The sequence below is a fragment of the Anarhichas minor genome, unplaced genomic scaffold (genome assembly GCF_050575085.1).
Source record: "Anarhichas minor isolate MPS153535 unplaced genomic scaffold, ASM5057508v1 ptg000028l, whole genome shotgun sequence".
Lineage (NCBI taxonomy): Eukaryota > Metazoa > Chordata > Actinopteri > Perciformes > Anarhichadidae > Anarhichas > Anarhichas minor.
Window position 1 is genome coordinate 18,993,816 of NW_027466474.1, and position 61,614 is coordinate 19,055,429.

Consider the following 61,614-nt stretch of genomic DNA (forward strand, 5'->3'; position numbering starts at 1 on the left):
GGTGGAAATCTACTGTCTGTGCATTTGTCCCTTGATATGTCTGTTGAAGAACACACAACCAAGACAACCCCAAAGAGAAGCACTTATGAACGAAAGAATCATCAGTGTCTCAGTTTGAGGTTATCTGAATGTGATTTCATTGACATCCATCTTCAGTTGTAGTCTGTAGTATTTGTCATGTTCAACAAGTAGCACTTACTGAATTAAAAACACAAGCCAATGCTCAAGTTGAGGAAACATAAATGACTTACAGAGAGCAGTCATGAGTTCCCCCGTAGTCCAGATGGTTCGCTCCTCGCATCATCTGTGTTGTGCCCAGGAAGCTGTGGAAGTGGTGCTTCCTGCTCAGATTTGACCATCTTAAATACTGAATGCAGCCAAGTCACATGAACTCCGCCTACTTTTTGATGAAGTTTCAATGGTCTTGACTATGTAAGTAAACTAAGGCTTCATGAAGATACAACTATCATCTTAAATGTATGCACACCATTAGCATTTGATGAATGGTCAATTCGAGTGCAATGAGTCATCTTGGTGCAAATCTTTGCAACATGCTGGCCTGAAGTTGGAGCTCAATCAGGAGTTCTTAGAACCAATACAAAGAAATACAGTTAGCACTGTACATCTACTCCCAAAGGCACTTTCTACTTTAAGACCCCAAGACAGCTTCTGAAACAATAGACAACAGATTTGAAACTGATTCCAATGCAGAATCTGGGACTAAAATGTTAGAACATATCTCAGTAGAGATTTGAAATTAAATACAGCTTACACACTTGAAGATGTAGAGATCAGCAAAACTACCCCAACAAAAAGCACTTACTGCATTCACAAGTCAAGTCAGTGCTTGTGTTTGGGTAACTTTGGTGCCTAATTTATGCATTTAGCTAGTCATTTTAAATTGGTGGAAATCTACTGTCTGTGCATTTGTCCCTTGATATGTCTGTTGAAGAACACACAACCAAGACAACCCCAAAGAGAAGCACTTATGAACGAAAGAATCATCAGTGTCTCAGTTTGAGGTTATCTGAATGTGATTTCATTGACATCTATCTTCAGTTGCAGTCTGTAGTGTTTGTCATGTTCAACCGCCTCAACAAGTAGCACTTACTGAATTAAAAACACAAGCCAATGCTCAAGTTGAGGAAACATAAATGACTTACAGAGAGCAGTCATAAGTTCCCCCGTAGTCCAGATGGTTCGCTCCTCGCATCATCTGTGTGGTGCCCAGGAAGCTGTGGAAGTGGTGCTTCCTGCTCAGATTTGACCATCTTAAAAGTGAATGAAGCCAAGTCACATGAACTCCGCCTACTTTTTGATGAAGTTTCAGTGGTCTAGACTATGTAAGAAAACAAAGGCTTCATGAAGATACAACTATCATCTTAAATGTATGCACACCATTAGCATTTGATGAATGGTCAATTCGAGTGCAATGAGTCATCTTGGTGCAAATCTTTGCCACATGCTGGCCTGAAGTTGGAGCTCAATCAGGAGTTCTTAGAACCAATACAAAGAAATACAGTTAGCACTGTACATCTACTCCCAAAGGCACTTTCTACTTTAAGACCCCAAGACAGCTTCTGAAACAATAGACAATAGATTTGAAACTGATTCCGATGCAGAATCTGGGACTAAAATGTTGGAACATATCTCAGTAGAGATTTGAAATGAAATACAGCTTACACACTTGAAGATGTAGAGATCAGCAAAACTACCCCAACAAAAAGCACTTACTGCATTGACAAACAAAGTTAGTGTTTTTGTAAGGGTAATCCTAATGAACATTACTGGATAGCAGATGGGAAAAATAACACTGCATTCAATCCCACTTGATTGTAACAACTACACAAAATGTTAGAGTATATCTCAGTAGAGATTTGAAATGAAATACAGCTTACACACTTGAAGATGTAGAGATCAGCAAAAATACCCCAACAAAAAGCACTTACTGCATTCACAAGTCAAGTCAGTGCTTGTGTTTGGGTAACTTTGGTGCCTAATTTATGCATTTAGCTAGTCATTTTAAATTGGTGGAAATCTACTGTCTGTGCATTTGTCCCTTGATATGTCTGTTGAAGAACACACAACCAAGACAACCCCAAAGAGAAGCACTTATGAACGAAAGAATCATCAGTGTCTCAGTTTGAGGTTATCTGAATGTGATTTCATTGACATCCATCTTCAGTTGTAGTCTGTAGTATTTGTCATGTTCAACAAGTAGCACTTACTGAATTAAAAACACAAGCCAATGCTCAAGTTGAGGAAACATAAATGACTTACAGAGAGCAGTCATGAGTTCCCCCGTAGTCCAGATGGTTCGCTCCTCGCATCATCTGTGTTGTGCCCAGGAAGCTGTGGAAGTGGTGCTTCCTGCTCAGATTTGACCATCTTAAATACTGAATGCAGCCAAGTCACATGAACTCCGCCTACTTTTTGATGAAGTTTCAATGGTCTTGACTATGTAAGAAAACAAAGGCTTCATGAAGATACAACTATCATCTTAAATGTATGCACACCATTAGCATTTGATGAATGGTCAATTCGAGTGCAATGAGTCATCTTGGTGCAAATCTTTGCCACATGCTGGCCTGAAGTTGGAGCTCAATCAGGAGTTCTTAGAACCAATACAAAGAAATACAGTTAGCACTGTACATCTACTCCCAAAGGCACTTTCTACTTTAAGACCCCAAGACAGCTTCTGAAACAATAGACAATAGATTTGAAACTGATTCCGATGCAGAATCTGGGACTAAAATGTTGGAACATATCTCAGTAGAGATTTGAAATGAAATACAGCTTACACACTTGAAGATGTATAGATCAGCAAAAATACCCCAACAAAAAGCACTTACTGCATTGACAAACAAAGTTAGTGTTTTTGTAAGGGTAATCCTAATGAACATTACTGGATAGCAGATGGGAAAAATAACACTGCATTCAATCCCACTTGATTGTAACAACTACACAAAATGTTAGAGTATATCTCAGTAGAGATTTGAAATGAAATACAGCTTACACACTTGAAGATGTAGAGATCAGCAAAAATACCCCAACAAAAAGCACTTACTGCATTCACAAGTCAAGTCAGTGCTTGTGTTTGGCTAACTTTGGTGCCTAATTTATGCATTTAGCTAGTCATTTTAAATTGGTGGAAATCTACTGTCTGTGCATTTGTCCCTTGATATGTCTGTTGAAGAACACACAACCAAGACAACCCCAAAGAGAAGCACTTATGAACGAAAGAATCATCAGTGTCTCAGTTTGAGGTTATCTGAATGTGATTTCATTGACATCTATCTTCAGTTGTAGTCTGTAGTGTTTGTCATGTTCAACCGCCTCAACAAGTAGCACTTACTGAATTAAAAACACAAGCCAATGCTCAAGTTGAGGAAACATAAATGACTTACAGAGAGCAGTCATGAGTTCCCCCGTAGTCCAGATGGTTCGCTCCTCGCATCATCTGTGTTGTGCCCAGGAAGCTGTGGAAGTGGTGCTTCCTGCTCAGATTTGACCATCTTAAATACTGAATGCAGCCAAGTCACATGAACTCCGCCTACTTTTTGATGAAGTTTCAGTGGTCTAGACTATGTAAGTAAACAAAGGCTTCATGAAGATACAGCTATCATCTTAAATGTATGGACACCATTAGCATTTGATGAATGGTCAATTCGAGTGCAATGAGTCATCTTGGTGCAAATCTTTGTCACATGGTGGCCTGAAGTTGGAGCTCAATCAGGAGTTCTTAGAACCAATACAAATAAATACATTTAGCACTGTACATCTACTCCCAAAGGCACTTTCTACTTTAAGACCCCAAGACAGCTTCTGAAACAATAGACAATAGATTTGAAACTGATTCCGATGCAGAATCTGGGACTGAAATGTTGGAACATATCTCAGTAGAGATTTGAAATGAAATACAGCTTACACACTTGAAGATGTAGAGATCAGCAAAACTACCCCAACAAAAAGCACTTACTGCATTGACAAACAAAGTTAGTGTTTTTGTAAGGGTAATCCTAATGAACATTACTGGATAGCAGATGGGAAAAATAACACTGCATTCAATCCCACTTGATTGTAACAACTACACAAAATGTTAGAGTATATCTCAGTAGAGATTTGAAATGAAATACAGCTTACACACTTGAAGATGTAGAGATCAGCAAAAATACCCCAACAAAAAGCACTTACTGCATTCACAAGTCAAGTCAGTGCTTGTGTTTGGCTAACTTTGGTGCCTAATTTATGCATTTAGCTAGTCATTTTAAATTGGTGGAAATCTACTGTCTGTGCATTTGTCCCTTGATATGTCTGTTGAAGAACACACAACCAAGACAACCCCAAAGAGAAGCACTTATGAACGAAAGAATCATCAGTGTCTCAGTTTGAGGTTATCTGAATGTGATTTCATTGACATCTATCTTCAGTTGTAGTCTGTAGTGTTTGTCATGTTCAACCGCCTCAACAAGTAGCACTTACTGAATGAAAAACACAAGCCAATGCTCAAGTTGAGGAAACATAAATGACTTACAGAGAGCAGTCATGAGTTCCCCCGTAGTCCAGATGGTTCGCTCCTCGCATCATCTGTGTTGTGCCCAGGAAGCTGTGGAAGTGGTGCTTCCTGCTCAGATTTGACCATCTTAAATACTGAATGCAGCCAAGTCACATGAACTCCGCCTACTTTTTGATGAAGTTTCAATGGTCTTGACTATGTAAGTAAACTAAGGCTTCATGAAGATACAACTATCATCTTAAATGTATGCACACCATTAGCATTTGATGAATGGTCAATTCGAGTGCAATGAGTCATCTTGGTGCAAATCTTTGCAACATGCTGGCCTGAAGTTGGAGCTCAATCAGGAGTTCTTAGAACCAATACAAAGAAATACAGTTAGCACTGTACATCTACTCCCAAAGGCACTTTCTACTTTAAGACCCCAAGACAGCTTCTGAAACAATAGACAACAGATTTGAAACTGATTCCAATGCAGAATCTGGGACTAAAATGTTAGAACATATCTCAGTAGAGATTTGAAATTAAATACAGCTTACACACTTGAAGATGTAGAGATCAGCAAAACTACCCCAACAAAAAGCACTTACTGCATTCACAAGTCAAGTCAGTGCTTGTGTTTGGGTAACTTTGGTGCCTAATTTATGCATTTAGCTAGTCATTTTAAATTGGTGGAAATCTACTGTCTGTGCATTTGTCCCTTGATATGTCTGTTGAAGAACACACAACCAAGACAACCCCAAAGAGAAGCACTTATGAACGAAAGAATCATCAGTGTCTCAGTTTGAGGTTATCTGAATGTGATTTCATTGACATCTATCTTCAGTTGCAGTCTGTAGTGTTTGTCATGTTCAACCGCCTCAACAAGTAGCACTTACTGAATTAAAAACACAAGCCAATGCTCAAGTTGAGGAAACATAAATGACTTACAGAGAGCAGTCATAAGTTCCCCCGTAGTCCAGATGGTTCGCTCCTCGCATCATCTGTGTGGTGCCCAGGAAGCTGTGGAAGTGGTGCTTCCTGCTCAGATTTGACCATCTTAAAAGTGAATGAAGCCAAGTCACATGAACTCCGCCTACTTTTTGATGAAGTTTCAGTGGTCTAGACTATGTAAGAAAACAAAGGCTTCATGAAGATACAACTATCATCTTAAATGTATGCACACCATTAGCATTTGATGAATGGTCAATTCGAGTGCAATGAGTCATCTTGGTGCAAATCTTTGCCACATGCTGGCCTGAAGTTGGAGCTCAATCAGGAGTTCTTAGAACCAATACAAAGAAATACAGTTAGCACTGTACATCTACTCCCAAAGGCACTTTCTACTTTAAGACCCCAAGACAGCTTCTGAAACAATAGACAATAGATTTGAAACTGATTCCGATGCAGAATCTGGGACTAAAATGTTGGAACATATCTCAGTAGAGATTTGAAATGAAATACAGCTTACACACTTGAAGATGTAGAGATCAGCAAAACTACCCCAACAAAAAGCACTTACTGCATTGACAAACAAAGTTAGTGTTTTTGTAAGGGTAATCCTAATGAACATTACTGGATAGCAGATGGGAAAAATAACACTGCATTCAATCCCACTTGATTGTAACAACTACACAAAATGTTAGAGTATATCTCAGTAGAGATTTGAAATGAAATACAGCTTACACACTTGAAGATGTAGAGATCAGCAAAAATACCCCAACAAAAAGCACTTACTGCATTCACAAGTCAAGTCAGTGCTTGTGTTTGGGTAACTTTGGTGCCTAATTTATGCATTTAGCTAGTCATTTTAAATTGGTGGAAATCTACTGTCTGTGCATTTGTACTGTCTTACTGAATTAAAAACACAAGCCAATGCTCAAGTTGAGGAAACATAAATGACTTACAGAGAGCAGTCATGAGTTCCCCCGTAGTCCAGATGGTTCGCTCCTCGCATCATCTGTGTTGTGCCCAGGAAGCTGTGGAAGTGGTGCTTCCTGCTCAGATTTGACCATCTTAAATACTGAATGCAGCCAAGTCACATGAACTCCGCCTACTTTTTGATGAAGTTTCAATGGTCTTGACTATGTAAGAAAACAAAGGCTTCATGAAGATACAACTATCATCTTAAATGTATGCACACCATTAGCATTTGATGAATGGTCAATTCGAGTGCAATGAGTCATCTTGGTGCAAATCTTTGCCACATGCTGGCCTGAAGTTGGAGCTCAATCAGGAGTTCTTAGAACCAATACAAAGAAATACAGTTAGCACTGTACATCTACTCCCAAAGGCACTTTCCACTTTAAGACCCCAAGACAGCTTCTGAAACAATAGACAATAGATTTGAAACTGATTCCGATGCAGAATCTGGGACTAAAATGTTGGAACATATCTCAGTAGAGATTTGAAATGAAATACAGCTTACACACTTGAAGATGTATAGATCAGCAAAAATACCCCAACAAAAAGCACTTACTGCATTGACAAACAAAGTTAGTGTTTTTGTAAGGGTAATCCTAATGAACATTACTGGATAGCAGATGGGAAAAATAACACTGCATTCAATCCCACTTGATTGTAACAACTACACAAAATGTTAGAGTATATCTCAGTAGAGATTTGAAATGAAATACAGCTTACACACTTGAAGATGTAGAGATCAGCAAAAATACCCCAACAAAAAGCACTTACTGCATTCACAAGTCAAGTCAGTGCTTGTGTTTGGCTAACTTTGGTGCCTAATTTATGCATTTAGCTAGTCATTTTAAATTGGTGGAAATCTACTGTCTGTGCATTTGTCCCTTGATATGTCTGTTGAAGAACACACAACCAAGACAACCCCAAAGAGAAGCACTTATGAACGAAAGAATCATCAGTGTCTCAGTTTGAGGTTATCTGAATGTGATTTCATTGACATCTATCTTCAGTTGTAGTCTGTAGTGTTTGTCATGTTCAACCGCCTCAACAAGTAGCACTTACTGAATTAAAAACACAAGCCAATGCTCAAGTTGAGGAAACATAAATGACTTACAGAGAGCAGTCATGAGTTCCCCCGTAGTCCAGATGGTTCGCTCCTCGCATCATCTGTGTTGTGCCCAGGAAGCTGTGGAAGTGGTGCTTCCTGCTCAGATTTGACCATCTTAAATACTGAATGCAGCCAAGTCACATGAACTCCGCCTACTTTTTGCTGAAGTTTCAGTGGTCTAGACTATGTAAGTAAACAAAGGCTTCATGAAGATACAGCTATCATCTTAAATGTATGGACACCATTAGCATTTGATGAATGGTCAATTCGAGTGCAATGAGTCATCTTGGTGCAAATCTTTGTCACATGGTGGCCTGAAGTTGGAGCTCAATCAGGAGTTCTTAGAACCAATACAAATAAATACATTTAGCACTGTACATCTACTCCCAAAGGCACTTTCTACTTTAAGACCCCAAGACAGCTTCTGAAACAATAGACAATAGATTTGAAACTGATTCCGATGCAGAATCTGGGACTGAAATGTTGGAACATATCTCAGTAGAGATTTGAAATGAAATACAGCTTTCACACTTGAAGATGTAGAGATCCGCAAAACTACCCCAACAAAAAGCACTTACTGCATTGACAAACAAAGTTAGTGTTTTTGTAAGGGTAATCCTAATGAACATTACTGGATAGCAGATGGGAAAAATAACACTGCATTCAATCCCACTTGATTGTAACAACTACACAAAATGTTAGAGTATATCTCAGTAGAGATTTGAAATGAAATACAGCTTACACACTTGAAGATGTAGAGATCAGCAAAAATACCCCAACAAAAAGCACTTACTGCATTCACAAGTCAAGTCAGTGCTTGTGTTTGGCTAACTTTGGTGCCTAATTTATGCATTTAGCTAGTCATTTTAAATTGGTGGAAATCTACTGTCTGTGCATTTGTCCCTTGATATGTCTGTTGAAGAACACACAACCAAGACAACCCCAAAGAGAAGCACTTATGAACGAAAGAATCATCAGTGTCTCAGTTTGAGGTTATCTGAATGTGATTTCATTGACATCTATCTTCAGTTGTAGTCTGTAGTGTTTGTCATGTTCAACCACCTCAACAAGTAGCACTTACTGAATTAAAAACACAAGCCAATGCTCAAGTTGAGGAAACATAAATGACTTACAGAGAGCAGTCATGAGTTCCCCCGTAGTCCAGATGGTTCGCTCCTCGCATCATCTGTGTTGTGCCCAGGAAGCTGTGGAAGTGGTGCTTCCTGCTCAGATTTGACCATCTTAAATACTTAATGCAGCCAAGTCACATGAACTCCGCCTACTTTTTGATGAAGTTTCAATGGTCTTGACTATGTAAGTAAACTAAGGCTTCATGAAGATACAACTATCATCTTAAATGTATGCACACCATTAGCATTTGATGAATGGTCAATTCGAGTGCAATGAGTCATCTTGGTGCAAATCTTTGCAACATGCTGGCCTGAAGTTGGAGCTCAATCAGGAGTTCTTAGAACCAATACAAAGAAATACAGTTAGCACTGTACATCTACTCCCAAAGGCACTTTCTACTTTAAGACCCCAAGACAGCTTCTGAAACAATAGACAACAGATTTGAAACTGATTCCAATGCAGAATCTGGGACTAAAATGTTAGAACATATCTCAGTAGAGATTTGAAATGAAATACAGCTTACACACTTGAAGATGTAGAGATCAGCAAAACTACCCCAACAAAAAGCACTTACTGCATTCACAAGTCAAGTCAGTGCTTGTGTTTGGGTAACTTTGGTGCCTAATTTATGCATTTAGCTAGTCATTTTAAATTGGTGGAAATCTACTGTCTGTGCATTTGTCCCTTGATATGTCTGTTGAAGAACACACAACCAAGACAACCCCAAAGAGAAGCACTTATGAACGAAAGAATCATCAGTGTCTCAGTTTGAGGTTATCTGAATGTGATTTCATTGACATCTATCTTCAGTTGTAGTCTGTAGTGTTTGTCATGTTCAACTGCCTCAACAAGTAGCACTTACTGAATTAAAAACACAAGCCAATGCTCAAGTTGAGGAAACATAAATGACTTACAGAGAGCAGTCATGAGTTCCCCCGTAGTCCAGATGGTTCGCTCCTCGCATCATCTGTGTTGTGCCCAGGAAGCTGTGGAAGTGGTGATTCCTGCTCAGATTTGACCATCTTAAATACTGAATGCAGCCAAGTCACATGAACTCCGCCTACTTTTTGATGAAGTTTCAATGGTCTTGACTATGTAAGTAAACAAAGGCTTCATGAAGATACAGCTAACATCTTAAATGTATGGACACCATTAGCATTTGATGAATGGTCAATTAGAGTGCAATGAGTCATCTTGGTGCAAATCTTTGCAACATGGTGGCCTGAAGTTGGAGCTCAATCAGGAGTTCTTAGAACCAATACAAAGAAATACAGTTAGCACTGTACATCTACTCCCAAAGGCACTTTCTACTTTAAGACCCCAAGACAGCTTCTGAAACAATAGACAATAGATTTGAAACTGATTCCGATGCAGAATCTGGGACTAAAATGTTGGAACATATCTCAGTAGAGATTTGAAATGAAATACAGCTTTCACACTTGAAGATGTAGAGATCAGCAAAACTACCCCAACAAAAAGCACTTACTGCATTGACAAACAAAGTTAGTGTTTTTGTAAGGGTAATCCTAATGAACATTACTGGATAGCAGATGGGAAAAATAACACTGCATTCAATCCCACTTGATTGTAACAACTACACAAAATGTTAGAGTATATCTCAGTAGAGATTTGAAATGAAATACAGCTTACACACTTGAAGATGTAGAGATCAGCAAAACTACCCCAACAAAAAGCACTTACTGCATTCACAAGTCAAGTCAGTGCTTGTGTTTGGGTAACTTTGGTGCCTAATTTATGCATTTAGCTAGTCATTTTAAATTGGTGGAAATCTACTGTCTGTGCATTTGTCCCTTGATATGTCTGTTGAAGAACACACAACCAAGACAACCCCAAAGAGAAGCACTTATGAACGAAAGAATCATCAGTGTCTCAGTTTGAGGTTATCTGAATGTGATTTCATTGACATCTATCTTCAGTTGTAGTCTGTAGTGTTTGTAATGTTCAACCGCCTCAACAAGTAGCACTTACTGAATTAAAAACACAAGCCAATGCTCAAGTTGAGGAAACATGAATGACTTACAGAGAGCAGTCATGAGTTCCCCCGTAGTCCAGATGGTTCGCTCCTCGCATCATCTGTGTTGTGCCCAGGAAGCTGTGGAAGTGGTGCTTCCTGCTCAGATTTGACCATCTTAAATACTGAATGCAGCCAAGTCACATGAACTCCGCCTACTTTTTGATGAAGTTTCAATGGTCTTGACTATGTAAGAAAACAAAGGCTTCATGAAGATACAACTATCATCTTAAATGTATGCACACCATTAGCATTTGATGAATGGTCAATTCGAGTGCAATGAGTCATCTTGGTGCAAATCTTTGCCACATGCTGGCCTGAAGTTGGAGCTCAATCAGGAGTTCTTAGAACCAATACAAAGAAATACAGTTAGCACTGTACATCTACTCCCAAAGGCACTTTCTACTTTAAGACCCCAAGACAGCTTCTGAAACAATAGACAATAGATTTGAAACTGATTCCGATGCAGAATCTGGGACTAAAATGTTGGAACATATCTCAGTAGAGATTTGAAATGAAATACAGCTTACACACTTGAAGATGTATAGATCAGCAAAAATACCCCAACAAAAAGCACTTACTGCATTCACAAGTCAAGTCAGTGCTTGTGTTTGGCTAACTTTGGTGCCTAATTTATGCATTTAGCTAGTCATTTTAAATTGGTGGAAATCTACTGTCTGTGCATTTGTCCCTTGATATGTCTGTTGAAGAACACACAACCAAGACAACCCCAAAGAGAAGCACTTATGAACGAAAGAATCATCAGTGTCTCAGTTTGAGGTTATCTGAATGTGATTTCATTGACATCTATCTTCAGTTGTAGTCTGTAGTGTTTGTCATGTTCAACCACCTCAACAAGTAGCACTTACTGAATTAAAAACACAAGCCAATGCTCAAGTTGAGGAAACATAAATGACTTACAGAGAGCAGTCATGAGTTCCCCCGTAGTCCAGATGGTTCGCTCCTCGCATCATCTGTGTTGTGCCCAGGAAGCTGTGGAAGTGGTGCTTCCTGCTCAGATTTGACCATCTTAAATACTTAATGCAGCCAAGTCACATGAACTCCACCTACTTTTTGATGAAGTTTCAATGGTCTTGACTATGTAAGTAAACTAAGGCTTCATGAAGATACAACTATCATCTTAAATGTATGCACACCATTAGCATTTGATGAATGGTCAATTCGAGTGCAATGAATCATCTTGGTGCAAATCTTTGCAACATGCTGGCCTGAAGTTGGAGCTCAATCAGGAGTTCTTAGAACCAATACAAAGAAATACATTTAGCACTGTACATCTACTCCCAAAGGCACTTTCTACTTTAAGACCCCAAGACAGCTTCTGAAACAATAGACAATAGATTTGAAACTGATTCCGATGCAGAATCTGGGACTGAAATGTTGGAACATATCTCAGTAGAGATTTGAAATGAAATACAGCTTACACACTTGAAGATGTAGAGATCCGCAAAACTACCCCAACAAAAAGCACTTACTGCATTGACAAACAAAGTTAGTGTTTTTGTAAGGGTAATCCTAATGAACATTACTGGATAGCAGATGGGAAAAATAACACTGCATTCAATCCCACTTGATTGTAACAACTACACAAAATGTTAGAGTATATCTCAGTAGAGATTTGAAATGAAATACAGCTTACACACTTGAAGATGTAGAGATCAGCAAAAATACCCCAACAAAAAGCACTTACTGCATTCACAAGTCAAGTCAGTGCTTGTGTTTGGCTAACTTTGGTGCCTAATTTATGCATTTAGCTAGTCATTTTAAATTGGTGGAAATCTACTGTCTGTGCATTTGTCCCTTGATATGTCTGTTGAAGAACACACAACCAAGACAACCCCAAAGAGAAGCACTTATGAACGAAAGAATCATCAGTGTCTCAGTTTGAGGTTATCTGAATGTGATTTCATTGACATCTATCTTCAGTTGTAGTCTGTAGTGTTTGTCATGTTCAACCACCTCAACAAGTAGCACTTACTGAATTAAAAACACAAGCCAATGCTCAAGTTGAGGAAACATAAATGACTTACAGAGAGCAGTCATGAGTTCCCCCGTAGTCTAGATGGTTCGCTCCTCGCATCATCTGTGTTGTGCCCAGGAAGCTGTGGAAGTGGTGCTTCCTGCTCAGATTTGACCATCTTAAATACTTAATGCAGCCAAGTCACATGAACTCCGCCTACTTTTTGATGAAGTTTCAATGGTCTTGACTATGTAAGTAAACTAAGGCTTCATGAAGATACAACTATCATCTTAAATGTATGCACACCATTAGCATTTGATGAATGGTCAATTCGAGTGCAATGAGTCATCTTGGTGCAAATCTTTGCAACATGCTGGCCTGAAGTTGGAGCTCAATCAGGAGTTCTTAGAACCAATACAAAGAAATACAGTTAGCACTGTACATCTACTCCCAAAGGCACTTTCTACTTTAAGACCCCAAGACAGCTTCTGAAACAATAGACAACAGATTTGAAACTGATTCCAATGCAGAATCTGGGACTAAAATGTTAGAACATATCTCAGTAGAGATTTGAAATGAAATACAGCTTACACACTTGAAGATGTAGAGATCAGCAAAACTACCCCAACAAAAAGCACTTACTGCATTCACAAGTCAAGTCAGTGCTTGTGTTTGGGTAACTTTGGTGCCTAATTTATGCATTTAGCTAGTCATTTTAAATTGGTGGAAATCTACTGTCTGTGCATTTGTCCCTTGATATGTCTGTTGAAGAACACACAACCAAGACAACCCCAAAGAGAAGCACTTATGAACGAAAGAATCATCAGTGTCTCAGTTTGAGGTTATCTGAATGTGATTTCATTGACATCTATCTTCAGTTGTAGTCTGTAGTGTTTGTCATGTTCAACTGCCTCAACAAGTAGCACTTACTGAATTAAAAACACAAGCCAATGCTCAAGTTGAGGAAACATAAATGACTTACAGAGAGCAGTCATGAGTTCCCCCATAGTCCAGATGGTTCGCTCCTCGCATCATCTGTGTTGTGCCCAGGAAGCTGTGGAAGTGGTGATTCCTGCTCAGATTTGACCATCTTAAATACTGAATGCAGCCAAGTCACATGAACTCCGCCTACTTTTTGATGAAGTTTCAATGGTCTTGACTATGTAAGTAAACAAAGGCTTCATGAAGATACAGCTAACATCTTAAATGTATGGACACCATTAGCATTTGATGAATGGTCAATTAGAGTGCAATGAGTCATCTTGGTGCAAATCTTTGCAACATGGTGGCCTGAAGTTGGAGCTCAATCAGGAGTTCTTAGAACCAATACAAAGAAATACAGTTAGCACTGTACATCTACTCCCAAAGGCACTTTCTACTTTAAGACCCCAAGACAGCTTCTGAAACAATAGACAATAGATTTGAAACTGATTCCGATGCAGAATCTGGGACTAAAATGTTGGAACATATCTCAGTAGAGATTTGAAATGAAATACAGCTTTCACACTTGAAGATGTAGAGATCAGCAAAACTACCCCAACAAAAAGCACTTACTGCATTGACAAACAAAGTTAGTGTTTTTGTAAGGGTAATCCTAATGAACATTACTGGATAGCAGATGGGAAAAATAACACTGCATTCAATCCCACTTGATTGTAACAACTACACAAAATGTTAGAGTATATCTCAGTAGAGATTTGAAATGAAATACAGCTTACACACTTGAAGATGTAGAGATCAGCAAAACTACCCCAACAAAAAGCACTTACTGCATTCACAAGTCAAGTCAGTGCTTGTGTTTGGGTAACTTTGGTGCCTAATTTATGCATTTAGCTAGTCATTTTAAATTGGTGGAAATCTACTGTCTGTGCATTTGTCCCTTGATATGTCTGTTGAAGAACACACAACCAAGACAACCCCAAAGAGAAGCACTTATGAACGAAAGAATCATCAGTGTCTCAGTTTGAGGTTATCTGAATGTGATTTCATTGACATCTATCTTCAGTTGTAGTCTGTAGTGTTTGTAATGTTCAACCGCCTCAACAAGTAGCACTTACTGAATTAAAAACACAAGCCAATGCTCAAGTTGAGGAAACATAAATGACTTACAGAGAGCAGTCATGAGTTCCCCCGTAGTCCAGATGGTTCGCTCCTCGCATCATCTGTGTTGTGCCCAGGAAGCTGTGGAAGTGGTGCTTCCTGCTCAGATTTGACCATCTTAAATACTGAATGCAGCCAAGTCACATGAACTCCGCCTACTTTTTGATGAAGTTTCAATGGTCTTGACTATGTAAGAAAACAAAGGCTTCATGAAGATACAACTATCATCTTAAATGTATGCACACCATTAGCATTTGATGAATGGTCAATTCGAGTGCAATGAGTCATCTTGGTGCAAATCTTTGCCACATGCTGGCCTGAAGTTGGAGCTCAATCAGGAGTTCTTAGAACCAATACAAAGAAATACAGTTAGCACTGTACATCTACTCCCAAAGGCACTTTCTACTTTAAGACCCCAAGACAGCTTCTGAAACAATAGACAATAGATTTGAAACTGATTCCGATGCAGAATCTGGGACTAAAATGTTGGAACATATCTCAGTAGAGATTTGAAATGAAATACAGCTTACACACTTGAAGATGTATAGATCAGCAAAAATACCCCAACAAAAAGCACTTACTGCATTCACAAGTCAAGTCAGTGCTTGTGTTTGGCTAACTTTGGTGCCTAATTTATGCATTTAGCTAGTCATTTTAAATTGGTGGAAATCGACTGTTTGTGCATTTGTCCCTTGATATATCTGTTGAAGAACACACAACCAAGACAACCCCAAAGAGAAGCACTTATGAACGAAAGAATCATCAGTGTCTCAGTTTGAGGTTATCTGAATGTGATTTCATTGACCACCATCTTCAGTTGTAGTCTGTAGTATTTGTCATGTTCAACAAGTAGCACTTACTGAATTAAAAACACAAGCCAATGCTCAAGTTGAGGAAACATAAATGACTTACAGAGAGCAGTCATGAGTTCCCCCGTAGTCCAGATGGTTCGCTCCTCGCATCATCTGTGTTGTGCCCAGGAAGCTGTGGAAGTGGTGCTTCCTGCTCAGATTTGACCATCTTAAATACTGAATGCAGCCAAGTCACATGAACTCCGCCTACTTTTTGATGAAGTTTCAATGGTCTTGACTATGTAAGTAAACTAAGGCTTCATGAAGATACAACTATCATCTTAAATGTGTGCACACCATTAGCATTTGATGAATGGTCAATTCGAGTGCAATGAGTCATCTTGGTGCAAATCTTTGCCACATGCTGGCCTGAAGTTGGAGCTCAATCAGGAGTTCTTAGAACCAATACAAAGAAATACATTTAGCACTGTACATCTACTCCCAAAGGCACTTTCTACTTTAAGACCCCAAGACAGCTTCTGAAACAATAGACAACAGATTTGAAACTGATTCCAATGCAGAATCTGGGTCTAAAATGTTAGAACATATCTCAGTAGAGATTTGAAATGAAATACAGCTTACACACTTGAAGATGTAGAGATCAGCAAAACTACCCCAACAAAAAGCACTTACTGCATTGACAAACAAAGTTAGTGTTTTTGTAAGGGTAATCCTAATGACCATTACTGGATAACAGATGGGAAAAATAACACTGCATTCAATCCCACTTGATTGTAACAACTAAAACAAAATGTTAGAGTATATCTCAGTAGAGATTTGAAATGAAATACAGCTTACACACTTGAAGATGTAGAGATCAGCAAAAATACCCCAACAAAAAGCACTTACTGCATTGACAAACAAAGTTAGTGTTTTTGTAAGGGTAATCCTAATGACCATTAGTGGATAGCAGATGGGAAAAATAACACTATCTGACTACAAAACATAGCAACAGTATACTCTCACTGGAAGAAGAGGACTCAGATGGCCGGAAATCTAACAGGGGCCAACTGTGTGGAAGGCAGCTCTGCTCACCACTGTACCACCATTGGTGGTCACAGCAAAGTCGACAATATACCTGGGCATTGAGACTGAAAAGAGCCCTGCATTTACAAACGGAATGGGACTGCATTGGAGGGGATGTCTCACTTCATCTACCTGTGACATTATACAATATTGTCCAGGAAGTTGAGATTTACAATGTGACAACATACACAAGGAAGTGTCTTCTTAATCAGGAATTTGTGTCAAAGCATCAACTCAGAGGCTGCTCATTTTTATAAACTGAACCGGAAATGTCTCGGCATGGAGGTTCTATGGTGAGGCCACCAAGTGGAAAAGTGTCTTTTGTTGTTGGCAGGGTTTGAACCTGCACGGGGAGATCCCTGTAGCGTGAGCGGCTCCTGCCCCGTTTCTAGGCGGGGAAGTAGTTCGCACCTAACACGGTGGTTACTCCTCCTTGAGGTCTCAGAACAATACCTTCGGCCTTTTATCTCACCCCGTAGCTAAATAGTTAGGATTTTCGGAATTAATTGTCTTCTTGAAAGTCTTTTACGGCTAATGCCCTAGGCACTCTCAATGGGATGTAACCCTAACACCCTGTATGTAATAGTTATGTACATCGTCTATACTTTACTATTGCCTATTGTGAACAGTCTCACCATTTATGACTAACACTGCCAAGTCTTCACCCAGGGAACTTACCTTAAGCTCCTCTGCATGTTTCAGTTGTCACATCTTATCGCATATTCACATACAACAATTTCAATTCAATGAAACCGTTACAGTGGCTACACGAACTAATTCTAGCATTCCTCTTTGTCAGCCTTCACTGATTTTGTAATGAGGTATTCTTCAGTCAGCTCTCTGACATTCCTACTTTTATGGGGGGTCTATCTTTCCTTTTTATGCTATCCTCTGATAGCAAAAGGGTCTTCTGTCCTCCTCTAAGTGGGTAAGACAGAAAAGGGGTCTTATTTTGGGTAACTAAAAGGGTATTATTTTGGCCATCTCTGAGGGGGTAAGAAGTCTATCCCATTCTCTAGTTGGGGCTTTTTATGCTGATCTAAGGCTGGCACCTCCTTCATTTCATGTGTCACTCACACATGAGTCCTCCTCTCTCTAGAGCTGACACAGAATGTAACTGGTGGTAACTGGTTTGATCGTGCTAGAACCAGAAGCACTGTAAGGCTCAAGTGACTATTTTAAACAAAGTGTCTAACTCTAAACAGTTTATATGTTAAATCACAGCTATCATAAAATAAAACAATTCACATTATGATGGTTATAAAAAGTGTAAACATGCTATATGTTGTGCTGGTTATACTTTGAAATCAAAAGGGTTACAGGTTATAATAGCTATACTTTTATGCTTTCATACTTTTCTATGATCTTTCTACACCCCGATGGATTCCTAGTCCATCGCCTTAACCACTCAGCCACAACAACCCACGAGACAGTATTAAACCAACTTTCACAAATTCTAAGATCTGTCTCAATGGCTGCAAAAGACACTCCCTAAGTGTACTTCTCTATAACACAGCTGTTCAATTTTGCTTGCCTTAGTTATACTTGGTGCACTCTTTCATTTGCTCGATGTATGTTTTGATTGCCAAGAATTTTTAACTCAATAATCCTTTAACAGTGACCATAATACCATAATACCTGATGGAGATGCGGGGGATAACAAAACTTAGCAACAGTATACTCTCACTGGAGGAAATGACTCAGATGGCCGGAAATCTAACAGGGGCCAACTGCTTTCAAAACGATGAATGTAAGTCATGTCATTTATTTTTCTTTCTTATGATCTTGAAGTATTTACTGAAGTATTCTGCTGATGTTTATCTTTATGTTTAGATGGAACATCCTACATTCAAGAAGGCCCCAAATGGGACCCTCCTGCAAAAGGCCTCTCCACAAGCCCAAGCCCTTGACCCTCGGCAGTTAGCCGGGTGCCAAGCTCTTTACAAGGCGAAGAAGCCAGAGGAGGTGGATGCAGAGGCATGGGCCCACGTCACCTCCGAGGGTGGAGACACCACCAACGCCACCCTCGTCCTGAGCCGGTGGAAGATGCAGTTCGGTTGTTATCAGGGCAAGATCTTCCACTGGGTCTTGGAGGACGACGTGGGATACTGCGTGAATCTGGTCGCCTCCCACCAGAAGAAACGAGATAGGACAGGGTCTCAGTCCCCTCTGATGGCCAACAAGATGGAGTTCCTCAGTACAAGTTTGTACAATTAAAAAAGTGATGACTGTTTTAACCTCTCTTTGTGACCTTGCAGGATGCCTACACCCGCTACTCCTTGGCGTACCCTGACTTTGCAGAGGCAGTCAGGTTCCATCTGGTGTTTGAGGAGGCGTGGGTGAAGTCCCTCCAGCCCGGTCAGGAGGGACAGGCGCTTGTTGGCTTCGGGGACTGTCAATTTGAGACCATGCAGAGCCTGCACCATCTTTGAGCCCCATCTACCAACACGGCAGTGGGTCAGGTGATCCAGCTGATGCACCGTCTGAGGTCCCTGAGGTCCAGGACCCTGTTCCCGAGCAGCCCTCCTCAGACTCTGAGGTATTTTCACTACCGATACTGATAACGATGAGGATAACAGTGACGATAGAATATTTCACAGCTTATCGCTCTGTGCTTACTGACTCAGTTTCTCCTCCTCTTCCTTTCTTGTTTCTTCTCAGGAGAATATGCAGGGTCCTGATGACCAGCCTGGGTACCAGCACGTCCTGAAGCTGGCCCAGGCCCTGGTGGAAGGAAGAAACCTTCAGGGGCTTACTGACAGTTGGGTAGACAGACTTATCCTGCTCTGGAATCGCTTGCCAGAGCAGGACAAACAGCGAGTTGTCTACCCTCCCAGATACCGGGAGAGGCAACCTAAGGGGCGGTTCAAGGCAGTGAAGCAGGGACAAGTGACACACAAGGTGAAGCAGCAGGAAAAGCAAAGGAAGACGAAGCAGTTCCACTGCTCCTTTGAGATGTTTAGTCTCACTTAAAGATTAGATTTAGTTGTTTTTATGAAAAAGCAATATTTTTATATCCATGTACACATATTTACTCTTTTTCACATATATTAATATTATTATTATTAATAAAGTGCAAACTGAGTTGAGTATTGTGTTGTTGTGATGCAGATGAAAAGATAAAGAGAATACATTTGCGTGTTTCCCCGAGCAAGGTGCGCCGCAACACGGTGGTAACACAAGGAAGTAACACCTTGTCAAGAGAGCATGCTGAAAGAGAGGAAACGGTGCAGACCCCTCTACGATTCCCTTGACAAGGCACATGGTACAAGTTTACCTTCAGGACTTTCTGCCGTCAGATAAAGACGGCAGCAACAGGTGGACAACAAGGGGATTAAAGGTGTTGTTCCCACAATAAAGGGCTTAAAGTTGTCCCACATGCTCAGGATGACAAATTTGGCATGACCAACTTTACACAGTGCGGCTTATCCCACTGCTGATTTCACAGAGGGATTCTCAGAGTTTGCCAGTCGTTTTGGGGGTGTGTCTTAGGAAGGGACTGCTTAGGACCAAAGTCCAGCCCCCGGCCAGAAAGGCAACTTGGGCACCGGCCCGCTCACAGTGTCAGGACACTTTTGAGCTTATCCTTTTTGTGGATTAAACAGTCAGACAGAATGAGCCGGCACTCACGGCTAACATATTTTCCGGCAAACACATTGACATCTGCCAGGGACAGACCTCACCCCTCGCTCTTGTGGTGGTTCATAGGGATTGCGGCCCTCCGGCCCTCACCGCTGTGAAGGTGTGGTTGCGACAACAGGGGGTTCAAATGGTCGGCGGCGCCTGTGAGTCAATGTGCTTGCTAAGGCAGCACATCTAATAAATTGGAATCGATACAGAGAAGATTAGCCCCTGTTCTCTGTGGGGGGAGGAAAGGGGTGTTTTTGCTCCTGTGCATCTGGTGGGGTGCAGAAGGTCAGCGGTTCGATCCCCGCCAACGTCAAAGGGTGTTAAAAAGTGACAAAACAGTGGGCATGGTCAGCAGTTAGTAGAGGTTAATAATAAATCGTTGCTCCAGTAACTTAGTAGGTAGACTACGTAATAAACTACATGGTTATGTAGTTATAGCTGTGTAATGTCATAACATCTGTCCTTGTCTCCTCAGCTGGACGATGTGTTTGCTAAGGCAGCACATCTAATAAATTGGAATCGATACAGAGAAGATTAGCATGGCCCCTGCGAAAGGATGACATGCAAATTCGTGAAGCGTTTCCACATTTTGACCAGCCCGTGTTGCCCCGAGCAAGGTGCGCCGCAACACGGTCTTTAGGTTGCCTCTCCCGGTATCTGGGAGGGTAGACGACTCGCTGTTTGTCCTGCTCTGGCAAGCGATTCCAGAGCAGGATGAGTCTGTCTACCCTACTGTCAGTAAGCCCCTGAAGGTTCCTCCCTTCCACCAGGGCCTGGGCCAGCTTCAGGACGTGCTGGTACCCAGGCTGGTCATCAGGACCCTGTATATTCTCCTGAGAAGAAACAAGAAAGGAAGAGGAGGAGAAACGAGTCAGTAAGCACAGAGCGATGCGCTGTGAAATATTCTATCGTCACTGTTATCATCATCGTTATCAGTATCGGTAGCGAACTTACCTCAGAGTCTGAGGAGGGGGGAACAGGGTCCTTAACCTCAGGGGCCTCAGGAGGGGCATCCTGGTCAGGGGCGGCTGGACCGGATGGCTCAGACGATGCGTCAGCTGGATCACCTGACCGGGCTGCTGCTGTGCTGGTGGATGGGGTATCGGGCTCGAAGATGGTGGGGTCCTCCACATCTTCCACGATACCCTCATCCTCCTCCTCGAGCGACTCGATGGCAGCAGCCTCGTCCGGAGTGTCAGGGTCCAAGCTGACGTCCTCAAGCACTCTGCCTGTCTGCTGGTACAGGTACTCTACCCCGATGAGCTCCCCTGTCATACAGAAAATACATTTGCATTTAGTAATTGCTCTTTTTACTCTGAGTTATGACGTTGAAATAAAGTGTTTTCACATCACATACCTGTGTACTCAGCAGGCTTGGTGAAGTCCTTAACCACCTGAAGACCAAGCAGTCTTTGGCTCTTCTGGTTAAGGACGTGCTTGAGGTGGCCACTGTAGGAGTACAGAGGTCCCACCTGTCCCTCAGCTGCAACCGGTGGTGGTGGTGCAGCTGCTGCACCTCCTCGTTCCACCTCACCAGTCCATCAACCAGGAATGCCTGGATGTGCTTGGCACTGGCTCGTGTCCCTGAGGAAGCAGGTTTTGGATCAAACATGAATCAGTGTTTTTATGAAATGTGAAAACAGAATATATTTTGTCACAAGCTGTGAGACACATGCGAGTACCTGGGATGAACCGGTTAAGGTGGAGGTGGAAGGACTCCAAGGACGTGGTGCCCCTCGCGCAGCGATAGACCGGCAGGCTGACTCCGCCCTTCGTCAGCCTGCCAGTCTCGGTGTAGAGCTGCACGCCCGGTGGGTCCTGAATGCAGCTGAGGTGCCGCCTCTGCGTGCTCCAGATGTCCTGGATGCAGAGAGCGTCCAGCAACGGGATGTCCAGGGTGTCGCGTCCTGCCGCGCCGCCGAAGGTGTCAAGGAGCTCCTGGATGAGGAGAGAAGTCTCCTCCGCCCCACGTGTCCTCCTCCGACAGTGGAGCCTCCACTCCTTCTTGGAGATCCTCTCCGTCACCTCGGCGTCAGTCAGGTCGACCATCCCGTGCTTCCCCTCCAGCTTGGACCGCTTGGCCTCACCGAGACGGCGGGCATCTCCGGGGTCCACCTCGAAGATGCAGTGGGACAGCTGCCTCATGAAGGTGGGGTACAACTTGTGGCTCTCGGTGGTGACACCTGATGCGAAGCGGCGCATCAGGTGCCAGATGTCAAGCCGAACGACAAGCTGCCCCCACGCCTGGGACAGAGAGAGAGAGAGAGAGAGAGAGAGAAAAAAAAATATCTGGCTTAGTTTAAAAGATTCTGTCTGTTGATAAATAACAATAACATGAATAAATATCTGCAGTTATCAATGAGGATAATTAATAATCTCAGTTTCATACGGGAAACACGGCAGCTGTCCTTGACAGGCCGTCTCGGTTACAGCAGTCCCGGTTCACGTAGATGAGCTGGGGGGGTGGTACCCCGGCGTGCTGATACCGCCTCGTTAGCCCGGCCACCATCCGGGACAGGCCCTCGGAGCCCTCGGAGCAGGTGAGGACGCTCATGAGGACCTGCCCGTGTTCGTTGCCAACGTTGGTGACCCAGGCGGCCGTGTCGGAGGCGGTACCGGCGAGCTTCTTCGTCACCTGAGCGGAGAGAGAGAGAGAGAGAGAGAGATATCTGTAAACACGCTGAGCAGCTGGAATAATAAAAACAAGAAAGATGAAATGCCGATGAACTCTGCCTGCCTTCTTGGTGGAATCCATCTTTAAGATAGATCCGAAGGTGGAGGTGATCCTGGCCTTGTACTCGTCCAGCCGCGTCAGCACGTCATACCCGTACACGGTCAGCAGCCAGACGGGGGACGGCAGAGGGGGCATCTGGGGAGGTGGTGGGAACTGCCCCCTCGCCGAGCACAAGGCCAGGAACTGCTCGCACACGCCGAGGTACTGGATCGCTCTCCGCATCCAGGCGTCTGAGTGCTGCTCCCGCAGGGTGGCGTGCAGCCGAGTGGCACTGTTGCCGAGAGTGCGGCGCCTCAGCTGCCCGACCACCCTCTGGTCGCAGGACAGCCTGCAGAAGAGAGAAAACGGCAGCGTTACACGCGGCATCGTTTGCGACCTTCTTCTTGCATCGACGGCACTCGAAGGTACTCAGTGGCCATGAGGTACCAGCCGTCGATGTCAAGGACCCTCCGGATGGTCCTGTAGAGCCCAGCCTTTGTCAGCGTCCCGGTGCACAAAGGCTGGGGGCACGCCAGCTGCAGGCGCTAGATGCGGTGCGGCATCCAGAGAAACAGCCGGCATGTGAAGAAGGGGTCGGGGGAAGCGGGAGGCTGGTTGTAGACCGGCCGGGTTTGGGGAGGGTACCACCACAGGTTCAGCTCGCCTATGAGCCGAGACCTCCCCGAGCTGTCCCTGGAAAACAGCCCCCGGCCGATCCACTGCTGCTGCTCCGCAGTGAGAGCCGCTCGCCAGGTCCCGGGCAGCAGCTGGAGAGAGAGAACGTACAGCTGTTTTAATACCCGAGGGTGGCAGCCGGAGAGTCTACCTGTACTGTCTGACGCCTCACCTCTGCACTGTCAGCAGGCGGCCGGTGGTCGTCTCCTCCACGACTGCGGGCGGCGGCGTGGCAGAGGCTCCCGCCTGTGCCACGAGGAGCGCTGGGGGTTGCAGGGGGTCGTCCGACTCCTGCGATGCCTCCAGCAGCTCCTCATCAGTTGGCTCTTGAGGAGCAGGAGGAGGTGGATGCTGGAGGAGCGAAAGAGGACGGGCCTGTACGTCTGAGGCTGAAATAAATAAATAAATACATGTTTGTTGTGAGATTGAAACATTTGATTAAAAGCACAAAAGGACTAAAGCAGGACGGAGTTGAGGAGCCACAACGAGCAGAGCACCACGTGATGAAAACTGATGAGACCGCACTTGTTGAGGGATGCAGGAGGAGGTGGAGGGGGTGTTATGTGGTTAAATAAAGAAAAGAATGATGAAGAAAGTGTTTCTCTACAGATGATGGTGTGTCAGGTGACTGGAAGCATCACTGTTAGTGATTTAAAAGTTTCAAATTCAACCCAGACTCACCTGGTCGTCTCCTGTTATGCTGTGTGATCACAGAAACATTCAAAAAGACGAGTCAACATCGATTCAAGCCTTTCTGTTCCAGACAATGTGCTGCGTGAATATTCATTTAATGGTACTTACACTCTTCAAAGCCAACTACCGGCCTGACCAGCTCTTCATCTGAGGGCTCCTCGCGTGATGTTGAGGGAAGAGCTGGTCTGGAGGAGGCTGTAAATAAACACACAGAAACAGTAAATCAAAGAAATAGAGTTTGACTCCTTGTATTCCATTCAGGCTGAATTGGAGCTTGCCTGGAAATGCAGGCTTAGTGGCCACCAGCTTCTTCACTTTGGCCTGCATTTCCACCACAGACAGAGAACACCGCCCAGAGACGAAGGCTGCAAGAGCATGACCAAGAGTCCTAGAATAAAAAAAAGTGACACACAACATGTGAAATGTGACCAATACTAACATGTCTTTGGAAAGGTTGTGCATGTTGAGCCATCTGCAAATTCAAACACATACTTGGATGAACTCTTGGCCCCACGACTTGCAGCCGAGACAGAGGCGGCGGCGGTGCTGAAGCTGCTGCTGCTGGTGGAGGCGGCGGCAGCAGCACTCGCACTCTGTCTGTCTCTCTGTTTCACATAGTGGACGGCGTTCTCCATCTGCGTGCCTGGAGTTGGCGCCTTCCTCCGGAGGTAGTTGACAAATCTGTGCGGATGAGACAGACTCTGATTAATTCAGGGCTTTTTTACATGTTCGTGACTACGACACAGATTTATTAGGGTCCCTACCGGATTTGTTTACGGTCCTCGGACTCGTACAGGCCCTGCAGGGTCTCAAATTTGAAGTCCCCGAAGCCAACAAGCGCCTGTCCCTCCTGGCCGGGCTGGAGGGACTTCACCAGCGCCTCCTCAAACACCCGGTGAAACCTGACTGCCTCCGCAAAGTCAGGGTAGGCGGAGGAGTAGCGGGTGAAGGCGTCCTATGAGCATGCAAAGAAATGTTGTAACTGCTGTCAGGCTGCCTGTTGCGTCAATCAAGCTCAAATACTGTACCTTGTTGGCCATCAGGGGGGACTGAGACCCTGTCCTCTCTCGCTCCTTCTGGTGGGAGGCGACCAGGTTGACCGAGTAGCCCACGTCGTTCTCCAGCAGCCAGTGGAAGGTCTGGCCCTGGTACCGGCCAAACTGGACCTTCCACCGGCTCAGCGCGAGCGTGGCGTTGCTGCTGTCGCCACCCTCGGAGACGACGTGGGCCCGCGCCTCGGCATCCACCTCCCCCGCTGGTTTGGCCCTGTAGCCGGCCGGCCGGGGGCGGAGGGCTTGGGCCTCGGCAGAGGCCTTGAGGAGGAGGGTCCCGTTAGGGGCCTTCCTAAACGTAGGATGTTCCATCTAAACAGAGGAGATAAATAGGAGTACAGTTTCATCTAATTCAACACACACTGTGGACATCACAATATTCTGAGAGAGTTCAATAGACTTACATCGTTTGCTCTTGGAAAAAGCAGGTTGAATCTATAAAAATGCAACAGAGGAGAGGACGACAGTCAGTAGCACTGGTGTGCTCAGCAGTTTGTCATAAATAAAAGAATATTCCATCACATCATAAGAGATAAAGCAATCACACAGTAACTTGTACAACAACACGTGTTACTGGACAGAAAAGGAATCGATGCAGATGTTTGATTGTTCAATTACACATGTATAAGTGACTGCTTTATACTCTACATAATCAAGTCCCATGAACAGATGCAGATGATGTCCAGATGCTGTGTACTGTGTGTGGATGAGTGGATGGACAGACTAAAACTGCACTTTACACAACATGTCAAGGTGAAAATTAACACTGTGGGCGCTTTGAAAACCACGGCGGCCATGATGTTAGCTGAAGTCGTTAATGACGTTTCTTAAAAAATAATAAACGGTTAGCAAAGTACGCCGAATAGCTGGCTGACACGAGAGGGTAATACACAGTGCATATAATAACTCGTTTTGTAAAGGATATAAATTGACACGGGGAAAAGCTTAAATCCGCGGTGATACTGCTAGCTTACATTGTAATACACTTTCTTATTTTTACAAGGTATCGTTATAAAGTCACCGCCGCTAAACAAGTGAGACCACTGTGAGTCCAAAACATTTTACAAACATTTCCATACATATTGCATTAAAAATGAGTGAATGAAACGTCAAACTTACTGTTTTCGTCCACGAAATATCTCCGGATATTCTCCGCTTCGGCTGAGGGGGCGTAGCAGAGAGAAATCGGGACAAATCCGGCTCTCCTATTGGTTTGCCACAAGTCTGATTCTCAAAATTGGGACAAATGCGGCCATCCCATTGGCCGGCACTTTCCCGACTTGACACAAGTCGGGACAGTTGGGACAAACAGCGCACGACGATTGGAGGGGGCGGGACATCGCGGATGAAGCCCATTGTCTTAGAAATTGGCACAAGTTGGCACAATTGGGACAGAGAAGAAGGAGAGTTCACAGTAATTGAAAGATATGAATGAGGGATCAATACGTGACTGAGAGGTTTGAGCTGTTGATCAATAACGATCATGTTTCCTCTCAATAGAGAACAATGGACTGATGAGATCTGGACTAAATCTAAACTGTGAACATTCAGGATGATCACATATAATCAATAACATGATGACGTCACTAACAGAGAGTAATGGCGTCACCGATAAAGAATAACGGCATGTTTGGAGCATCAAAGTAAAACTAAATAAATAAATCAGTCCTCGTGATCGTGATCATTTTCACATTATTAAGTCAGCGGAAATCTCAACGAAAACACTTCCGGTGACGTCCTTCAAAATACAAGTTGGTGTGAAAATAACCCGTTTGTGTTCTTTTACTATAATTGTTGAAAGTGCAGTAAAACATGTAACAGAAATGTTCTATCATGTCTCGAATGAGTTTGTTAGTCTCAATAAAAGTACAAACTAAAATAGTGACTGACTATCAGTGATACCTGTTGATGAACTGGACTTCATAGACAAGGTCCAGTACACACTGGAGGGTTTTTAATGGGTTATTGATATATAGTCTCCAGATGAAGATACGTTAAGTGCAAAACATGACCGTATTGTGGCCCATGACTAAAGCATGAATAGAAATAAAAGGTGGATTTAGAAATCAATTCTTTTATTTCTAAATCTTCAGACATTTTTCAATGAACATGAATGTTTTTATTGAACATAAGTAATCACTTGGTCTAAAATGCAGCAATAACAGATCATTTAATGACGTGTGTTCATGAACGTGTCATCAGGTGAACTCTGCTGATCTTCTCTGACCTCCAGGTCCCGGTCCACCAGACCAGCAGGTCCTGGTCCACTGAGAGCCCCTCAGCATCCGGAGTGCCTGGGTGGAGTTGACGGAGCTGTAGAAGAAGAACACGACTCTTCATCTGAAGAAGAAGAAGAAGAAGAAGAAGAAGAAGAAGAAGAAGAAGAAGAAGAAGAAGAAGAAGAAGAGACTTTCATCACTGTTCCTGCTTCGCCTGACCTCTCTTTACGTCTCACTCACAATCCTGTGCCCAATAAAAATACTTTTACTTTGAAGAGTGTCACCGGAAGTCCACTATCTTAATGCATTATCGTCACTAATTAAAATCTAACTTCTAACTGATAGTGAGCGTGTGCAACAGAACTGCACTCAGAAACTGTTGAATTATAGAAATACTGCTGCTTAACTGGACTAAACTTCATCATTAATATCAACTGTGAGAACTTTTCTGAACCAGACGGAGCTGCTCTTGAATTGGGCGAATACAAAATCAACCGAAGAACAAACATTTGTGATAATAATCACACATTGTGTCACAGTTTAGACTGTTTATTGTGGAGAACTCACAGACTGTCTTCGTAGAGGTTTATCGGCTCTAACGTTTACAACACACGTTTACAGCAACAGGAGTCTTTTCAGTTCAATTACTGGACGTTTCTCAAAGAAACTCAGCAGGTTTCTCGTCCACATTCCAGGAAACAGATACGTTAAAACAAGACGTTTCCACAACGAGGTTTAGTGGAAAACAGAGAGTTTCTCTCTCAGTGTTCGGCTCTTCTTCACAGCTTCAACGGGAGATTTTAAACTGACGGTTTCACACTAAACATTACACGTAACAACATATTTGATTTAATATCTGAACCGATGAGAAGAAGTTTGTTTAAAGTTAACGAGGAGAATCAGAGATCTCACACTGGACCGTCATCCTCACGTTAATCATCGGTAACGTCACTTTTAATGGACACAAAGTCTCCTCGAGACAAATAAAGACAACTGACGTGTTTGTAGAAAACATTCAACACGAGAAGTGAGAAAATAACGAGGTGAAGTCTGAGAGCAGAAATGTCAAAGTTTAATGTCTGAGGACAGACAGGTCTTCAGAGTGAAGGAGCTCCGCTCTGCTGCTGCAGTACCAACTGATGCAGTACTGACAGCGGCCATGGTGGCGCTGTTTCACACGCTGTTTCACACCAAATATGAAAAGAATCATAAAAATATTCATAAAAAATCATATTTTCAGCAATAAGGAACGCTTCACGAATTTGCGTGTCATCCTTGCGCAGGGGCCATGCTAATCTTCTCTGTATCGTTCCAATTTTAGTATATGTGCTATCGAAATAACACAGCTAACCAATGGTCCTGGGAGGTACTTATAGGTCCAGACCCGGGTAGACCCTCTCTAAGGGTAGCAGAGCATGTGGGGCATGTGAGGGAGCCAAAACCTGGTTAGAATGTCTCTATCTGGGCAGAAAACACAAGTATGAAGAGGTCTGGGTGCTGCGCTGTGAACCTTGAACCATTCACCGGCTCCAGAATCTGGTCTGAAACAGTCTGACCCACTTCAGGTCCCGTCTGTCCTGCTGAGGTACCCACGAGGCCGATGGGAAATTTATTCAGCGAGCACTGACGTCAGTCGGACAGGATTGGTGAGCTGCAGGCGAGAGGACAAAAGGATCTACTCACAGCTCCGCCTGCATTCCTCCCAGATGCACTTTGACCCACACTAACCCACAGCTGGGGGACACAAAGAGAGCAGGATAGAGAGAGACGGGGGAGGACACACAGAGACACAGAGAGAGACGGGGGAGGACACACAGAGAGAGAGAGAGACGGGGAGGGGGGAGGACACACAGAGACACACAGGCTGCAACACGTGACCGGCTCTTTCACTCGGCTCCTGAACGAAGGACTCGTGGAGCTGCTGAAGGTTTCTGGCTGACTCGGACACTCCGGAGCAGAAGGACTGAGGACGGAGACGGTCTGAGGATCCACAACGAGACACGAGCCTGAGACCAGAAGCTGTGAGGGAGGAGAGACGAACCAGGAGGAAACAACACAGAGTCCACATCTGGAGCTTTATGTCTTCATCATGTTGTTCTGCTGCAGATAAACTCTTCAGGACTTTATATGAAGAACCCTGAACCTCTTTATGTTCAGTCTGTGTTCTAAACTCAACCAGCTTCACATGATCGGGACTGAAGGGGACAAGAGGGACATGTAGTCCACCTCATTCAGACTCATTCTAGAGTCCACATGTGTGTGTTTAACAAGCAGGACTGTTTTTATTCCACTGAATAAACTCTGTTCTTTATTTTCACATTATGTGGTTTCTTCCTGCTTCCTGTTTTCATTCAAAACAATGTCGGTGCAGTTTCACAAACTCACCAGCAGGTGTCGCTCTATGACCGGTCTATGGAGTGAGGGGCGCTGTAGTCTGACTGCAGAACATAGAGGGAAACACACAAAGTACTGCATGAAACATGAGTCACAACTAATTTGTTTTGACCTTGAAAAACATGAATTCCATTTTTTTTTAATAGTGAGTTTAGACAAAAAAATGTGGCATGCAACAAACACAACAATCTTTTGTTATTTTAATGAAAACGTAACTTTTAGACCCTTTATTACCTATGGTCTATAAAACATTCTTAAAAATCCAATGCAGTTTCACAAACTCACCAGCAGGTGTCTCCCTTTGACCGGTCTATGGAGTGAGGGGCGCTGTTGTCGCTGTGGTCTGACTGCAGAACATGATAGTGCGGCAGATTAAGTCAATATTCCATAAGAATCTTTCACTTGGTGATACAAGCACCAAATTTGGCATGAATAATGCCTAGGATCTACTCTTTCAGAAAAGCCCGGTATCCACCTGAAAATCCAAGATGGCCGAAAATGTGAATAAAGGTTTTTCAGTGTAGAACTTGAATGGCTATTTCAATAATCTAGACATCAAAATGTATGTATTTTGACACGAGAAATTCAATGGTGCCAATAAAAATTCAATATGGCCGCTATTTTTCAAGATGGCGGCCATTTATTACTCAAAATTCACACTTTTTGTCGTTCCTTGATCAGAGATTAGGTTTCAGCTGGATGAAGTAGTAGTCCAAGTTCCAAGTTATCTTTTTGATCCAAATTCAAATGTTTTGATTGATCTATATGAGGTGACATTCTGTTTATAAAAGAGTGATGTCAAAGCACAACCAGGGCACACTGGTGACATCATTGCTGTGAGACTCAGCATGGGGTTCAGTGTTGGCTAAGTAGTGTACTTGCTGTAGTTGTAGTCTACTAACTGTAGTTCTAGTATAGTTTAGTGTCCCAAATGCTATCTAATTAGCCCTGTGTATACACCAGCTAGTAGTTTAGTTAGTTGTAGTGTAGTAGTTAGATAGCCGTACCTGAATTGACAGGATGTGCCAGCGCGGGATAGCCGAGCCAAGGGTAATAGGGCTTTAGTTACCCGGATGGTGTACAGACTTAAATGGCACTGGATGAACGATCGGGCTAGGTGTAGAGCATCTTGATGTTTGAACCTAGTTGTATCCCATACCTGAATGTGCGTAGGTATTTTATACAGTTGGGTGGTAAAAGGATAGCCCCTCGGCCCGAACCGTCACACAAAAATGTCCACTTCTAATCCATTGAGTTGTGCGCCAAAAACTGACTGGTCAAAATGTTGTCTGTGTCAGACAGTTAAAAAGGAAGAGTTGAAATCTCCTCCAACTAATTATGCATGTAGTCCTGAAACCGATGGTTATTCTATGATTGCCGCAAATGTACCACTCTTTCAAGCAATTAACCAACTGCCAATCAGGTTGGTTGGCAGTCGGAAGTGGTATTGAAGAAACGCTGAGAAAGAACAAAGCCAAATATTACCGAAGCTGTCGTCTGATGTTCAGCAACAACAAGCTTGAAAAAGGGCAGCTGAAAATCAGAATGACCCTTGTGAGGGACCCAAGATGCGACGGACTTCCCTTGAAGTCCAGCAGTGTTTTCTGTGCGAAACGTTTGAACCTGAGTCTGAGCTAAGACAGGCCATGACAATGCAGCTGAATGACAGACTCAATGAATGTGCTCGGCACCTCAATGATGGCAGACTTCTAGCTATATTGAGTGGAGGGGATGTAGTGGCACAGGAGTTGAAGTACCATTGCTCCTGCTTAGCAGCCCTGTACAACAGAGATAGGGCAGATACAGGCTTATTCAGCAAAGTATAGCAGGACAGACATCGTGTTTGATGTCTACTTGAATTCCAGTCTGAAGGCTGAAACAAGGTCAAAATGAGGCAGAGGAGGTAGATGCAGAGTGACAGACAAAACAAAAGTACTACCTAATTGGAGAAGCTTTCTGCGAGATAATGACAACAAGACTGAGCTTTTTGAGTTTCTGGCCGACAAAATCGTGACATTGTGTCTGGAAAATGTTGTGATTGTGACCAAAGGGGAACATATTCTTTGTAACAAACCCGACAGTCTGGAAGGCTTAAGTCCTTGCAACCATGAAGAGGCTGACAGCAGAATCTTCCTGCATGCCCTACACGCAACAGATCAAATCTGTATTGATCAAGGCCTGTGTTACCGACATACTTGTTCTTGCAGTCAGTGTTTTTGAGACTCTCCAGGATGCGGGCTTAGAACAACTGTGGATTGAATTTGGTCAAGGTCAGTCCATCAGGTGGTTACCTGTTCATGACATGATGGAGCATATAGGCCCTGGAAAATCCTGTGGCATCCTTTTCTTTCACACCTTCACTGGCTGTGATGTCGTATCAGCCTTTCGTGGTAAAGGCAAAACGACTGCATGGCAAACCTGGGAAGTGTGCCCTGTAGTGTCTCATGTCTTCCAGAAGCTCAGTCAATACCCACCAGTTACAGATGATGCACATTTCAGCGTGATTGAGAAGTTTGTCATAACAATGTACGACAAGAACAGCACTGCTGATGGGGTTGTGATGAGGCAAGACTTGACCTATTTGCTCGGAAGCAGAGGTCCTATGATGCCATTCCACCTACAAGGTCATCCCTTGCGCAGCACGTGAAGCGTGCTACTTACCAACCTGCCTGTATCTGGGGCCAAGCAACTGCATGTCAAATGCATACAGAGAGCCCTGCCAACTGGGGATGGCGCAAAGAAGGTGAAATTTGGCAAGTAGTGTGGACGACACTTCCGCCAATTGCTCAGAGCTGTCAACAACTGACAAAATGTGGGTGCAAGACTGAATGTCGTGGAAGATGCAAATGCTATCGCTTTGGCCTCAAGTGCACACATCTGTGTGCCTGCAAATGCGATGAGAACAATTCGTAATCCTGACATTCAACTGTACATCCACTTCCACACATTGATTTTATTTGGATTTGTATACAGATCAATCCTAGCGCCAAGCACTGATTGAATTGAGGCCGCCATCATTTGTAACATTTCTTATAGTTTGTGGTGTGTGATATCACCATTGCAGTATGCATTCCCAAGACCATGTTATATATATCTCAATCAAGGATTTAGCATTTTTTTGTTTTGTTTTATGGCACAATCAGATATCGGGTCAAATTCAGCACCGATCAACACTATTTCTGTAATTAATTGGCTTATATCTCAACAATTGTTGACAATTTGGATTTACTAAGTGCAGAATTGGATTTCTCGTACTCAGAACCCCATATTTTGATGCCAAGATCATCAACATTGGATTATCCAATCCCAATCCAGGTCAAAAATCGCATATAATGGCATTTGCTGGCGGTCATCTTGGAAAATGGCGGCCATATTGTTTTTCCATCGTGGATACCGGGCTTTTTTGAAAATATAGGTCTTGAAGATAATTTGTGCCAAATTTGATGCTTGAATCACCAAGTGAAAGATTGTTTCACTAATCTGCTGCACTATGAAGGGAAACAACCAACATACTGTATGAAACATGAGTCAACAACAACAACATCAACAACTGGATTTATTTATGTACATTTTAATGTCCTTGATGTGAATTGTTGTATCGTTTAACAATAATTCAGCCACGAAATATGTCGTTGTATTGTATGCTGGGAAATCCCCAAACCATAGTCCGCTAAGAAACCTAACAACTTATATTTGTTTTGCTTTTACAGTAAAAAATTCTTACCACAAAAGCATGAATTTGGATTTTCTTGAATCAGGAGTTTAGATTAAAACATTAGGCATACAATAAACACACAACAGAGCTCTTATTTTAAACATATCGCAACTTTAAGGATCCGCCATTACCGCTGTTACCTACAACCTAAATCTAAATACACAGCGGAGGGAAAGCGAGCGACAATGCATGTCAACACAGAATACAAGTTGTAGTTGCACCAAAGTAAAGTGACCATTCAGGACATTACCGTGGTCTCTGGGCGGCCTGAGCTGAGCCTCTGGAGTCCACTTCCACCATGACGTCATCAGGGCACGTTGGTGGCTCCACTCATCAGAGCAGACAGTCCAACAATTACACGGCCCGATCAATTCATTTAACAACTGCCAATCATCATGATGCCGGGAAGTAGTTTCCTTCAGTAGTAAACACACTCTTATTAATGAATACAGATATTTGCAGCATATAATCTGTTGATTTAACCTCTGAATGTGAAAAAATACACATTGACCAACATCAATGTAAATGCCATAAATACAGCAGTATTCATGTGTTATTAGTTTATTTAATGTTTACCTTCAGGCAACTTTCACCTGCTACTACTACTAATAATAATAATAACCAGTGGCGGCTGGTCAATAGAGGGCGCTATAGGGCGCCGCCCCACCTTGAGCCACAACAAATAAAATAATGTGTGTATGTTTTATATTATAGTGAATATTATTATATGATATATATATTATTATATTATTATATGATATATATATTATTATATTATACAGAAAATTATTATATGATATATATATATATTATTATATTATACTGAATTGCCTGTGAGGGTGACACAAATAAGATGTCCTGACGTGTTTGTCAAAGTGTTATTTACTGCTTTTTTCATGTTGGAATAAAGGTTAAATATTTAACTGCAAAGTAGTAATGCGTGTTTGATACCTTCATTTTTTTTGCATTAAATCATACTGGGATGTTTGCTGAAATTGATTGGATGTGGCACAGCCCTACCTAGAACATTTTCCACCAGCCGCCACTGATAATAACAACAATAATAATAATAATAATAATAATAATACAGCTGAGACCGCGACATCAGAGTCGGCTGCTTTCTTTCAGGTGTGAAACTGAGACTCTTGATACAAATACTGAATGAGTAGTATAACGGGACAGTTTAAGAAAATGACACCACATCGTATTTCTTTTCTCACAGGAGAGAGGACAGACCTGGAGGAGGACAGATGTGAAACATTACATTAACATTCATACCAACAAAAGTCTACCTACTAAGTTACTGTAGTTACTCTTTACTATTAAATCACTATTAACTGTTTTATTTGCTGACCATCTCCACTGTTTTGTACCTTTTTAACATCTTTACCTTGAAGCTCTACTTTGCCGTTGGCGGGGATCGAGCCGCTGACCTTCTGCATCCCACCAGAAGCACAGGAGCAGAACCCCCCCCCCCACAGAGAAGAATGAACCATATACCTCTATAGGATATTGCTCATTGTTCTCTGTGGGGGGAGGAAAGGGGTGTTTTTGCTCCTGTGCATCTGGTGGGATGCAGAAGACAAAACAGTGGGCATGGTCAGCAGTTAGTAGAGGGTTAATAATAAATCGTTGCTCCAGTAACTTAGTGGGTAGACAACGTAATAAACTACATGGTTATGTAGTTATAGCTGTGTAATGTCATAACATCTGTCCTTGTCTCCTCAGCTGGACGACATGTGGTCTTTGGAGACACCAGCATTGAACAAGCTGCTCATATATAAAAAGTTCTAATGACATCTTCATGTGTTCTTGGGATCATTCTGCTCATTCAAACATGTTCTCTGTTAACAAAGTTTCTAATTGTTTGTTTATTGTTCATTATTTGACCACTGTGACCTTCGACCCCTAAGTGTATCAGCAGCACATCGTGTAAATATATATATATATATAATATATGTGTGTGTGTCTCATATTTCTATCCTAATGTGTAAAGCTTGTTTTTAATATATATATAATCAGAAATAATAAAGCTTCCAAACAAAGTGCAGATTACAGACTTTTATTTATTCATAAAGAACAAATTAAATAAAAAAAAACACTTTCAGAATGAACCGTGGACCTGGACATGTGTGGTCCAGGAAGAGGAGGCTGACCGGCAGGGGCAGGAGCGGGGAAGACACCCGGGAGCGTTGCTGGAGGAGGAGGAGGAGGGGGAAGGCCAACGGAGGACGGGCCGGGCTGCTCCCCATCTGGAGGAGGAGGAGGAGGAGGAGGGGGGGGAAGGCCACCCGATGAGGGTCCTGGTTGCTCATCGGGGACATTGAAGGGGAAGGGCTGTCCTTGTCCCACCTGAACAGAGGACAGCCCTTTAGCTGGAGGGAGAGGGAGGACGGCAACAGCTGCTGCAGGGACGACGCCAGTTCCCTGTAGCAGCACATCCCTCCCTTTTTCCTTCTGCCGCTCAGAGAACCTGGGAGACAAACGCAGATTGTTCTTAGGCTCTTAATCAAACGATACATCTCAGATTACAACCCATCAAAACTTTAAAGCTTCATGTTGAACCCTTACCACTGGGTCAGGGTCCTCTGATTTAGCTGAAAGAGCTGGATCTCCGTCTGAGCCATCAGCCTCCGCCTCCGGCTGGCCAGCACTGCCTCTCTGATGGCCACGTAGTCCGTGAGGATGAGGGACCACCGAGTCCTCATGACCCCACAGACCCGCGTGGCTGCTGGGTGGAGCTGGCAGAGCTGGCTGCAAATGGCCTCGACCAGGCGACTGGCGCTGGGCCAGTTTGCAGCGCTGGAGTTCGGTCCGAGAAGGCAGCTGAAAAAGTCATGGAGAGCAAAGTGTGAGTTAATATACAGCAAATATTTACAAGAGGATCTATTCATATTTGAAAAAAATCGTACCGTTGGAGACTCTCCTTGCCAGGACAGGAGGTGTTCTTCCCCTTCGCTGCCTTGAACCGCCCCTTAGGTTGCCTCTCCCGGTATCTGGGAGGGTAGACGACTCGCTGTTTGTCCTGCTCTGGCAAGCGATTCCAGAGCAGGATGAGTCTGTCTACCATACTGTCAGTAAGCCCCTGAAGGTTCCTCCCTTCCACCAGGGCCTGGGCCAGCTTCAGGACGTGCTGGAACCCAGGCTGGTCATCAGGACCCTGTATATTCTCCTGAGAAGAAACAAGAAAGGAAGAGGAGGAGAAACGAGTCAGTAAGCACAGAGCGATGCGCTGTGAAATATTCTATCGTCACTGTTATCATCATCGTTATCAGTATCGGTAGCGAACTTACCTCAGACTCTGAGGAGGGGGGAACAGGGTCCTTAACCTCCGGGGCCTCAGGAAGGGCATCCTGGTCAGGGGCGGCTGGACCGGATGGCTCAGATGATGCGTCAGCTGGATCACCTGACCGGGCTGCTGCTGTGCTGGTGGATGGGGTATCGGGCTCGAAGATGGTGGGGTCCTCCACATCTTCCACGATACCCTCATCCTCCTCCTCGAGCGACTCGATGGCAGCAGCCTCGTCCGGAGTGTCAGGGTCCAAGCTGACGTCCTCAAGCACTCTGCCTGTCTGCTGGTACAGGTACTCTACCCCGATGAGCTCCCCTATCATACAGAAAAGACATTTGCATTTAGTAATTGCTCTTTTTACTCTGAGTTATGATGTTGAAATAAAGTGTTTTCACATCACATACCTGTGTACTCAGCAGGCTTGGTGAAGTCCTTAACCACCTGAAGACCAAGCAGTCTTTGGCTCTTCTGGTTAAGGACGTGCTTGAGGTGGCCACTGTAGGAGTACAGAGGTCCCACCTGTCCCTCAGCTGCAACCGGTGGTGGTGGTGCAGCTGCTGCTGCGCGGTCCTCGTTCCACCTCACCAGTCCATCAACCAGGAACGCCTGGAAGTGCTTGGCACTGGCTCGTGTCCCTGAGGAAGCAGGTTTTGGATCAAACATGAATCAGTGTTTTTATGAAATGTGAAAACAGAATATATTTTGTCACAAGCTGTGAGACACATGCGAGTACCTGGGATGAACCGGTTAAGGTGGAGGTGGAAGGACTCCAAGGACGTGGTGCCCCTCGCGCAGCGATAGACCGGCAGGCTGACTCCGCCCTTCGTCAGCCTGCCAGTCTCGGTGTAGAGCTGCACGCCCGGTGGGTCCTGAATGCAGCTGAGGTGCCGCCTCTGCGTGCTCCAGATGTCCTGGATGCAGAGAGCGTCCAGCAACGGGATGTCCAGGGTGTCGCATCCTGCCGCGCCGCCGAAGGTGTCGAGGAGCTCCTGGATGAGGAGAGAAGTCTCCTCCGCCCCACGTGTCCTCCTCCGACAGTGGAGCCTCCACTCCTTCTTGGAGATCCTCTCCGTCACCTCGGCGTCAGTCAGGTCGACCATCCCGTGCTTCCCCTCCAGCTCGGACCGCTTGGCCTCACCGAGACGGCGGGCATCTCCGGGGTCCACCTCGAAGATGCAGTGGGACAGCTGCCTCATGAAGGTGGGGTACAGCTTGTGGCTCTCGGTGGTGACACCTGATGCGAAGCGGCGCATCAGGTGCCAGATGTCAAGCCGAACGACAAGCTGCCCCCACGCCTGGGACAGAGAGAGAGAGAGAGAGAGAGAAAAAAAATCTGGCTTAGTTTAAAAGATTCTGTCTGTTGATAAATAACAATAACATGAATAAATATCTGCAGTTATCAATGAGGATAATTAATAATCTCAGTTTCATACGGGAAACACGGCAGCTGTCCTTGACAGGCCGTCTCGGTTACAGCAGTCCCGGTTCACGTAGATGAGCTGGGGGGGTGGTACCCCGGCGTGCTGATACCGCCTCGTTAGCCCGGCCGCCATCCGGGACAGGCCCTCGGAGCCCTCGGAGCAGGTGAGGACGCTCATGAGGACCTGCCCGTGTTCGTTGCCAACGTTGGTGACCCAGGCGGCCGTGTCGGAGGCGGTACCGGCGAGCTTCTTCGTCACCTGAGCGGAGAGAGAGAGAGAGAGAGAGAGATATCTGTAAACACGCTGAGCAGCTGGAATAATAAAAACAAGAAAGATGAAATGCCGATAAACTCTGCCTGCCTTCTTGGTGGAATCCATCTTTAAGATGGATCCGAAGGTGGAGGTGATCTGCGACCACCCTCCGACCTTCTTCTTGCATCGACGGCACTCGAGGTACTCAGTGGCCATGAGGTACCAGCCGTCGATGTCAAGGACCCTCCGGATGGTCCTGTAGAGCCCAGCCTTTGTCAGCGTCCCGGCGCACAAAGGCTGGGGGCACGCCAGCTGCAGGCGCTAGATGCGGTGCGGCATCCAGAGAAACAGCTGGCATGTGAAGAAGGGGTCGGAGGAAGCGGGAGGCTGGTTGTAGACCGGCCGGGTTTGGGGAGGGTACCACCACAGGTTCAGCTCGCCTGTGAGCCGAGACCTCCCCGAGCTGTCCCTGGAAAACAGCCCCCGGCCGATCCACTGCTGCTGCTCCGCAGTGAGAGCCGCTCGCCAGGTCCCGGGCAGCAGCTGGAGAGAGAGAACGTACAGCTGTTTTAATACCCGAGGGTGGCAGCCGGAGAGTCTACCTGTACTGTCTGACGCCTCACCTCTGCACTGTCAGCAGGCGGCCGGTGAGGGAGGATAGCTGCCCTGGTCGTCTCCTCCACGACTGCGGGCGGCGGCGTGGCAGAGGCTCCCGCCTGTGACTGGAAGCATCACTGTTAGTGATTTAAAAGTTTCAAATTCAACCCAGACTCACCTGGTCGTCTCCTGTTATGCTGTGTGATCACAGAAACATTCAAAAAGACGAGTCAACATCGATTCAAGCCTTTCTGTTCCAGACAATGTGCTGCGTGAATATTCATTTAATGGTACTTACACTCTTCAAAGCCAACTACCGGCCTGACCAGCTCTTCATCTGAGGGCTCCTCGCGTGATGTTGAGGGAAGAGCTGGTCTGGAGGAGGCTGTAAATAAACACACAGAAACAGTAAATCAAAGAAATAGAGTTTGACTCCTTGTATTCCATTCAGGCTGAATTGGAGCTTGCCTGGAAATGCAGGCTTAGTGGCCACCAGCTTCTTCACTTTGGCCTGCATTTCCACCACAGACAGAGAACACCGCCCAGAGACGAAGGCTGCAAGAGCATGACCAAGAGTCCTAGAATAAAAAAAAGTGACACACAACATGTGAAATGTGACCAATACTAACATGTCTTTGGAAAGGTTGTGCATGTTGAGCCATCTGCAAATTCAAACACATACTTGGATGAACTCTTGGCCCCACGACTTGCAGCCGAGACAGAGGCGGCGGCGGTGCTGAAGCTGCTGCTGCTGGTGGAGGCGGCGGCAGCAGCACTCGCACTCTGTCTGTCTCTCTGTTTCACATAGTGGACGGCGTTCTCCATCTGCGTGCCTGGAGTTGGCGCCTTCCTCCGGAGGTAGTTGACAAATCTGTGCGGATGAGACAGACTCTGATTAATTCAGGGCTTTTTTACATGTTCGTGACTACGACACAGATTTATTAGGGTCCCTACCGGATTTGTTTACGGTCCTCGGACTCGTACAGGCCCTGCAGGGTCTCAAATTTGAAGTCCCCGAAGCCAACAAGCGCCTGTCCCTCCTGGCCGGGCTGGAGGGACTTCACCAGCGCCTCCTCAAACACCCGGTGAAACCTGACTGCCTCCGCAAAGTCAGGGTAGGCGGAGGAGTAGCGGGTGAAGGCGTCCTATGAGCATGCAAAGAAATGTTGTAACTGCTGTCAGGCTGCCTGTTGCGTCAATCAAGCTCAAATACTGTACCTTGTTGGCCATCAGGGGGGACTGAGACCCTGTCCTCTCTCGCTCCTTCTGGTGGGAGGCGACCAGGTTGACCGAGTAGCCCACGTCGTTCTCCAGCAGCCAGTGGAAGGTCTGGCCCTGGTACCGGCCAAACTGGACCTTCCACCGGCTCAGCGCGAGCGTGGCGTTGCTGCTGTCGCCACCCTCGGAGACGACGTGGGCCCGCGCCTCGGCATCCACCTCCCCCGCTGGTTTGGCCCTGTAGCCGGCCGGCCGGGGGCGGAGGGCTTGGGCCTCGGCAGAGGCCTTGAGGAGGAGGGTCCCGTTAGGGGCCTTCCTAAACGTAGGATGTTCCATCTAAACAGAGGAGATAAATAGGAGTACAGTTTCATCTAATTCAACACACACTGTGGACATCACAATATTCTGAGAGAGTTCAATAGACTTACATCGTTTGCTCTTGGAAAAAGCAGGTTGAATCTATAAAAATGCAACAGAGGAGAGGACGACAGTCAGTAGCACTGGTGTGCTCAGCAGTTTGTCATAAATAAAAGAATATTCCATCACATCATAAGAGATAAAGCAATCACACAGTAACTTGTACAACAACACGTGTTACTGGACAGAAAAGGAATCGATGCAGATGTTTGATTGTTCAATTACACATGTATAAGTGACTGCTTTATACTCTACATAATCAAGTCCCATGAACAGATGCAGATGATGTCCAGATGCTGTGTACTGTGTGTGGATGAGTGGATGGACAGACTAAAACTGCACTTTACACAACATGTCAAGGTGAAAATTAACACTGTGGGCGCTTTGAAAACCACGGCGGCCATGATGTTAGCTGAAGTCGTTAATGACGTTTCTTAAAAAATAATAAACGGTTAGCAAAGTACGCCGAATAGCTGGCTGACACGAGAGGGTAATACACAGTGCATATAATAACTCGTTTTGTAAAGGATATAAATTGACACGGGGAAAAGCTTAAATCCGCGGTGATACTGCTAGCTTACATTGTAATACACTTTCTTATTTTTACAAGGTATCGTTATAAAGTCACCGCCGCTAAACAAGTGAGACCACTGTGAGTCCAAAACATTTTACAAACATTTCCATACATATTGCATTAAAAATGAGTGAATGAAACGTCAAACTTACTGTTTTCGTCCACGAAATATCTCCGGATATTCTCCGCTTCGGCTGAGGGGGCGTAGCAGAGAGAAATCGGGACAAATCCGGCTCTCCTATTGGTTTGCCACAAGTCTGATTCTCAAAATTGGGACAAATGCGGCCATCCCATTGGCCGGCACTTTCCCGACTTGACACAAGTCGGGACAGTTGGGACAAACAGCGCACGACGATTGGAGGGGGCGGGACATCGCGGATGAAGCCCATTGTCTTAGAAATTGGCACAAGTTGGCACAATTGGGACAGAGAAGAAGGAGAGTTCACAGTAATTGAAAGATATGAATGAGGGATCAATACGTGACTGAGAGGTTTGAGCTGTTGATCAATAACGATCATGTTTCCTCTCAATAGAGAACAATGGACTGATGAGATCTGGACTAAATCTAAACTGTGAACATTCAGGATGATCACATATAATCAATAACATGATGACGTCACTAACAGAGAGTAATGGCGTCACCGATAAAGACTAACGGGATGTTTGGAGCATCAAAGTAAAACTAAATAAATAAATCAGTCCTCGTGATCGTGATCATTTTCACATTATTAAGTCAGCGGAAATCTCAACGAAAACACTTCCGGTGACGTCCTTCAAAATACAAGTTGGTGTGAAAATAACCCGTTTGTGTTCTTTTACTATAATTGTTGAAAGTGCAGTAAAACATGTAACAGAAATGTTCTATCATGTCTCGAATGAGTTTGTTAGTGTCAATAAAAGTACAAACTAAAATAGTGACTGACTATCAGTGATACCTGTTGATGAACTGGACTTCATAGACGAAGGTCCAGTACACACTGGAGGGTTTTTAATGGGTTATTGATATATAGTCTCCAGATGAAGATACGTTAAGTGCAAAACATGACCGTATTGTGGCCCATGACTAAAGCATGAATAGAAATAAAAGGTGGATTTAGAAATCAATTCTTTTATTTCTAAATCTTCAGACATTTTTCAATGAACATGAATGTTTTTATTGAACATAAGTAATCACTTGGTCTAAAATGCAGCAATAACAGATCATTTAATGACGTGTGTTCATGAACGTGTCATCAGGTGAACTCTGCTGATCTTCTCTGACCTCCAGGTCCCGGTCCACCAGACCAGCAGGTCCTGGTCCACTGAGAGCCCCTCAGCATCTGGAGTGCCTGGGTGGAGTTGACGGAGCTGTAGAAGAAGAACACGACTCTTCATCTGAAGAAGAAGAAGAAGAAGAAGAAGAAGAAGAAGAAGAAGAAGAAGAAGAAGAAGAAGAGACTTTCATCACTGTTCCTGCTTCGCCTGACCTCTCTTTACGTCTCACTCACAATCCTGTGCCCAATAAAAATACTTTTACTTTGAAGAGTGTCACCGGAAGTCCACTATCTTAATGCATTATCGTCACTAATTAAAATCTAACTTCTAACTGATAGTGAGCGTGTGCAACAGAACTGCACTCAGAAACTGTTGAATTATAGAAATACTGCTGCTTAACTGGACTAAACTTCATCATTAATATCAACTGTGAGAACTTTTCTGAACCAGACGGAGCTGCTCTTGAATTGGGCGAATACAAAATCAACCGAAGAACAAACATTTGTGATAATAATCACACATTGTGTCACAGTTTAGACTGTTTATTGTGGAGAACTCACAGACTGTCTTCGTAGAGGTTTATCGGCTCTAACGTTTACAACACACGTTTACAGCAACAGGAGTCTTTTCAGTTCAATTACTGGACGTTTCTCAAAGAAACTCAGCAGGTTTCTCGTCCACATTCCAGGAAACAGATACGTTAAAACAAGACGTTTCCACAACGAGGTTTAGTGGAAAACAGAGAGTTTCTCTCTCAGTGTTCGGCTCTTCTTCACAGCTTCAACGGGAGATTTTAAACTGACGGTTTCACACTAAACATTACACGTAACAACATATTTGATTTAATATCTGAACCGATGAGAAGAAGTTTGTTTAAAGTTAACGAGGAGAATCAGAGATCTCACACTGGACCGTCATCCTCACGTTAATCATCGGTAACGTCACTTTTAATGGACACAAAGTCTCCTCGAGACAAATAAAGACAACTGACGTGTTTGTAGAAAACATTCAACACGAGAAGTGAGAAAATAACGAGGTGAAGTCTGAGAGCAGAAATGTCAAAGTTTAATGTCTGAGGACAGACAGGTCTTCAGAGTGAAGGAGCTCCGCTCTGCTGCTGCAGTACCAACTGATGCAGTACTGACAGCGGCCATGGTGGCGCTGTTTCACACGCTGTTTCACACCAAATATGAAAAGAATCATAAAAATATTCATAAAAAATCATATTTTCAGCAATAAGGAACGCTTCACGAATTTGCGTGTCATCCTTGCGCAGGGGCCATGCTAATCTTCTCTGTATCGTTCCAATTTTAGTATATGTGCTATCGAAATAACACAGCTAACCAATGGTCCTGGGAGGTACTTATAGGTCCAGACCCGGGTAGACCCTCTCTAAGGGTAGCAGAGCATGTGGGGCATGTGAGGGAGCCAAAACCTGGTTAGAATGTCTCTATCTGGGCAGAAAACACAAGTATGAAGAGGTCTGGGTGCTGCGCTGTGAACCTTGAACCATTCACCGGCTCCAGAATCTGGTCTGAAACAGTCTGACCCACTTCAGGTCCCGTCTGTCCTGCTGAGGTACCCACGAGGCCGATGGGAAATTTATTCAGCGAGCACTGACGTCAGTCGGACAGGATTGGTGAGCTGCAGGCGAGAGGACAAAAGGATCTACTCACAGCTCCGCCTGCATTCCTCCCAGATGCACTTTGACCCACACTAACCCACAGCTGGGGGACACAAAGAGAGCAGGATAGAGAGAGACGGGGGAGGACACACAGAGACACAGAGAGAGACGGGGGAGGACACACAGAGAGAGAGAGAGACGGGGAGGGGGGAGGACACACAGAGACACACAGGCTGCAACACGTGACCGGCTCTTTCACTCGGCTCCTGAACGAAGGACTCGTGGAGCTGCTGAAGGTTTCTGGCTGACTCGGACACTCCGGAGCAGAAGGACTGAGGACGGAGACGGTCTGAGGATCCACAACGAGACACGAGCCTGAGACCAGAAGCTGTGAGGGAGGAGAGACGAACCAGGAGGAAACAACACAGAGTCCACATCTGGAGCTTTATGTCTTCATCATGTTGTTCTGCTGCAGATAAACTCTTCAGGACTTTATATGAAGAACCCTGAACCTCTTTATGTTCAGTCTGTGTTCTAAACTCAACCAGCTTCACATGATCGGGACTGAAGGGGACAAGAGGGACATGTAGTCCACCTCATTCAGACTCATTCTAGAGTCCACATGTGTGTGTTTAACAAGCAGGACTGTTTTTATTCCACTGAATAAACTCTGTTCTTTATTTTCACATTATGTGGTTTCTTCCTGCTTCCTGTTTTCATTCAAAACAATGTCGGTGCAGTTTCACAAACTCACCAGCAGGTGTCGCTCTATGACCGGTCTATGGAGTGAGGGGCGCTGTAGTCTGACTGCAGAACATAGAGGGAAACACACAAAGTACTGCATGAAACATGAGTCACAACTAATTTGTTTTGACCTTGAAAAACATGAATTCCATTTTTTTTTAATAGTGAGTTTAGACAAAAAAATGTGGCATGCAACAAACACAACAATCTTTTGTTATTTTAATGAAAACGTAACTTTTAGACCCTTTATTACCTATGGTCTATAAAACATTCTTAAAAATCCAATGCAGTTTCACAAACTCACCAGCAGGTGTCTCCCTTTGACCGGTCTATGGAGTGAGGGGCGCTGTTGTCGCTGTGGTCTGACTGCAGAACATGATAGTGCGGCAGATTAAGTCAATATTCCATAAGAATCTTTCACTTGGTGATACAAGCACCAAATTTGGCATGAATAATGCCTAGGATCTACTCTTTCAGAAAAGCCCGGTATCCACCTGAAAATCCAAGATGGCGGCCATTTTTCAAGATGGCCGTCGCCGAAAATGTGAATAAAGGTTTTTCAGTGTAGATCTTGAATGGCTATTTCAATAATCTAGACATCAAAATGTATGTATTTTGACACGAGAAATTCAATGGTGCCAATAAAAATTCAATATGGCCGCTATTTTTCAAGATGGCGGCCATTTATTACTCAAAATTCACACTTTTTGTCGTTCCTTGATCAGAGATTAGGTTTCAGCTGGATGAAGTAGTAGTCCAAGTTCCAAGTTATCTTTTTGATCCAAATTCAAATGTTTTGATTGATCTATATGAGGTGACATTCTGTTTATAAAAGAGTGATGTCAAAGCACAACCAGGGCACACTGGTGACATCATTGCTGTGAGACTCAGCATGGGGTTCAGTGTTGGCTAAGTAGTGTACTTGCTGTAGTTGTAGTCTACTAACTGTAGTTCTAGTATAGTTTAGTGTCCCAAATGCTATCTAATTAGCCCTGTGTATACACCAGCTAGTAGTTTAGTTAGTTGTAGTGTAGTAGTTAGATAGCCGTACCTGAATTGACAGGATGTGCCAGCGCGGGATAGCCGAGCCAAGGGTAATAGGGCTTTAGTTACCCGGATGGTGTACAGACTTAAATGGCACTGGATGAACGATCGGGCTAGGTGTAGAGCATCTTGATGTTTGAACCTAGTTGTATCCCATACCTGAATGTGCGTAGGTATTTTATACAGTTGGGTGGTAAAAGGATAGCCCCTCGGCCCGAACCGTCACACAAAAATGTCCACTTCTAATCCACTGAGTTGTGCGCCAAAAACTGACTGGTCAAAATGTTGTCTGTGTCAGACAGTTAAAAAGGAAGAGTTGAAATCTCCTCCAACTAATTATGCATGTAGTCCTGAAACCGATGGTTATTCTATGATTGCCGCAAATGTACCACTCTTTCAAGCAATTAACCAACTGCCAATCAGGTTGGTTGGCAGTCGGAAGTGGTATTGAAGAAACGCTGAGAAAGAACAAAGCCAAATATTACCGAAGCTGTCGTCTGATGTTCAGCAACAACAAGCTTGAGCGTGCAAGAAAAAGGGCAGCTGAAAATCAGAATGACCCTTGTGAGGGGCACTCAAAAATGCGACGGACTTCCCTTGAAGTCCAGCAGTGTTTTCTGTGCGAAACGTTTGAACCTGAGTCTGAGCTAAGACAGGCCATGACAATGCAGCTGAATGACAGACTCAATGAATGTGCTCGGCTCCTCAATGATGGCAGACTTCTAGCTATATTGAGTGGAGGGGATGTAGTGGCACAGGAGTTGAAGTACCATTGCTCCTGCTTAGCAGCCCTGTACAACAGAGATAGGGCAGATACAGGCTTATTCAGCAAAGTATAGCAGGACAGACATCGTGTTTGATGTCTACTTGAATTCCAGTCTGAAGGCTGAAACAAGGTCAAAATGAGGCAGAGGAGGTAGATGCAGAGTGACAGACAAAACAAAAGTACTACCTAATTGGAGAAGCTTTCTGCGAGATAATGACAACAAGACTGAGCTTTTTGAGTTTCTGGCCGACAAAATCGTGACATTGTGTCTGGAAAATGTTGTGATTGTGACCAAAGGGGAACATATTCTTTGTAACAAACCCGACAGTCTGGAAGGCTTAAGTCCTTGCAACCATGAAGAGGCTGACAGCAGAATCTTCCTGCATGCCCTACACGCAACAGATCAAATCTGTATTGATCAAGGCCTGTGTTACCGACATACTTGTTCTTGCAGTCAGTGTTTTTGAGACTCTCCAGGATGCGGGCTTAGAACAACTGTGGATTGAATTTGGTCAAGGTCAGTCCATCAGGTGGTTACCTGTTCATGACATGATGGAGCATATAGGCCCTGGAAAATCCTGTGGCATCCTTTTCTTTCACACCTTCACTGGCTGTGATGTCGTATCAGCCTTTCGTGGTAAAGGCAAAACGACTGCATGGCAAACCTGGGAAGTGTGCCCTGTAGTGTCTCATGTCTTCCAGAAGCTCAGTCAATACCCACCAGTTACAGATGATGCACATTTCAGCGTGATTGAGAAGTTTGTCATAACAATGTACGACAAGAACAGCACTGCTGATGGGGTTGTGATGAGGCAAGACTTGACCTATTTGCTCGGAAGCAGAGGTCCTATGATGCCATTCCACCTACAAGGTCATCCCTTGCGCAGCACGTGAAGCGTGCTACTTACCAACCTGCCTGTATCTGGGGCCAAGCAACTGCATGTCAAATGCATACAGAGAGCCCTGCCAACTGGGGATGGCGCAAAGAAGGTGAAATTTGGCAAGTAGTGTGGACGACACTTCCGCCAATTGCTCAGAGCTGTCAACAACTGACAAAATGTGGGTGCAAGACTGAATGTCGTGGAAGATGCAAATGCTATCGCTTTGGCCTAAAGTGCACACATCTGTGTGCCTGCAAATGCGATGAGAACAATTCGTAATCCTGACATTCAACTGTACATCCACTTCCACACATTGATTTTATTTGGATTTGTATACAGAGCATTTTTTTGTTTTGTTTTATGGCACAATCAGATATCGGGTCAAATTCAGCACCGATCAACACTATTTCTGTAATTAATTGGCTTATATCTCAACAATTGTTGACAATTTGGATTTACTAAGTGCAGAATTGGATTTCTCGTACTCAGAACCCCATATTTTGATGCCAAGATCATCAACATTGGATTATCCAATCCCAATCCAGGTCAAAAATCGCATATAATGGCATTTGCTGGCGGTCATCTTGGAAAATGGCGGCCACATTGTTTTTCCATCGTGGATACCGGGCTTTTTTGAAAATATAGGTCTTGAAGATACTTTGTGTGAAATTTGATGCTTGTATCACCAAGTGAAAGATTGTTTCACTAATCTGCTGCACTATGAAGGGAAACAACCAACATACTGTATGAAACATGAGTCAACAACAACAACATCAACAACTGGATTTATTTATGTACATTTTAATGTCCTTGATGTGAATTGTTGTATCGTTTAACAATAATTCAGCCACGAAATATGTCGTTGTATTGTATGCTGGGAAATCCCCAAACCATAGTCCGTTAAGAAACCTAACAACTTATATTTGTTTTGCTTTTACAGTAAAAAATTCTTACCACAAAAGCATGAATTTGGATTTTCTTGAATCAGGAGTTTAGATTAAAACATTTGGCATACAATAAACACACAACAGAGCTCTTATTTTAAACATATCGCAACTTTAAGGATCCGCCATTACCGCTGTTACCTACAACCTAAATCTAAATACACAGCGGAGGGAAAGCGAGCGACAATGCATGTCAACACAGAATACAAGTTGTAGTTGCACCAAAGTAAAGTGACCATTCAGGACATTACCGTGGTTTCTGGGCGGCCTGAGCTGAGCCTCTGGAGTCCACTTCCACCATGACGTCATCAGGGCACGTTGGTGGCTCCACTCATCAGAGCAGACAGTCCAACAATTTACACGGCCCGATCAATTCATTTAACAACTGCCAATCATCATGATGCCGGGAAGTAGTTTCCTTCAGTAGTAAACACACTCTTATTAATGAATACAGATATTTGCAGCATATAATCTGTTGATTTAACCTCTGAATGTGAAAAAATACACATTGACCAACATCAATGTAAATGCCATAAATACAGCAGTATTCATGTGTTATTAGTTTATTTAATGTTTACCTTCAGGCAACTTTCACCTGCTACTACTACTAATAATAATAATAACCAGTGGCGGCTGGTCAATAGAGGGCGCTATAGGGCGCCGCCCCACCTTGAGCCACAACAAATAAAATAATGTGTGTATGTTTTATATTATAGTGAATATTATTATATGATATATATATTATTATATTATTATATGATATATATATTATTATATTATACAGAAAATTATTATATGATATATATATATATATATTATTATATTATACTGAATTGCCTGTGAGGGTGACACAAATAAGATGTCCTGACGTGTTTGTCAAAGTGTTATTTACTGCTTTTTTCATGTTGGAATAAAGGTTAAATATTTAACTGCAAAGTAGTAATGCGTGTTTGATACCTTCATTTTTTTTGCATTAAATCATACTGGGATGTTTGCTGAAATTGATTGGATGTGGCACAGCCCTACCTAGAACATTTTCCACCAGCCGCCACTGATAATAACAATAATAATAATAATAATAATAATAATAATACAGCTGAGGCCGCGACATCAGAGTCGGCTGCTTTCTTTCAGGTGTGAAACTGAGACTCTTGATACAAATACTGAATGAGTAGTATAACGGGACAGTTTAAGAAAATGACACCACATCGTATTTCTTTTCTCACAGGAGAGAGGACAGACCTGGAGGAGGACAGATGTGAAACATTACATTAACATTCATACAAACAAAAGTCTACCTACTAAGTTACTGTAGTTACTCTTTACTATTAAATCACTATTAACTGTTTTATTTGCTGACCATCCCCACTGTTTTGTACCTTTTTAACATCTTTACCTTGAAGCTCTACTTTGCCGTTGGCGGGGATCGAGCCGCTGACCTTCTGCATCCCACCAGAAGCACAGGAGCAGAACCCCCCACAGAGAAGAATGAACTTTAAATGTCAAACTTTAAAGTAACTCTCTAAAGTTATAACGTTACACTATTTATCACTTTGTGTGAACCAGCTAACACACACACATATATATATATATATATATATATATATATATATAACAAGAAGCTCCCAGAACATCGTAATGAGAGCAGGGTCCATTCTGTCTGTACGTTCATGAAACATAAGAGTGTTTACTGCTGGAACACGCATGTGCAGGAACAGACTCTGAACGTTAGCATGTTAGCTTGTAGCATTAGCCTGTAGCGTACTGCAACATGGACCCACAGTAAACATAAGCATGTGTCTTTAGGTTCTGTCGCTGTAGCTCAATCTTATAAAATTAGTTTTTAGGACATTTCACATGTAAAAGACACGACAGAAAGTAAGTTTAAATGAGGAGGAAGTGAGTAAAACAAAGCATTGTTGTTTGGCATACAGCAACATACAAACAATATACAGTATTGTACTGTGTAGATAGATAGATAGATAGATGGATACTTTATTCATCCTGCAAGGGGAAATTTGTTTGTTACAGCAGCAAAAAATATACTAAAGCAATTAAAGTAAGTATAAAGTATAAACATGCACAATATATACAATAAAAATAGCAGAGTCAAAATATTAAATGTAAAAAATGCACAGTATATACAATGAAATAGTATGGTACTATTAACTAAGCTAAAATAAACAGTAGGGCAAAGATTAACCACAGCAAACAAACAACAGTGTAGCAGTGTTATATGTTATATGTATGTCTAGTGCAGGGGTCGGCTCCGGAACCGCATGTGGCTCTACAGCCCCTCTGTTGCGGCTCCCTGAGTCTACATCCACACTAATACGTTTTAACAAACTAAAACGATCTCCGTCCACACGGCGTTTCAGCATCGTTTTAGAAATGATCTCCGTCCAGACTAAAACGCCTGAAAACGAATATCACGTGACTATTCACGTACACTGGGCAGTTCGAGGTGGAACAAAGACCGCGGCGTGCCTCGGTGGAGAGGGAGGACAGCCAGGACCTGGTGACTCTGTTAACCAGCTGGCCCAAAGCCTGTACGGGAGGAGGCTGGTTGACAGTTACACCCGGATATGGGAGTACACAGGTAACTGCTGAGGAGGGAGAGAAACTCAGAAAGCTGCCCGTATGTTGGACTGTGTTCATAATTTTGTTTTATGTTCTGTGCTGCCACAGGGGAGTTCATAGGGGTGAACTAACTGTTCTCCCAGACCGGCCGGGTGCTGCAGGAGCTACCAGACAAGCCCGACGTCCAGGAGGTGGAGGACGACGATGATGGACGACGACTTCGTGGAGAAGGAGGACGGCATCAATGAGGGCTTTCTGGAATTCCTATTTGAGTTCCTGTCAGACACCTCACAGCCCCGACAGCCTGCGAAGTCCGAGCCGGCCGACCTCCAGGATGCCACTGAGCAGGTACGTGATCATTTCACCTTTCTACAAAAATGAAACTAAGTTAAGGGGCTCTTCTCAGGGTTCATACACATTTTGACCAATGGATTTCCATGACTTTTCCATGACTTTAAACCAAATTTCCATGACCAAACATTTTGTGAAATCTCGGTGTATACATGAAAAAGTGAGAAAATGTAGTATTTAAACCAACAATGAGAATTCCAAAGCATACAGTATACCTTAAATGACACAAACGAATGAGAGACAATAGTTTGATTAAGAATAAACATTTATAAATATACTCTGGTTGACAGGCATTCATAACACTGACACATCAATAAGAGCTTTAGTAGGTAGTAGCATCCAGCTAGTGCACATATTGCTTTCCCTTTTGTAGTGCACATTTTTCATTGAACCCTGTTACTGTATGGCTTAATATTAACTTCCACTGTTACTGCAAAGCTGTTAGAATTGTAGCCTATCTTCTATTTGCAATTAATATGCATTCAATCCAGTTCAATTGTTTAAATGAAAATTATAATCTACTCTGGCTAAGGTAACTTATCAAGAGTAAAATAATAGCTGTGATTTATACACACCTCTGCATTAGCAACCTGCTGAAATGAAGGTACAGGCACCTTAACCTTCTCATTACTTCAGGGTTCTTGAGAGCAACGTGGGACTGTTGGGACTGTTAGTACACTGGCTGTGGTCATTACAGTGAACAGTGTCTGTCAGTGTGATGAGAGGGCACGTGAGCCCTTGTTGCTGTAGTTCATCTCCTTGGAGCAGAGGCTGCATTTAGCATAGCCTGCCTTATCAATGTATTTAAAATACTGTGACAGCGGGAAGCTGTACTCACGTCTGTTTAGACCTCCACCTTTATCCAGGCCCAGCTCCACTCACAGCTCAGCCCTGCATCAAGCTGCGCTACAGACAGCCTCCTCTCCCTGAAGCTCTTTGACCTCATCATCTCATCAGTATCTGGGCCTCATGTTGCGTGGTCATAGAAGTTATCCTGACCACGAAATCATCCTCATTCTACTTTGAGTTAAAACAAACAACCTGCAACCAGATGCGCCGGTGTTCGGGTTTAAAGTTAATGAGTGACCGCGTGAACTGAACCGGAACACGGGGGGGGCTGCATGTTTCATCACGTTACGTTTTTTCCTCCTAAATCGCGATAATGATGAACGTTAACAGTCGACAAAGTTCCGCATGCAGTGGACGTTAACTTAACCCAGCAAGTCTGAACGGTAATGGAACATAACGTAACTTAAACTTTAACGGAGGGAAATGAAGACGCTGTACACATCTGAGCGCTGATTGGCCAAGACTCGACACGTCAAAGATGTTCTATTGCGAAGATCACGACATCACCTTTTCTCCTCGTCTCACTCCAATCTGAGAAACGCTGGCTGGCAACTCAGCGTAAATGAAAATATGAATATAACACATTTCCATGACTTTTCCAAAACTTTTGGGATTTTATTTTTTTCAAGCACTTTTCCAGGCCTGGAAATAACCTTTTTTAAATTCCATGACTTTTCCAGGTTTTCCATGTACGAACCCTGTCTTCTGACTTCCTGTTTCTCTGCAGCTGTCTCCACAGTCTGACAGCCTGACGTCAGCAGACTGGTGGAGGCCATCTGCATCCTGCTGTGCAGGATCCATCCCCAGAGCTGCACACTGGGAAGAGCTCGGATCAGCCGTTGGTCTCTGATTCTCAGGAGCTACTTCACCATCAGAAACAGCGTGCTGGGAAATCCAACTCTCCAAGCCAAGCTGCATCTCTTTGAGATCAACGCTCACACAGTGGTGAGTATCCAGACTAAACTAAGAAGCCCTTTACAGCGTTTAACAGTTGTGTTTTCAAGGTGCTTGGATTTTACACTTAAAATCCTGTATTAACTCTAGGTTCAACTGGAGGAAGGAGACCCAGGAGGGTTACGTCATCCAGGCCGATGTGCCATCCACCAGCGCTCTCTGGTGCCACCAGACCCCATGCCGTCCGCCTGAGAGAGGCCACAACGGCTTCCCCTAGACCAGCCCCTACCAGGCGTCTCTGACCAGCTGCTGCTGGTCCCACCGCTGAGGCTGAACCTGCCGCCGCTGCTGATGCCAGTGCTGCGCCTCCACAGTGGGCCCGCTCCTCAATTGCCAAAGACGACCCTGTGGAAGCGCCAAAAGCTGGAGAAAATGCGGTGGGAGACAGAGAGACGGGGTCAGGAGGTAGTGAGGGGGGGAAGGGTCACCAGCATTGAGAGGGAGTAGAGAGAGACAAGGAACGCCCGGGCCAGAGACGAGAGGGCCAAATAACCCACCATGGCCCAGCAGACCTTTGAGAAGGGCATGACTTTGCACGGCCTCCGGAGGAGGAGACGGAAGGTCAAAAAGATGGTTCAGGGAGACGTGGCTCTACAGATCCCTGTGAAAAAAAAAAAAAAAAAAAAAAAAAAAGAAGACACAATAAATATAAAAATATTGTGTGATGTATGTGTATAAAGTGGGATGTGTGTACATAGTAGGGGTGGGGGAAAAATCGATACAGCATAGTATCGCGATATTTTGCGTGGCGATATTGTATCGATACACGGACGCCAAGAATCGATATTTTATTATATAAACTATAAAAAAAATAAAAAATTAAAAAATTACTAGAAAAATCAAATCAATTGCTTTTTCAGTCCACTAGATGGTGCTGAGTTGTTTTCTGGTGAGGTCAGCAAAGGTCCCGGGTCAGCATGATTGGTAGGAAGTTGGTCAAAACAAAGATGGAGACATCTGGCCTCACAACGGGCGTTAAATCTGCCAACAGTAGCCAGGCTCATGGGGAGAGTGCAGCGCATAACTGTCTCTCTGCCCTCGACGTCCACGCATCGCAAGTTATACTGAGTTATATAACTCTTATATCCTACTTGTATAAGTTATAGTTCATACACTGAGTCCACACGTTTGCATTCAGTTAAGTTGGACTATGTAGTAATACAAACAGTTCAGTTTGTCAGGTTCATGCAACATTTATGACATTGTTGGTCAGTCTGTCTGCTTGACAATCCTATTTTGCTGAAATAAAAATGATTGAAGTGAGATGAACAGACTGAAAACTTTATCTTATTAGATAAAACATGTTGACACAGTTTTCCTTTGGGGACATAATTTGAAGTTGAAAAAAGTAATAAATCGCAATATAGGCCTATGTTATCGCAATACTCAGAATATCACAGTATCGTGATAATATCGTATCGCGGGACCTCTGGTGATTCCCACCCCTAGTACATAGTGTAATGTGTACACAGTTTGTGTAATAAATATTTGGACACTTTAAGAAAATCTCCAGCCTCATTGACTTCCATGAATTTAAACTAGTGCTGGGCAACGCTTAAAATTTTTAATCGCGATTAATCGCATGATTTTTTTGCGATTATGCGCAAAGTTCAATAATGAATTCAAAGTAGTGTATTGCGCACTTTTATTTTAAAAGTACTGCTATATGAACAAAAGTGCAATAACATTTGGTTTGCAAACACTTTAAACAAATCAGGTGATTTTTAACAGCAGTATTCTCTTTACACAGTAGCAGTTATAATACAGTTATAATGATTCTGATAATAGATATTCAGCCGGTGTTCACAACTTTATCTTCATGTGTGTAATAGATGCAATTTGAAATATACTTCTTGAAAACTACAAACCTATCTACGTCATGTTTTTTATGTTTGTTAAATTCTCAGTAGCGATAACTAAATTATATGCTTATTATATGCTGGTTCAGGTTGATAGTTAGGCCTGGCTCAGGTTTATAGTTAGGGCTGGTTCAGGTTGATAGTTAGGGTTGGCTCAGGTTTATAGTTAGGGCTGGTTCAGGTTGATAGTTAGGGCTGGCTCAGGTTTATAGTTAGGGCTGGCTCAGGTTTATAGTTAGAGCTGGCTCAGGTTTATAGTTAGGGCTGGTTCAGGTTTATAGTTAGGGCTGGCTCAGGTTTATAGTTAGGGCTGGTTCAGGTTGATAGTTAGGGCTGGCTCAGGTTGATAGTTAGGGCTGGTTCAGGTTGATAGTTAGGGCTGGTTCAGGTTGATAGTTAGGGCTGGCTCAGGTTTATAGTTAGGGCTGGTTCAGGTTGATAGTTAGGGCTGGCTCAGGTTTATAGTTAGGGCTGGTTCAGGTTGATAGTTAGGGCTGGCTCAGGTTGATAGTTACGGCTGGTTCAGGTTTATAGTTAGGGCTGGCTCAGGTTTATAGTTAGAGCTGGCTCAGGTTTATAGTTAGGGCTGGCTCAGGTTTATAGTTAGGGCTGGTTCAGGTTTATAGTTAGGGCTGGTTCAGGTTCAAAGTTAGGGCTGGCTCAGGTTCAAAGTTAGGTCTAGCCCTACAGCCCTATAGGCCTATAGGCCTATAGGGCTATAGCCCTACAGCCCTATAGAGTTAGACTGCTGAAGGGTTTCCTGGGATACACCAAGCTCCTGTCTTTGTGCTTCCTCTCCTCACAGGTTTCTATGGATCGTGGTCTTACCTCGACCATGGTAGCGCCTCCTGCCGTGACCTTGCTGACACCCACTGATACTATTATGAACTTCTCCCTGGGATAGAGATCCCTCCTCTGTTTTCTCTGAGTTTTCCTTCTTTCCCCCCTCATTAAAGTAGTTATTTTTGGGGGTTTTCCTGTTCCGATGTGAGGGTCCTGGGACAGAGGAGGTTGTATGTTGTACAGATAGTAAAGCCCTCTGAGACAAATACAAATAAATTGTAATATAACCGAAATATTTAATGTCTAAATGATAAATAAATGTATCTCTGTAATGTAATGGTACTATTTTATTAACATGCAGAGTGGAGTGATCAGGTGTGTGATGTCAGACGAGGGCGTGTCTGTTGACGGACCACACCGGTTGGATTTAGCAAAAAGAACACTGTGCAGCCAAAATGCACACGTGTTCGTAATTCAGCTTGCAAATGTGCTTCATACAGTATTCCAGCTACTTCAAATTCAAAATCAATACACTTTACCAGGTTGATGCGGTCTCTCCCTCGTGGCCAGTCTTCAGAAGACGTTGATCGTCGGACACTTTCGCCTAAGCTTCCTATTTCTACCTATGCAGATTTTTATTAAAACGGCTCTGCTCACCCTTTGTTCGTGCGCACTCCGAAAGTGTCCACCGATCCACGTTCCTTCAGCCTTCTCCGAGTCCAGTTGAGAAATCACGTTGGGGTCACCAAATTGTTATGTTCAAAATTTCTCAAACAAAAGGCAAAGGAGAAAGCCCCCCTTCTTGTTCAGAGGAGAAGAGGCAGCCCCCCTGCTCTCTTTCTTCCATCAGCAAGCAGGGCGGAATCAGCTGGTTGAAGTTTAAATCAAAAGGAATTTAATATACTAACGAAAGCAAATGCAGTTACAAACTGAATTACACTATCAATAGTAATATTTCATGAAATAGAGGCCCCATCCGCACCACACGACAGACTGGTGTGTCCGCCTCATGGTCCAGATGAGGTCTGATTATCTCCGGGGATTCACAGTTTCTTTGTCTCTCCAAAGTCTCTGAAATGTCTCATATTACACATTCCTTAGCCCATCGATCAGCTCAGTGATTGGCTGAACCCTTCGGACTTCAGTCGGCCACTTCCTTGACCAATTCCTCCCCCTTCTTGAAGGCTGTGCTCAGAAACTCTTCAGCTCTGATTTGTATTACTTTATGGCGGTGTCATAAATTCTCTGGTTTCTCTCACAGTGCACAACAAATTCAGTAACTCTCCCTTTAGTTTAAACCTTCTACAAGTAAACATATTGTAACACATAATATCCATCGCTAGGAGCGCTTTAAAACTTAAATTCCTCACAATAGTCCGCAGTCCGCACGAGTTGTATGAATCCAGTCAGTCACAGTCTCAGTGTTATGCTAATGTTAGCTAATAAAGTTAGCCAAAGATACAACGGTCTCCTAAACTTATTTTACACATAACTACAATCTTCATATTTAAGTCTCTATGACAGCCAACTTTTCATTTCATTTTCCAGTGTGGAAGTTCAAATAGAAACTCTTTGATTTCATACGAGGTTGGACAAAGTTGTTCTGATCAAGTATAAACTGAACCTTTGTCCTGACTCCGATATTCATACTGGAGTCATGTGACTCTAAAGACTGTCACATAGTAAATCATAAGAATGAAAAACAATAAGGAAGAACTGGTCATGAACTAAATGCCATTAGTCCATTTTTATTATATGCTGGAAGATGAAGAGTCTACCAGGTTTTTATAAATATAAATTAAAATGTTTTAATTTGAAGAAGTTGCTATAAAATGTCCAGAGTCTTTAAACCATGATGAATGGTGTATCTCTTCCTTCCTCTCAGCTAGAAGCACTCTGATGTGTGTGGGAGTGGTTAGGGTTAGTGAAGTGAATCATCTGATGTTATTTTCTCTCATCAGCATTTAAAACAGAGGTCGGTGTAAACCCTATTAAGTTTGTGCTGGTTTGTCATTAAGCGTCTAACCCCATAGGGGTAGAACCCTATTATGTTTGTTATTATTAAGGGTCTAACCGCATAGCCTTATTAGAACTATATTACTTCACGGCACATCATCGAAAATCCTAAATAAACTCCAGTACATCCAGAACTCTGCTGCTCGCCTGCTCACCCACTCCCGCGACCACATCACCCCTGTTCTCCAGAACCTCCACTGGCTCCCCGTCCCACAACGGATCAAATACAAAATCCTTCTCCTCACTCATGAAGCCCTCCATAATCAGGCCCCCTCCTACCTCACCGACCTGCTCCACCACCACACTCCATCCCGTCGGCTCCTCTCTCTTCCACTCAGGACCAAGCACCGGACATGGGGTGACAGAGCCTTCTCCATATCTGCCCCCTCCCTCTGGAACTCTCTCCCCAAACACATCCAAGACTGCACTGACCTTTCCATGTTCAAATCCCAAATCAAAACCCACCTTTTCAAAACTGCTTTTAATATGTGACCATTATTGTGTATTTTATGTTTTTAGTGTATTGCTTTTATATATATATGATGATTTTAATGTAAAGTGTCTTTGAGTACTATGAAAAGCTCTATATAAATAAAATGTATTATTATTATTATTATTTATTAGTGCCTTAATACAATTCCTGTGAGCTGTAACGAGTTAGAAACGTGAAACTCAATACCTGGAAATGATGTGAAAGTATTTCCCAATAATTATTAGTCAAACTGACCACATGGTGGCGCTTTTATTAACGTCCAAAAACACAAGACACAAAAGTTGCAGGATAAGAGAACCTGAAACCACAAATCCACCACTAGCGGGACTACAAATTAAAATCAGAACCTAAATCATGAACAGATTTTTTGATCAATACAAAACTCAGGATATAATAATGTTGAACCACTCAACAGATCAAATCTGTCCATAAATCAGTGACAGTTTGTCCAAACTTCACCAAACCTGCTGGATATTTTTAGTGAAGCTGTTGAAACATGTCCTCCAACACCTCGACAGGTGACTGGAGGGACTTTTGAGTGTGAATGACTGACAGGATGCAGACATGTGATGATGAAACAAGCCTGTGATTGGTCTCTTTTCTTCTTTAGAAACCAGCTGAAGTGTATTATTGTTCTTGTTGTTTCCTGTCGGATTGTCTGTCTGTAGCTGCTATGTTGCTTCCTGTTGTAGTTTAGTGTCTCTTGTTGTCTTCTTTCAGGACATCTGTCTGTCTGAATGAGCGTCTGCAGCCGGCTGAAGGGCTTCCCAAGGATCCTGAAGCATCGACGGACTGAAATATTTCTCCACTGAAGATTCACCCTGAAAACAAAGACACATTTATTATTATAATCATCATAATGATCAATTTCTCTCAGAGTCTCTCAAGTAAAGTCCTGCTAGCTAACAGCTAACGCTAACTAACACAGGTTATGATTCAATTCAATTCAATTTATTTTTGTATAGCCCAAAATCACAAATTACAAATTTGCCTCAGAGGGCTTTACAACATTTGACATCCTCTTGTCCCGGAACCCTCACATCGGAACAGGAAAAACTCCCCCAAAAAACCCCTTCAACTGGGAGAAAAGAGGAAGAAACCTGTGGGAGAGCAACAGAGGAGGGATCCCTCTCCCAGGATGGACAGAAGTGCAATAGATGTCATGTGTAGAAGATGCCTTCAAGCTCTACTCAGTATACATGAGTATTGGGCAAAAGTTAACTATAATATTCAAATAGTAGATAGAGAACTATAGTGTTCAAATGTAGTCGTGTAAAATTTAGTTTTAAGTGAGAGACTTAAATAAATCCAGTTGTTTAAAGGAGACGATACAAAACGGTGTAGTTTAAGTTCTGATCTTTAACCTCTCAGTATATATAACGTTATATATATATGTCTTACTTACACATCGAGGATTTTCACAACTTTTAAATAAAACACGTGCTTCGGTTCTCTCATTAAATCACATGAAACTTTACCCGGACGTTGTGAGCTGAGGGACTGAAGGACTGAGCCCACCGGAAACCACCTCTGGGCCGCCTCTGTCCTCCGAACCCCCGGGGTCCACTACCGAACCCGGATGGAGAGTCTCCAAACCCCCGGGGTCCACTACCGAACCCGGATGGAGAACCGTCCCTGTATCCTCGGTTAAAACCCGTCGACTGGACCGGATAGTCCGGGGAGTAAGCGGGTCCGCCCCGCGCAGACCCTCCGTAGGGGGAGCGAGCCCCAGGGAAGCCCCAGCAGGAGGCCGGGGAGGGGTACCGTTCAGTCGGCCGCGGAGCTCCGGGACTCCGCTGAGGTCTGACCGGCGCTCGGTACATCGGAGCGGCTAGAAAATAACAAAGACACTGTAGAGAGAGAGAGAGAGAGAGAGAGAGAGAGAGACTGGAGGAACACAACAAAACACGGTGACGGAACCGGAAACATAGACGGATCCACTTCCGGTCATGCAGGCTGCAGCGCCGCCCATCGGCCACCAGGGTCATTGCTGAGAACTGAGAGGTAATTTTATTTAATTGTACTGTTATTAAAACAAAACATAAGCAAACAAACGGAACATAATCAGGTATTACGTTCAAAAGAAATAAATGAACAGCTTTAAGACCGTGAAATAAAAAGTAAGAGTGTGTCACTTGTTGTTAGTACCAGGACCAGGTCTCCAGACTATCAGGACTGACAAGCATTCTCACACACATTCACACAGACGTTAATTAATAATAATATTACAGAAGTTATACCAACACACTTTCCATATAGATCAAGTCTAGCCTCCTCTATGATTTACAGAGAATTATAAAAACATACCCTATTTTCAACCCTTTTTACAATTTCACCCCTATTAAGAAATAGAGGTGAAATCTGATTGGATAAAAGCTCTACTTAAAACAAGCTGCACTGGAAGCAGCGCTGCAGGCTGGAAGCAGAGCAACTGATGAAGACAGTAACCATGCAATGAGAAAATAAGCTAATGAGAAAAAAAAATAGAATACATTTAGTGTATGAAAACTAATTAAATTATAAATTATTATAATGACGGCCCACCACTGGTGGAAATATACAGAGCAGATAAACAGAAGGAGGTCCATTAATACACTACAGGTCAGATGTACATATAATATGGACTTAAGCTGGATCTGACAATGAAAAGAGAAATCAGACCCCTGAAACCAGACTAAGTGTGTATGTCATACCTGCAAACTCATAAGAGGTGAAAAAGGTGACAAGCACCCGAACCCGAAACCCTGTTGGGGGATGGGGGGCATGCTCCCCTGGGAGATTTAAAATGTAGCATTCTGGTGTACTCTGAGAAGAAAATTAAGTGATAAGACAACATTTACTTTAAGCAAAAAACAAATTTTTTATTCAGTTATCAATCAGTATTTCAGCTCGAGTTGAACAGCTGGCTAGTTGCTTTTTTTCAATCAATATTACTATTATTCAGTGTGGCTTTGTAGGACAAAGGCAGT

At 43.6% G+C, this 61,614-nt stretch overlaps 1 protein-coding gene, 1 long non-coding RNA gene and 3 other non-coding genes across 5 annotated transcripts; 1 reads left to right on the forward strand and 4 right to left on the reverse strand.

Moving 5' to 3' along the window:
- The first annotated feature begins 20,755 nt into the window (after window positions 1-20,755).
- LOC142963317 (U6 spliceosomal RNA) lies at window positions 20,756-20,862 on the forward strand. The gene has a single exon (XR_012957434.1). It is a non-coding gene; the product is annotated as a U6 spliceosomal RNA (small nuclear RNA).
- A 7,999-nt stretch (window positions 20,863-28,861) lies between these two features.
- On the reverse strand, window positions 28,862-28,967 carry LOC142963302 (U6 spliceosomal RNA). Its single transcript, XR_012957420.1, has one exon. It is a non-coding gene; the product is annotated as a U6 spliceosomal RNA (small nuclear RNA).
- A 15,021-nt stretch (window positions 28,968-43,988) lies between these two features.
- Window positions 43,989-44,094, reverse strand: LOC142963355 (U6 spliceosomal RNA). Its single transcript, XR_012957450.1, has one exon. It is a non-coding gene; the product is annotated as a U6 spliceosomal RNA (small nuclear RNA).
- A 6,643-nt stretch (window positions 44,095-50,737) lies between these two features.
- Window positions 50,738-52,911, reverse strand: LOC142963151 (uncharacterized). The gene is made up of 2 exons (XR_012957391.1): window positions 52,530-52,911; window positions 50,738-52,449 (listed from the first exon to the last, which is right to left on the reverse strand). It is a non-coding gene; the product is annotated as an uncharacterized LOC142963151 (long non-coding RNA).
- Window positions 52,912-58,862: 5,951 nt separating this feature from the next.
- On the reverse strand, window positions 58,863-60,569 carry mplkip (M-phase specific PLK1 interacting protein). Its single transcript, XM_076103697.1, has 2 exons — window positions 60,124-60,569; window positions 58,863-59,466 (listed from the first exon to the last, which is right to left on the reverse strand). Exons 1-2 carry the CDS (start codon window positions 60,466-60,468, stop codon window positions 59,362-59,364), a joined length of 450 nt encoding a protein of 149 aa, XP_075959812.1. The 5' UTR covers window positions 60,469-60,569; the 3' UTR covers window positions 58,863-59,361.
- Between the last annotated feature and the right edge of the window lie 1,045 nt (window positions 60,570-61,614).

Excerpts from the sequence above, each read along its gene's own strand:
- mplkip (XM_076103697.1), bottom strand. The coding sequence starts at position 60,468 with ATGTACCGAGCGCCGGTCAGACCTCAGCGGAGTCCCGGAGCTCCGCGG. Across the intron at positions 59,467-60,123 it reads CCTCAGCTCACAACGTCCGG|GGTGAATCTTCAGTGGAGAA; the intron begins GTAAAGTTTCAT and ends CTTTGTTTTCAG.